The sequence below is a fragment of the Falco rusticolus genome, chromosome 8, assembly GCF_015220075.1.
Source record: "Falco rusticolus isolate bFalRus1 chromosome 8, bFalRus1.pri, whole genome shotgun sequence".
Classification (NCBI taxonomy): Eukaryota; Metazoa; Chordata; class Aves; order Falconiformes; family Falconidae; genus Falco; species Falco rusticolus.
The window spans coordinates 7823441-7892752 of NC_051194.1; the positions used below are offsets into that span (position 1 = coordinate 7823441).

At 50.0% G+C, this 69312-nt stretch overlaps 3 protein-coding genes across 10 annotated transcripts; 1 reads left to right on the forward strand and 2 right to left on the reverse strand.

The window, feature by feature from the left end:
- Window positions 1–6803: 6803 nt before the first annotated feature.
- LOC119152452 (LON peptidase N-terminal domain and RING finger protein 1-like) lies at window positions 6804–22478 on the reverse strand. Its single transcript, XM_037397760.1, has 12 exons — window positions 21990–22478; window positions 18094–18212; window positions 17311–17433; window positions 16425–16556; window positions 15558–15687; window positions 14703–14796; window positions 12927–13041; window positions 12156–12277; window positions 11596–11754; window positions 10532–10694; window positions 10308–10454; window positions 6804–9195 (listed from the first exon to the last, which is right to left on the reverse strand). The coding sequence occupies exons 1-12, from the start codon at window positions 22378–22380 to the stop codon at window positions 8998–9000; spliced, it is 1893 nt and encodes a 630-aa protein (XP_037253657.1). The 5' UTR covers window positions 22381–22478; the 3' UTR covers window positions 6804–8997.
- A 10722-nt stretch (window positions 22479–33200) lies between these two features.
- FAM114A2 (family with sequence similarity 114 member A2) lies at window positions 33201–50312 on the reverse strand. Of its 4 annotated transcripts, none has more exons than XM_037397015.1 (16): window positions 50192–50312; window positions 48398–48603; window positions 48083–48182; window positions 47516–47611; window positions 47118–47230; window positions 46041–46175; window positions 45717–45875; window positions 44960–45083; window positions 43876–43955; window positions 43049–43177; window positions 42693–42832; window positions 41847–41919; window positions 41215–41268; window positions 40383–40477; window positions 33323–33383; window positions 33201–33241 (listed from the first exon to the last, which is right to left on the reverse strand). In XM_037397015.1, the coding sequence occupies exons 1-15, from the start codon at window positions 50295–50297 to the stop codon at window positions 33326–33328; spliced, it is 1668 nt and encodes a 555-aa protein (XP_037252912.1). In that variant the 5' UTR covers window positions 50298–50312; the 3' UTR covers window positions 33201–33241; window positions 33323–33325. The 4 variants fall into 4 exon arrangements, with proteins under 4 accessions (XP_037252912.1, XP_037252914.1, XP_037252915.1 ...); XM_037397017.1 differs by lacking the exon at window positions 50192–50312 and adding an exon at window positions 49908–50026 and having other exon boundaries at window positions 33204–33241; XM_037397018.1 differs by lacking the exon at window positions 50192–50312 and adding an exon at window positions 49856–49875 and having other exon boundaries at window positions 33204–33241.
- On the forward strand, window positions 50012–60356 carry MFAP3 (microfibril associated protein 3). Of its 5 annotated transcripts, none has more exons than XM_037397019.1 (3): window positions 50012–50075; window positions 54417–54874; window positions 56262–60356. In XM_037397019.1, the coding sequence occupies exons 2-3, from the start codon at window positions 54595–54597 to the stop codon at window positions 57005–57007; spliced, it is 1026 nt and encodes a 341-aa protein (XP_037252916.1). In that variant the 5' UTR covers window positions 50012–50075; window positions 54417–54594; the 3' UTR covers window positions 57008–60356. The 5 variants fall into 5 exon arrangements, with proteins under 5 accessions (XP_037252916.1, XP_037252920.1, XP_037252917.1 ...); XM_037397023.1 differs by lacking the exon at window positions 50012–50075 and adding an exon at window positions 50339–50675; XM_037397020.1 differs by lacking the exon at window positions 50012–50075 and adding an exon at window positions 50339–50637.
- Window positions 60357–69312: the final 8956 nt, after the last annotated feature.

The window sequence follows — 69312 nt, forward strand, 5'->3', positions numbered from 1 at the left end:
AAGAAAAATAAGAGCTGCAGCAGCAATTCACTAACCCATGAATAAAATTTGATGAGGACATGCCTCCACTCAGTCCTGGCTACTTTTTCTGTTTACACCACACTCCCCAAAGTACCTGGTGGCTGGTCATGAACAGCGAGCATACCTGCCCAGAGGACAGAGCTCAGGTGGGCTTGAGTTTGGTGGGAGTGAGAAACCTCAAAGTAGGGTTTTTTAAGGGTAAACCCCCTGGTTTTAAGGTAATTTTTGAACTTCAAGAGCATATTAATGTGCCAGCAAAGTCAGATCCATTTCCCAGCTTTTCTTCAGGAAGAAAGGACAGGGGTCCACATACTTTCTGCAGGCTCAAAAAGCAAGAAGCCAGAGAGGGCTTGCAATCTATTCATATTAATTATATTTCTTTCCAGACTTGACTTTTACAGCAGTCTTCAGTTTGAGCTCCTCATTTTTCAGTGTTTGGGGCTAGCTGGCAGGTTTTCAGTTTCCATCAGTGGTGTAAAGAGGATGGTTATCCCCAAGTGCCTGAGAGTGCCCAGAAGAGCCAGGGGAAGTCTGGAGGAGGGAGCAGGACGGCGCTGTCCTTGCAGCCGAGAGAATGAAGAGGGACAGCTGCACCACAATGCAGCCCTACCTGCTGCTTTTCAGTAACCACCCAACGTAACTTTTCCCCCCACCCCCCTCTCCTTTTTCACTATGAAGATTTATGGGGAGGAAGGTGCCCAGCTGCATCTGAGTGCAATAAACCTCTCGTGGCTGGTAAAAACCGATGAGCTATTCTTCCAGCTTGTTAGCAGTCAGGAAGATGGAAGGAAGTGGGAGGAATCCAGAGGGTGAGGTTTTCTAATGCCTCACTCGTCACTGCCGAACCTAGCGCTATTTATGGTGCAATTATCACCGCGGACAGACTCCTTTATCATCCAGCCAATATTCTGAGTAGAAATCCTATTGCAGCCCAGCCACTCCATATATCATCGGGGCGCAGGCGATGGCCAGGTGAAGAGGTTCGCTTGTGGAGAACTCATCTGCCAGCCGCTGCTTGTCCCTGGCATCCCTGCCCACCCTGTATTTACGACCAGGGAGGAGGCTGCCGTCCTTCTGCCCTCGCAGCAGTGCCCAGCACAGCGGGAGGAGGTGAGGACAGTGCAGGGCTGCTCTGCACAGCAATGCCAATGGGGGGTTCCTGCAGGAATCTTTTCCTGTTGGGGCACGAGGGATGGGATTTTTTTACTAGTAACACATATACAAGCCAGCACCAAACCTGCTGGACTGTGGATGGCTGAGGGCAGCAGGGAAGGGAGAGGAATCTGCATGGAAGTGGCAGGAGCTGTGTTTTGAACCCCCTGTGGTTTTGTAAATGAGCCACAAGGCAGAAGACAGGGAGCCAAGCTCCTTATGCCCTGGTCATGTCTCTGAAGAGCAGGTTCCCTGTGCCTCTAAGTACCCCCCACAGCTCTGGTCCACCCTCCTCACCCCCTGCCTGGCCCTATTGCCTGAGCCAGTGCTGCAAGCACCATCCTCAAGGAGTCACCTTTGGGGGTCAGCCCAGCTCTGCAGACCAAAATTTGGAATTTTTTTTTTTCCTCATCCCAAAATTCCTTTTTCTCTAAGGGAGGAAACTACACCTTTCTCCTTACTTTGTGCTCAAATCTCTCCCAAACTTTGGCTGCACTTCTTCATGGGGCTAGAGGGTCTTGGAACAAACTCCTGCAATGCCTAGTCCTCTGGCTGGTTTGGGACAAGACCAGAGCAGACTGACTCATGAGCACCACCAGTGAAGCCAGGTTTCCTTTTAAATACCTATCTGGAAAGAGTGTGGTGTAGATTTTCTGGTGTCTAAAAAGGGTTGAGCATCCCCTTCTGTAGGGGAACGAAGGCAATGAGTTGATTGACACTGATAATATGCAGCTGTGGCCTTGCTTTGACGATGTGCAGCTGTGACCCTACAGCAAAATGGTTAAATAGCTCCGAGGGGTGTGACAGAGGAGGTTTTGGATGAAGAAGGGAACCAGGATGAAGCAGAGACAAGGCGGAGTGTGGTCTGGCCTCTGGAGGATGAAGAACCAGTATGGACGGTAGAGTTTGACCAATGGTAAAGCTTTTTGATGCTTATTATTTTATTTGCGTTGCATTACTTCCTGACTGCTGTAACACAAATTGTAACACCCTTCTCCTCCTCACTGGCAGATGCATTTCTTTCCTCTACTTCATTGCCTGTTTTCACAGACCCCGTCAGCACCTCAGTATATGTGGAAGCCTCTTCCCCTGTGTCAAACGTGGGTGGTACTGGGCAGCTGCTAGTGGGAACAAGTAAGAAAGCACGCAAGGCTGCTGAGTCACATAGCCTAATTTTCCTGGAGAATCGGACTAAATTCCCACCCACGTCACTGTTTCCACTGCCAGGGCAGAGCTGAGATGCGCCCTGGTCTCCACTCAACCATCTCCCCTTTATCTTTCATTGCACAGAGCTGGGCTGCATTTATTAAGAGATGAGCCTTAACACTTGCAAAAGGAGTGAAATTCTTGAGGCACTGGAGCTAAAATAACCATTGCTTGCACTGCCTGTTTACCTTCTAATTGTGACTGACTCCTGCCTTTTCACGTTCCTGGTGCTTGAAAAGGGAAGAACAGATCTAGGCAATGTAATTTAATACACCAAACATACCGGCTTAATTGCAATCCCCATAAGCCGGCCACACAAAACTCTAAACAAATTCGATTAATTTATTTCAATTTGCACAAGTCTCCCTCTCAGACTGTAATTAATGGAGGGAAACAATTAAGGTAAACACAGCACAGCTGAGAGAGCTGTCCTTGCTAAAAGTCACATTTTATTTTAATAATGCTGTATTTATAGAAGTTCCACACTTTTAACAAGTTTCCCATTTCCTCAATGTTTAATCGCTCCTGTAAATATTTTGCCTGGGCTGAAACAGTTTTGTGAAATCAGAAATCAACGGGGAGGGCACGAGGCAGGGAGAGGCTGGTGGGGGCTCAGGGTGGACATGGCTGTGGGCAAAGGCTCAGGCAAGGGGGTCGTATCGGACCCCATATAGCCTCCCTCTCTCCACCAAAGCAGCGATGGCTGGCTTTGCTGAGGCTTGCTTCCACTGGGTTGTGGTGCCTTACGCTGAGCGGCACCTCACCAAGCTGGTGCCAGTGGTTCCCAGTAGCTGCAGTAAACGCCTTCCCCCTTACAGTCCTACACATCTGGAATGAAGCCAGTGGGTGTTCATTAAGGCTTTGATAGCCTCCAAGAGAGCCATTAGCATCAGTGATGGCTCTGCCATACTGTGCCTTCCAGGGATGGGGTTCCACCTGGGCACTGTCACGGCAGGGGCTGGATAGAGTGGTGCTGGGGGTAATCCTGCACCCCCTGCCCCATGCTCAGCCTCAGCTGCGTTGCTGTCGTGGGACTGGGGACAGTCACACACTGGGGGGCTATAATCCCCCCTCCAGGTTCTCCTCAGGGGGCTGTAAGGTGGCCCTGCATCAGGCAGTGTGGGAGGGCTGGGGGGAGCCCTGTGCAGCTGCCCTGAATCCAGGGCTCCCCAGCTGCAGGTCGGCACCATCACTAGTGTGATGGGCCCAAATGGGTTCGGAAAAGCCTGTCCCAGTAAATCTGTTTACCAATGGTGTAAATTATCCATGATCACGCTGAGGCAGCTCCACCTGATGCATCATCCCAGATCAGGGCTTGGCTTTGCATGGCTCTGGCGTGCAGCTCAGCCAGCGACATGCCAGCAAGACTCCTCCAAAATGCCACCAGACCGGAGGCATAGGCATTTGTCCAGCTGCTACTTGATCTCTGCTCTGGGTCACCTTTAGCACATGCCCACAATCACCCTGCTCTGCTCCGCACAAGACAGAGTGATTTCATGATTTCATGCTGCATGCAGCCTGGCCAGAGGCAGGGACCAGGACATTCCTCCAGGGGGACAGGGAGATCCCACTCCAACTGCGGCTTTAAGTCACTTTTTTCATCACTTGTCATTTTCCGGCTTTGAATACATCCTGTGGGTGATTTTTCTTGCAAGAGGTGGCACATCTGTCTTCACTGCTTTCCTTTGGGTTTGTTTTTTATTTTTTTGAAAAAGCAGGAACAATACAATCCATCTTTCATTACACCAACTGGTATTGCTAAAGGATGGAAAAAATTAGGTGCTGCTTTTCTCCTTTTTCTTCCCACCTTCATTAACCTTAACATGTACTGTATTCCTCTTCCAACACAAGTGTGGCCTTGCTAGAGAAGAAGATCTTAGTTCAAGCAACCTCGTGTTGATTTTCCGCTATTTCAAGTACTGGCTGGCCTAATTAGTTTGGAAATGCACCATTTGTTAAAGAAAAATGAGGCACAGCCTGACATCTCCTGTATTAATTACTTGCCTCTTTAGCTAATTGCTTGCCCACGCTACTAGGTGAGGGAAGTTGTCACCGATGCCTCGAGTTGAAGGTGTCGAATGGGAAGGGAGGAAATGGTACTGTTGGAGGGAAGGTCAGGTTTTGGGATAATGGAAGCAGGGCCAGTGTTAGTGCTGGTTTACACCTCCCCAGGAATGCAAAAAAACAGGTGCAGGATACGTCCCAGCATCCACAGAGGTGGTGGCTAGGTGGGGTGGGAAGAGGGACCCATTGGGAGAGTGGTCCCCTGACTACCAGGGACCTTGTTGGGTCACCCTGTTAGGTGACACATTGCCACTTCCCACCCACAGTTCCTGCCTGTAAAATCCAGAGAAGCATACAGATGTCTGTTTGAAAAGCTCCGATGAGGTCTGCTGTATAAAGGCCAGAAATCATTACTAGGTGGTGTGGATGTGCAGGGGAGGAGTGCATGTGGAGATGGAAAAATACAGGGAGGAAACAAATCCGAGCCGCAGAACGCAAAGCGTGGTGGCACAGGTGGTCATGACCTTCTGTGCTGTAGGGCTGGGTGTCTTGTCTCCCGTCAGGTCCTGAGCGCCACCAAGGAGCCTTATGCAGAGATGGATTCATCTCCCCATGGTGCTGGCTGCTGATTTGGGGGTGAAGCTGCCACATGCACTGCCACCAATCTGAGGCAGAGGGGCTGGGGGTGTCCATAGCTGCCAGTCCCAGCCGTGCCAGGCAGGACCAGATCCAGCCCTTCTGAGGCTCCTGGCAGAGGATGAGTTGAAGCAAGAGCCCCTGGAGATGAGGAAAGAGTCGCTCCTGGCTGCACCAGCTCCTCTGTGTCCCCACAGACGGTCAGGCTGTAGCAGCCTGGGACCAAAAGCTGCCCAAAATGGACCTTGAAGAGCAGAGCATCTCAGGAGGTGACAGTTTACTGGGAGCTAGTGATGAGCGCAACAACCACCTCACAGTCCCACCTGCTGGTGAGGACAATGCGGTCGGTTTCCTCACCCTGACAGATATTTGGAGCAGGGTGGGGAGGGTGGCAGTGTGGAAATTACCAGGTCCTTCCCAGCTGCCCCCAACCAGATCCCAGCTGCTCGGTGAAACAGCTAGTCCTCCCGGTGGGGCTGGGAGATGCCTGGTCTGCCTTTTCAAGGGGTCGTGGGACGCTGTTCTGCCTCAGCTGCGTGCTGGGACAAGGGGTTGCTTCATCTCCCACCTCTGAGCTGAGGCCATGCCCAGCAGGATGGCTGCAGGAGGATGGTGAGGACACCCCCCTACCGCCCCGAGTCCCCCGCCCCGGACCCGAGAGAGCAAACAGGACCCGGAGCGGAGAGGGGCTCCCCCTGGCATAGACCCTGTGCGCTTGGGGACCTGCGGGTGGCCAGCCCCAGCTTCGCTTCAGTGCTGGTGGGGAGCTGGGCTGAAAGCAGGGCTGCTTTTGGGGCTGGGCTTGAGAGAAGCATGGCCAAGGCTGCGGCTGCCGCTGCTGCTGCGCATCCCCTCGGCGGCGCCTTCCTCCCGCCCGCACTCGGCCTCCGCCTGACACCTAGCGGGGCGGCGCGGCACGCGCTCCCGGCGCCACCGGGGCTGGCAGCGGCCACCGGGCTCTGCCAGGGCCAGGGCACGGCTGCCGCTGCAGAGCACTGCTGGGGGTGAAACTCGGGGTGCACGTAACTCCGCGGGGAGGCAGGTATTAACGGCCCGGCAGAGACCCCGCTCTGAAGCACGGGACCTCCCCGGGGTTGCCCCCCGGCTCCAGCCCCCCCCCCGCGCTGTCTTTTCTGCGGTTGATCCCGGTTCCCAGGCAGGGGGCAAAGCAGAACCGAGCAGGGAAAGTGCCTTTGTCACCCTTGGCTTCGGGTGGCGCATTTGGGAGGTAGAGGGAAGAGGGGAGGTGGGAGCCAGAGGCAGGCGAGGGCTGTGCTGTAGGGCATCCCCCTGCTCAGAGCTGAGGGCTGTCCACTCCATCCAGGGCCACCCTCTGATTGTAGAGCCCTGTAGTACGTGTCTCCCTGGATTGTCACTCGTGCCTAATGCCAGCTGCCAAAAGCAAACCTGCTCCTTGCAGCCCTCCACCCACAGTTGCAAAGGCAGGACAGGGACAGATGGTCTCCATGGCATTCAAGGGACAGACACCCTCCAGGGTCATCCCACACTGGTCTCCCAGTTCCCACCCTTCCACAAAGCCTTTAGCTGCAAGGATGGGCAGGAGCTAAGTCCGTCCTGCCCTGTTTCACATGCTCACTTTCTGTGAGCAAAACCACCCTATTTTTTTTCCCCTGTTGCCATCCACCTTTGCTGGACTGTGTTCACTGTGTCTATCCAACTTACTGCCTCTGAAGGCCAGGGTGTCACCTCTCCATGCGCCCCCACATCTCCTTGGTGGTGACCAAGCATGTTCATCAGTGAGCAGCTAAAAGTTAAACACCAGCAACAAAACAACAACAGTCCTTATTTCAATGACCACGAAGAAAATTTAATTCAAAGAGCAAAGACACCAATACAAGCTCCAAAGGTGCTCCGAGCAAACCGGAGCAGCTTGCACAAGTCCCTTCCCAAAGCAGCCAGGCAGATGTGGCTCTGGTTCCTGGCTCTCCCCCTGGGAAGACTCACGCTTCTCCCCTGCATCCCCCCCTGCCCCCGCCTGGCTGAGGGACCTGCAGTGGTCCAGGGAGCTCCCACACCTGGGGAACAGGCTACTCCAGAGGCGAGTGAGGGGCTCAGGGGGTGGGGTTGTCACTGGGTGAGCTCACCTTGATCCTGCAGAAAAGAAAGGCACTTCCCAAACTTCAGTGACATCCTGCCACCTGCATGCACGTGGCCTGGGACTGTGAGGCATCCCTCCATCACTTACCCCTGCCCACCCCTATGTGACACCCCAGGGATGTAGCCCCTCAGGGGAGTCACGGTGTCTCAATGACAGAAGGAAACTGGGGGAGGTCATGGCTCAAAGGTAGAGGAGCAAATCCATTTTGAGTTGCCCTCAGCCACCCTACGCTCACTATGATGCTCCCTGCAAATGAGGCACTTTGCTGGAGAGGAATGACCCAGACCTCTCACTCCTGGAGAAGGCAGAACAGGGAAAGGTGGAGACCTTGGGCAGGGACCTCTCCAAGAGTTGTGTCCAGAGCCTCCTGCCCTGGGCTCAGCCCAGCAACACATGCAATAAGAAGCACCATAGCCCCAGCCTGATTTTCTCTCCCTCACATACATCCAACAGCCCACGGAGCCCCCACATGGGATGTGGGGCCTTTGAGAAAAGCAGGGATAAAATTCAGGAACCAATGTTAACCCAATGACTAAGTGGATGTCACTCCCAAAATTCAACCCAAAGCCACTGAAATTATGGATGGGAGACAAAAACCCCAAACCTTCAGGATTTCCATGGATGAAAGCCTGGTCTGTCCAGGGGGATAGCTTTTTCCCCGTGTCTACAGACAAGCAGCAGACAGGCACTTGCAGATAGGCACTTGCTCCCCTAACACGGGGCTCACTGCCCCGGTCACCGGTCCTACCCCCTTCCCACCGCTCCAGAGGTCTGGCTGCCTTTGACTTTACTCTGTGCTCTTTTGGGGGATCCTGAACTGTTCTGGGTCCCAAGTGCAAGGATCCAGCCTCAGCTCAGATCCTGATTTTCTCCTGAGGAGGCAGAAAGTTCACAAGAAACACTGAACATGAGAAAATTGCACATGCCAAGGAGCAGAAAGTCTCACAAAATTCACTCCCAGGCTTAACTCCCTTGTGCCATCGGCTCCTTGCAGCCCCCAGGTCTACCCTACAACCTGAACCCAGCCAGGCTCAGGAAGAGCAGCCTTTGGGTGGGGAGAAAAGCACCAATACTACCAACTCCCCCCCTTCCCATGGGACTTCACGGCAGTGGAGCCAGCAGTCAGGAAAGCAGCCAGCAGCCTCCAGCACAGCTCCAGCCCAGGGAAGTGGCCGGCAATCTTTGCACAGCAACCACAGCAGAGCACTGAGCAAAGCGGTGGGAGAGGGATGTCCAGACCTGCATGCATCTCCTTGCTGTGTGGCTATGGAAGTGGTTAGGAGCAGGACCATGAGTTTCAGATTGCTTACTTTAACCTTTCTTCTCCTTCAAATAGAAATTTAGTTAAAGTTGTAAGCAGAGGCAGAGCTGTCAGCCCCCGATGCTGGGGCAAGCCATCGGGACCCTCTGCCTCCCGGTGCCACCTCTCCCAAGCTTCTAAATCTGCTGCACAGAGCAGGACCATCTACCAAAGACCCCTAAGTTCCCCTTCAAAGCAGAAGAGCCAAAACCAAGGTGATCCTGGCACTTGGTCCTCTGCCCTAAGGAGAATCCTCCTTAGTGCCAAAGCAGCTCAGCAAGTGATTTTGGTTCCCAAGACACAACCCAGATTTCCATCCCAGTCCCCCCTTCAGGGGCATGGCACAGCCCTGTCACCGAGCAGCTCCCGGAGGTGGCATGGACGGCGTAGTGTCACTGCCGGTGCAGCACCGGCCCCACGAGCTGGGCAGAGGGTGCCCAACTCATCGCTGAGGTCACTTTTGGGGGGGCTTAAGCCAATCGCAAAACCATGAATCAACACATAGAGAAACCCAAGGGGGTGGAGGTCTCCCCTGCAGAGAGGGCAGGGGCCAGGGGGCTCAGACATGGCCCTGGGGGCTGCGCTCAGGCAGCGGGTGCCTGCCTGGGGGCTGCTGCAGCAGGGCGGTGAGGATGCGCTGCAGCTGGGTGAGGCGGGCATGCAGGGAGGTGGTGGAGAAGAGGTTCAGCTGGTAGGACGGGTCAAGGGGCAGGATGGAGATGAGCCACCAGCACCACGTTGGGCCATCTGCCAAAGCCTGGAGGGGAGAGAGGGAGAGACCCCCACGTCAGGAACTGCAAGGTGAATGCATGGCCTTTGGGCAGCGTCGCTGATGGGAAATTGTTGCTCTTGCCAGGACAGCAAAGCCAGCTTTGGCCAAGGTATTCTGCTGACTGGCCCTTTTATCTGTCCAGGCTCAAAATTTCTTGATAAACTAATTTAATTTCCAGACAAGCATTCCCCAGGGAGTCTCTAGACACAGGTGTAACCTGTGTACTGTACTAAAGTCTGTACTAAAGAGACAAAGAAATATCTCGTGCATTTCCTTGTTGAAGGTGATGCTTTTTGTAAAAGCGGGCCAGATCCTGCGTGGTCGGTGCCTTTTGGGGCACTTGCCTTATCACCACAGAAAAAGGCGAGGTGCAGGCCAGGCAGGCACAGCTGCTGGGCAGTGCTTTTGTAAACTTTTTTTCAAAGCCTGAGATAAACTAAGAGGGAAATGTTCAATTCAGTTGAAGGAAGATGAGGAGTTCTGTTATTCTGAGCACAGCATTGACGTGACTGCTGGCCAGGACAGCCTTAGCCTGGGACAAGCAGCAAGAGCACATTTGTTAACGATCCAGAGAGGAAACATTTTCTTACAGGAGTGAAAACTGAATTTGGGAATTATATTTTTCTCCAGAATCCGAATTTGTTGGAGCAATTTAATAAGCAAACTGCACCCTGCCCTCTCAGCTCCTCTGCTCTGGCCAGCTACAGCTGTCCCAAGGGAACACAGTGAGAGGAGGCTGCAGGCTCACTGAGCTGTGGGGTTCATTTCTTTGCCCATTTGTTTGTTTTCGGTTTGTTTGTTTTTCCCCCCCAAGTGTTTTCAAAACAGTTCAGTTTCTCAGTTCTCATTTAGGAAGAGACTCCAGGAAAGCTTTTAAAACTCAGTGCTCAGTTTCCAAGAGCAGTTAAAAACTATAAACATTAAACAGTTTCAACAGACATCTCCCTGAGAAATGTCGTAACTGGTAAAGCGAGTGAACAACAAGGTTTGTTTTGCTCATCCTGGGGGGGAGCAGGGTGGTTAGCAGGAACCATGCTGCTTCAGAGGTTCTCTTGGTACCCTCCCTATTTAGGGCACCCCTTCCCTCAGGGAATTACCTGGATGTCCTCTTCCTTCTCCGGCAGCTGTCCATGCTGCATCAAAATGTGCCTGGAGACAAGGTCTCTGTGCTCACAGAACTGCTGAGCCAAGCGGTAGGTGCTTTCGTGCAGGCGCTGCAGCTCCTGCAGCTCCTCCGCGGCCACCTGCATGGGGGGAAGAGGAACGGAGGTGTCCATAGGGAGGATCCATCCCACCCTGTTTGCCCTGGCCCTGCCCTCACCTTCTTGTCCTCCAGGTACTCGATGTCGGCAGTGTTGTAGCCGTCCCTGTGTCCGCGGCTCAGCACCCGGAACCGCCGCCTGCCGATGGTGTCCACCAAGGACCTCCCGTCCGCCAGCAGCTCGATCTGCCGGATCTCCAGCATGCAGCCGTAGTCAGCGAAACTGGAGGGGGCCAGGGGGAGAAAAGAGGGGCTGAGCTGGGATACTGGTGGGGAGAGAGCTGCTTCTCCTGAAGGTACCAGCATCAGAGGAGGAAATGGCCCAGGAACAAACTGCCTGGGAGGGGGCAAATTTGGAGATTCACTCAACTCTATTGAGTTGCCACTTGCTGCTAAGAGGGCAGGGAATAGCGTGCACGCTGCTTGCACTCCCTTGGATTTGCTATACACCACATTGACTGAGGTCCTCATTCTGTCCTGATGTCCAGGGGTTCTGAAGGCACCACCCCTTGTGGAGACATCCTCCCAAAGCCCAGAAAATGTTAATTTATCTCACTTCACTTGAACAGGACTGGAGCACAGCGAGGATAAGTAAATAGAGTTATCCAGCTTGGGTTAGGATCCTGGAGACTGAGCCCATCCGAGATCTGGAGGTGCCACCAGGAACATAAGGATGGCCATGCTGCACCAAACAAAAGGCCATTTAACCCCATGTCCTCTCACAGCTCGTTAAGACAAAGTATGAGAAATACAGCAAATTTCAAGTGCTTGCTAAGAAGAGCTGGAGGTCACAGCCAGGGAACCATGCAGCTCTGAGACATCCTGAGCCAGCAGCTGTTCCCAGACCACGGTATTTAACAGCCACCACTAGCTCTGCTCAGCTGCAGCACTGGCCCATTCCTTGCCTGGCCAGTGGTGATGCCAGGAGGCTGCAAGATCCCTTTCGCTTTGCCATGTGGGGAATGCACCACCTCCCTGCTGCTTTTATCTGCAGGGTGCAGTGGGATAGGAAATTGCACCTGGTTCCTTCCCTCCAAACCACTCTGGATTTTAGATGCTCGGGGCCGGGGCAGAAAGGGGCAAATCAGCTTGGGCAGAGGGAAGCCGCTTTGCCCAGAGCTCACCTTTTCCCATTCTCATATATACACATGCCGAACCTCCTTGTGCCAGTCTCCTGGCACCGCCGGATCATGAGGCGGTAGCGAGGCTCGAAGACGTGCAGAGGGCAGGCAATGCCTGGGAAGGACATCGTGCAGACGAAGATGGGGATGTTCTTGGTCAGGCTGAGGGACAGGAGAAGAAATCACTATGAAACCTCCCAGAGCAAATCCCATCCCAAGGGCTCTGCATCAGTTAGTCCCCCAAACCAGGTGTGTCCTTTACCCTAAGAAATGATGCTCTGGCACAGAGCGGCACCAAAGCTTCCACTTGGCTCACCAAGAGCCCAAGGACAGACTCTGCCCGCAAAACAGCTTCTTGCAGAGATACTCCCTCATCCCCAGATGCCCCATGGGGCACGTCCATACCCACTACCCACGTGGCATTGCGGTGATGTGGTCCTAGAAGTGGGACAGACGTCGGTTGAGCAGAACCACGCCAGAGCAATGGTACGTGGTGTGGACAGCCCCCTCAGAGCCCAGCCCGGCCCCCACGAACATACACACTGGAGCAAGTGCCTGCTTACTTAGAGAGCTCTGCCATCTCGGCCCGGTGCAGCTCCTGGCGCTCGGCCAGCTGTGCGGGGAAGGCGGCCAGCATGATGTCCTGCAGCAGCACAGTGGGGCTGTAGCTTCCAGCTTTCAGGTACTAAAAGAAATTAGACCCAGAAATAGGTTGGAGAAGAGCAGGGAGGGAGCTCTGAGACTCTGTCAGGCTCTGAATCACACTCACTTTTATTGGAGCTGAGGGTAATTTTAGATCAGAGAAAGTCAGGGATAAAACCTATCAGGGGATGTTGAGCCATCTAGCAGGATGGGATGTCAGCTCCACTGAGACCTCCAGACGCTGCTCAGACCCAGGGCCCGTCCCATGCAGCGTCCTGTCTCTGACAGTGATGCAGTCCTTGTATGACAACCTAATTTCCCTGATGGTCTCATCTGAATCCCTTTTCATTAAAGATTAAATCAACTCTCCAGGCTAGCAGGTTTTCCACCCATTTCCATTTTTAAAAGTAATTAGCATTTGCTTCTTTCTTTCCGTCTTTCTCTCTCTCCGCCTCTCAGTCCTGTTTACAATCTCACTAAATCACTGTGGCATCTTGTGGAAATTAATCTCTTGGTCTTAATTATCAACTGTCTGGTCATTCCCACATGAGTGAAGGTGACACCAACCATCCCAGGGAGCTGCTAATGTAAAAGAATTGCACCTTCCCTCCCAGCCCCGGGCACGCTGCTGGCAGCCAGAGCCAGTGCTCAGCTCTCCCTCGGGCTCCATCCCATGGGACACATGCCCTCACCTCTCTCAGGCTCTGTTTGCAGAGGGGGCAGTTGGGCCGGTGGTCCAGGCAGCGTTCAAGGCACTCCTTGCAGAAGGTGTGCCCACACGGTGTCGTCACCGGCTCAAAGAACATCCTGCAAAGGGACTGAAGTCAATGGATTGCAGAGAGTGGCATGGGAGAAGGACCTCAGGTAAGCCCAGCAGAGAAAGACTTCACAGAGCCTCTGTTCACAGGGCTGGGTGCCCTCGAAGCTGCTGTTCCCCAGGTCTGGCTCAGCACCCTGCTTTGGAAGCCCTGGCTGGTCTTAGCCCCATGGTGCAGGGGTCCCACAAAGCACTCGGGGACTTCCAAGAGGCCCAGGCTGCTGCTGCAAGGGTAGAGCTGGTCAGGGTGGGCAAAGCTCACAGGCTTTCCCCCCACAGCCCACAGGCACAGCTCCTGCCTACCCCCAGCCTTGTACCTGCATCTTCCTTGAATCACCTTGCTGGGAGCAAAAGATTTTGTTTCCAGCAGGAACAAGACATTTCCCATGTCTCCTCTTGCCGTCTCAAGGAAAATCTGCTGCCTTCACCAGCCTTCTGCACTGAAGACAACGACGCTGCAGGGATGCAATGCCATGGAAAGCTATCTCACACTGTGTTTTCCGAGCCTTGACAGCCCATGGCTATGAAACTCACCTTCAGTACAGCTGCATTGGCTAAGCTTTGCTCCTAACTCCTGTTAATTAAATGTAAAGGTTCCTAACTGGCTTATTTATTCAATTAGAAGTCTGGGCTCAGACTGTTGGACTTGCACAGCAATGTAAAGCGAGAACTGTCCCAGTTCTGAACACGGCTCCCCATCCCTGTAGGGTGGTATCTCCCCGCAGACCCCATCAGTACGCACATGGCACCCCTTGGTCCTGGCAGCAATGCAGTGGGAAAGTGCCTCCTTCTCCCCTGTTCCCAGAGCAGAGCCAGCAGCAAGCACTCGGGATGCTCACAGGTAGCTCCGGGATCAGAAATTAACTGAAGGTCTCGGGGAAGCCCTGCTCAGCACTGAGCCCTTACTCCTCCTGAACACTGTGTTTCCCTGCTCTCAGAAGAGACCTAAGTTCACCTAACCCAGATTAGATACAGCCTTGATCTCTCTCTCCTCTGTGTCATTCCCCCATGCCAGAGCCAGAACTGGAAAAATCTGCCATACAGGAGACCTTGACCGTCTTGCACGTCCAGCAGCGCAACACCCAGCTCTCTGCCAGCAGCCGCTTGCACAACTGCTCAAGGTCCTGGGACACACCAGAAATAACAGCCTAGTTTCAGCGTGCCCCGTGGCAGCACCCAGCCCTTCCCTGCCCCTGAGTCAGCAGGCAGCCACGGGCTCTACCCTCTCCCCTTTTCTACCTTCAGCAGGCACGGAGCTGGGAAATGCTCCCCTCTGGGTCTGCAACATCCCCATCATAGATGGTATTTCCCTAGGGCAACACCTTCGTGCTCCAGCCTGCAGTTACAAAGGGCAACGGCTGCTTTCAGTCTTTGACCTCACAGAACATCCCCACCTCCACACCGATGTCCCAAGCGATACAGACCTAATGATGCCGCACCTGGAGACAGGGCAACCTGAGCTCCTACAGCCTGGCAGGGCAAAGCGTGTCCCTGTCTGCCCCTCTGATCTCCTCCCTCTACTGGAACCTGCATTTCAGCAGTACTGGGGACTGAGTTTGCTGTTAAGATGTGAAGACAGATCCCCACCAGGAAAGAAGACCCAGCAGCTGCTAATTCTTCATCCTAAAAGCTCTCCCACCAGAAAACTCACCGTATGCAGAGGGAGCACTCGAAGTCAGATATGCTCAGCAGCTCCCCAAGGCACGGCTGGGTACACTTTGCTGCTGCCGTTTCCTCTTCATTATCTAGTAGCAAAAGAGAAGGCAAGAGAAGGTGGCCCCCCATTCCAATACTGAAAATCAGTCTTTGCTTTCTGACCTTTTCTAGGTGTAAGTAGTTCACTGCTACACAAAACACTTAGAAAGTTACAAACAAAACCACTAGGGAATACAACATCAGCCCCTCTATTAACCCATCTGTGTTCATCCACAGCTTTTACATCACTGGGGTCTCATGGTACTTGGTAGGAGAAGGTGGTATCTCCCTACCTCCTTTTGCAGGCAGGGAAACTGAAGCACTGGGAAGTGAAGTGGCCTAAGAAATTCCCAGATGGAGATCTCTGGAGATGGAAATCTCACCTGCCATGAGTCATCATCACTGCTTGATGTGGCAGTCATCTGGCTAGATGCTAATGGCAAGTTAATGCCAATGGATGTGCTGCTTCTCCCAACGCATGGCACGCCATGTTCTTTGCAAGGGATTTTAAATATAAACCCATCTAAACCCATGGGAACCAAAGGAAGCCTCTCCTTGACTCCATGCAGGGAACAGGTGATGTCTGGCTTTAGCAAGAACTTTTCACCAAGCTAGACCCAAAAGTTTGGTATAAGTTCACCAGCTCAACACAGGAAGATCGGATCCTCCTCAGAGCTGTCCCACCATGTGCCCCCGGGACGTCTGCTCGCTGGGCTGGCACACAGCGCAAGCACCAATTTTCAGTGCCAAAATGGATTTCAAACAAGTATTCTGCGTGAGACAAGATCTTGGTAACTTTGACAACACTCACCTACCAACCACCAGCTCTGCCTCTCTGCCGAAGTCTCCGGGTCTTGCCCTGGCTGGGAAGGGGTGGCTGTCCCCTGGCTGTGCTCAGACCCTGTGGCTCCTCTGCCATCCGTCGACTCTCCCTCCGGACCCTAGGCACAGCAAGGATGAAACCAAGCTCAAAACCTCTTCCCTTTTTGAAGGCACAGCCCTGTCTGTCCCACCGAGCCCAACGGCACCGGGAGGCTTCCTGGTGTGTTGCTGTATATTAACATCTTGCATCTGTGGGACAGCAGGAGAGCGTGGCCCTCAGACATTCCTGCTCATCCCAGGGTTAAAACACGGGTTTACTCTGTCCAGATGTACCACCTGGCACGTGGGTGTATCTGAGCCCATCTTCTCTGATTCCCCTCTCTCTCCAAACTTGCCAAATTCATCTATAGAAGGCAAAGAGCAAAAGATGAGCTTTCCTTAATAGCTGCTAATGGTCTGAGCCGCTCTCATGTGTGGGTTTTGTATGAAAAAAAACATTAAAACTGAATTATTTTTTTTTCCTAAATGTAGTGTGACTTGGGAATTTTAAACACAATGACAGTCTAAAATCTTACCAGAAGTATTGCAGAATGAAAACTAGGAGAGGAATGGAGACAGAAAGAGCCTCCTCTGTTTCCTCAGTCCCCACGGCACCAGCTCTGATGGCACCTTTGCTGTCCCATCTTCCACTACCTGCAGCTTCTCATCCCAGCATGAAACCACACACACGTGGCTGTGGTCTTGCACAGCCTCCCCTTATCACACCTCCTTTCCCATCACTGGAAACCCCCATTTGGGATGTCCCAGAGGGACATTACACCCCGTCACAGACCCAGGTCAATGCAGGCTCTCCTACCTGAGCTTGGGAGGAAGACAATGGGAGTGCAGGGCTCCCTCCATCAACCCGGGGATCGGCTGAGCCCTGGTGAGCATCACCCAGGTTTGCAGCAGCCACGTGTGGCTGTGGAGCATCCTCTCGCTTGAGGATCTGCAAGGAGAAAGCAGGGCTCAGCGGGTGCTGGGAGAAGGAAGCAGGGAGGTGTGCGGGCTGCCAGGCTCCCTCTTTCCCCAAAGCAGCCTCCTGCTCATCACAGGACACATCAGGGTTACTTGTTTCAGTGCTGGCCGAGCTCTCTGTCAAACAAATGCCTTCGTAGCACATAAGGAAGAAAGCAGCATGAGGCAGCAAACAAAATGGTGTATTTTAAAGGCTGGGAGCCATGTTCTCCATCACCCACAAAGAGCAGGGAGTGAGCTGCAGAGGGTAAAATGTCATTCCCCATTCCCTTGCCCTTTTCCTCCTGGGGGGCAAGTGTCCCCTCATGGCATGAAGTCCCTGCGCTGGGGATATTGCTGGCAGCCCACTGGTGACGGTGATTTTGGTACACAGGTGGGTGCTGGCCTGCAATCATCTGCAGAAAAGACACAAAAGAAGCAGCTTTTGGCTGTCTGCTTTGCCTTGGGTGACTACTGATACTGCCTCAAAGCCCACCTCGTGCCATGTCAGCATCTGAACCCTGCAAAACCTGATACTTGAAGCTACAGACTGAGAAAGAGGAGTTTTCTTCACAAATAAACCTGCATCACTGATGGGAAGGCTCCTGGACCAAGATCCAACTCCTCTTGATCCCACTGCTGGCCAGAGCAGCACAACTGTGATGCATGTGAGTCCTTCAGAGGACAAGAGCATCTTCCTGTGCGATGCGAGGGCACAGGACCCTGTCACAGTACGGCCCACGCACCTTCTCCATCTCTTTCCAAGCAGGGTGGAAATGGGGACTGAGTGTCAGGCAGTGTTCCCACGCCAGCAGGGCTTCGGCTCTCTGTCCCATCTCCAGAAGCACCTTTCCTTTCCTGAAGAAGGCCTGCGGAGCAGAAAAACCTGCGGTGACTATAAGACAGCGACCAGCTGAGTATGTGCCCCTTCAGCTCCTACGTGAGTCCCGAGAGAATCTCCCTCCAGCCTCCTGCCTGCTCCCACCCCAGGCCAAAGCACCCAGACACGTCGCTGCTTCCAGGCTCAGACTTGTCTAGAAAAGACAGATCCACCCGCAGCCAAGTACCCGTAAAACAGGACTCCCCCAAAATGCAGCAGTTGCAAAAGCCAAGCAAACAAACCCTGCAGAGACCCAGGGAAGGAGCCAAGGGCTTCTGCCTTTGAAGCTGCGAAACTATTGCCAACGAGTGCTTCACAAATCAGTAAGCGGGCTGCCAGGGCTGATATCTTCAAGAGCAGCTCAGCCTCTGGCCAGTGCTTCTCCAAGCCTGCAACTGCGATCCTGAGCACCAGCGTGGCTACGTGCCCTCACTGTCTGCATGCGAGCAAGGACGGACTGGTGCTGAACCTCTCCCGTTAGTGCAACGCAGCGCTTGCAGCCTGGATTTGCACTAATGGGTCTGGCAAGTGTATTTCTGAGCGGGATGAATTCAATAGCTAGGAGAATTCTGGAAAGGGGGAAACTGCTTCCACACAGTAAGATGTGGTTCCAAGCACAGCCAGCCAATGGGAGTTCCCCTCCACTCACCTCGTGCTCTCCAGGCTCAGCCCTACACACAGCATCCAGGTCCTCCAGCGCCTGTGAGTACTGCCCCAGCGCAGTGAAAGCCTCTGCCCGGCATAGCCGCAGGGACCTGGCATCTGGGGCTGGAAAGAGAAATGTTACCACTCACGTAATGAGTTCATGGTGAGGCAGAGGGGCTGGATGAGACCACGGAGATGCCACCATGGTGGGACAGCCCCTGCGGTGCTGCCTTGAATTGAGCACAGCCAGCTCCTGCTCTCCTCTGGCAGAAGTCACTGGCCTCATCAGTCTCTGCAAGGAAGTTATTTCCCCTAAATATCTCCTTTTAAGCTCTTTGAGGTTCTTCCCTTTGTTTTTCTCCAGCTCCCCCAAATGCCTTCAGCCAAGGGGCCCCACCACTGCCTTGGGGCTGAGCCACGTTGGGGTCTGGGCTCTCATCCATCCTTTTGGGATGCAGCAAAAAGGCTGTACCATACACGTAGTCCCTACAGCGTCTGTTGCCACAGGAGGCTCTGCAATATGATTCACACAGCAGAGCCACAATAACATATTACCAAACAAGCCTGCAGCTACGGAGATCTGAATTCCCAAAACACCAGGGAGCCTCCTGGACCCACCTGGCTGCCACCACCCTCCCAGGGCAGAGGCAAAAACAGGGGGGTGCAAGGATCTTCCCCCCCACATCTCAGGGTTTCCAAGTATGAGAAAAGGCTGAGATTTTCCAAAACGGAGGAACTGAGCATTTACTTCCTCATCAGCAAGATGACACTGATGGGATCTCAGGGAGGGGGATGGGGGGGCACAGCACAGTTCCCACCGGTGCTGCTGGCCATGACACCCCAAGGGTCACAGCACTGAGTGCCCCACACACCCCTGCCTGCTCCTAAACAAGCAGTGAGACCCTCTGCTCTCTTGTCTCTGGGAAACTCCATAACGACCTTCCTTCCTACCAGCACTGCCAGCAGGGGAACTGGGGTGAGGGACATCAAGGAGTACAAGCAAGCAGCACCACGAAAGCCCATACTCATGGTGTAAGCAGGTGCGGGAATGTTTGCAGTTTTGAACTGCAAGGTTTCCCCAGACCCACCCCGTTACACCTCAGCTTGCGTGGAGGTGACCTACATAGACCCAGCGCTGTGCTTAGCTGTGCACGTGCTAGCATTCCAGCTAACGGAACGGCTCTGTGCACCCAGCCCTGCGTCCCCCCCAGCGCAGAGCATCGCCCAACAGCTGCCGAGGGCTGGGATCGGGGACCTGCAGCTCCCTGGCCCCTCTGGGGAGGTCTCCAGTGTCACGCAGGTCCCTGCTGGCCCCCAGCTCCCTGTGGGACAACGGTGGGTCCAGCATAGGTAGCATGTGTGGTGGCCCCGCAGGATGCTGGCTCTGAGGCCAACCTTATATCACAAATTAGGCACCATTAGCAGGCACTGGTGCTGCACTTACTGTGGCAAAGTGGTGCAGGCAACAACATCCTGCCGAAGGGCCAGCAGCTCCCTCCAAGGCAAGCCAGGACCAGGGGCCCGGCTGGCAGCCGATCAGGGATCATCAGGAGATGATGACTGATGATGATGATGATGATGTCTCCCATGCACCCACCCCCAGCAGCATTTCCCCTTGCCCCAGTTCAAACATGGCACCGATGCAGCTCTGCCAGCAAATGGCAGGTCAGGACTAGCAGCCCAGGAAGAGCAGGGTGCAGAAAGCCAGCATCTGCCCGCACCTCTGCCTCCACTGTCACCATGCCCGGGCACCCACCAATCTGCCTGGGCACCTGCCACATCTTATCATAGAGGAGAAAACTCTGCCATGGCTTTTGCCTCCTTTCCACCCACGCCCAGCACGGAGCACAGGGAGACCTTGCTCGCTACCTGGTGCCACCAGGACCTGGAGAGCAGCAGACAGCCAGCCGCTCCTGCATCAAGGCCGCACTGTCCACACTGAGCTGTGCAGCAGAGCAACACCTGATCCCTTGGAGCTTATTTTCATTTATAATGTTAGTTCAGACCTTAGGGCTCAAGACAGAAAACAAAGGAACTTGCTGCTGGGTACCCCATCCCACAAGCACACATCCAAAGACGAAATACTCCATTTCCTAACAACAGGTAGGGATGAACAAATGGGTACAAAGTCTAGAGGCTTATTTTGCATGTGGGCAAACCCATCCAAACATTTGCACAGCCCAGCAATAAAGTGACCAATTTGGCAAAAAAAAGATGTGCAAAATGTGGCTATGAATTCTGCATTTCCCTTCTGCTGCAGCTATTTTTGATCTATGATATCATTAGACATTAGGGACGTAAGCCAGCTGGCAGCTCTGGTGGCTGATGAGTGACTGATAGTGCTCCCCAGCCTCCCAGCTCCAGGCATGTCAGAAGGCCTCCTGTATTACACGTTACAGTGCATTTCTTTTGCTCACTTGGAAAAACAGAAGATAAAAAGTTGACTATTTTCTCCCAAGAATAAGCGAGCTGCTCCGCAGGCTGGGCTGAGCAGGGCACTGCAAACTGGCCCATCGTGCAACACTGAACCCTACAAAATCCATTCTCGTGGATCAACTATTTATCAGTGGTTACTTTGGAAAGCAAAGGGGAGCCCATAAAAAGTTGTGCAGCCTGAAAGCAGTCTGCAGGAGTTGGAAAACACATCCTGAAAGCACCACCCATGTGGCTGAGCCTGAGCAGCACCAGCAAGCGCAGGTTTACTGGAGCTGCGGCTGTGACTGCGATTTCCTTGTCACCCTAAGCCAGACCTCCCCTGTCCTTTGGGGAGCGGAGCGTGCAGGGAAGACCGAGCACAGAGCTTGCAGGGTTGAATTTTTTCTACTCTTTATGCTCACAGAGGCTTGTTAAAGAGACATACAACCATACACCCCAAACAGTCAAAAGCCTGGCGATGAAGAGCACAGTCCTACAGAACTGTGCACATGCGTTGGCATTGAGGGACAGGTGTGCGGGGTGTGAGATTGATGCCTATGGTTGCATAAAGAGACCTGCTTTGTGTTGCCAACACCAGGATCGGCTGGCCCGCTCAGCCCTGCGGTTCCAGGCGTACCCTGAACCTCCGGCACTTGTCTGGCAGCGGGTGATGAACAAGTGTCTGCGCCGCAGGAGGAGAGCTGACTGCTGTCATAGAAACGCCGGTGGAGAAAGGACCTTCTGCCACCATCGCCCCAACCCCCTGCTCCAGACACATTGTATAACCCCTTTTATTTAAGCGTTACTCTCCAAGAAATCCACTTACAGCCACCCACTAAAGCAGATCAGCTCCCCCCCCCCCCGGGCCTGATGCTGACCCTGCAGGCAAATGTCTAGCCAGGGCGGGTTGCAGAAGGGGGCTGGGGTGAGGGGCTGCCCTACACCCTGGGGCTGGCACAGGAGCTCAGCCAAGGCTGTGTCCTCGCCAAGCTCCAAGGACGTGTGTGTCCTGGACTGGAAAAGTCCCAACCACTTTACATAATGGCCACCCCCCCCAGGGAGAGCTCTTCCTCTGACCCCAAAATATTGCCAGGCAGCAAGATGCAAGAAGCTGTTTGCTGCTCTTTCCGGCTGCTTGATAATGCCACAAGCACGTGGCTGATGGGACATGGGCTGTGCCCTGCCCTGCCCCTGGCCCCGGCAGGCGGGATGAGCAGCGGGGCTTGCCTGGCCACCCACCCCCTCCCGTCACCCCGGGACAAGTGCAGACACGGCAGAAACGCCCAGCAGCTGGATCCCCCTTCCCCATCCCCACCAGTCCTGCCTTTCCAATACTTGTACCTTCCCGGCTCGGGGGACACCGCGGTGCTGGGATGCCGTGACCCACACCGGTACCCACCACATCCTCGTCTCCGCTTCAGGCTGGCCCCTGGCCCCCAGCACCCGCAGCCCCCCAGCGCGCCCCGCCAGCCCGGTGGTGCTTACCCAGCTCGACCCCTCTCTGCGCCATCCTCAGCGCCTCCCGCGCGTCCCCGCGGGCCAGCCGGTGGCGGACACGGGCCACCAGCCAGGCCAGCCGGCTCTCCCGCCCCGCGCACTTCTCCAGGAGGCCGCCGAGCACCACGCTGCACCTCGCTGCCCCGACGCCCAGCAGCTTCAGCCTCTCCCGGCACAGGGGGCAGCGGGAGGGCACGGCCCCCCCGAGGCACGGCTTGCAGAAGGAGTGACCGCAGGACACGGTCACCGGCTCCCAGAGGAGGAGGCGGCAGGAGGGGCAGCGCAGCACGTCCAAGTCCCCGCTCCCGGCGCTGCGGGGCTGCCGGCCGGGGCTCCCCCCCCGGGCTGGGGAGGGGGGGCTGGGGGGCCCGCGGCTCATCGCGGCAGTGGCAGCCGAGGCGGGGGAGCTGCCCCCGGGCCGGCACTACCCGCACACGGCGGCCGCCGCCGGGGCCCCGCGCACGGCCCCGCTGCTGCGCCCCGCCCCGCTCAGCCCATCCGCCCGCGGCTCCCGGGCCGGCGCTGGGCTGCGGCTACCGGCACGGCACGGCACGGCACGGCACGGCACGGCACGGCACGGCACGGCACGGCACGGCACGGCACGGGCAGGGCTCCCGGGCTGAGCGCGGGGGGCGCCGGCGGCGGAGCTACCGGGGCCGCCATTGGCCGCCGCCTCCGCCCCGCCCCGGCCCCGGCCGCGTTTCGTAACGGAGCCGGCCGTACCGGGGCGCCGCGGGGCGGGCATGGGCTGCTGAGCAGCGTCCCGGGAGTGTTGAGGGGTCCGGTGCCGGTCCCCTGCCGCCGGGATGCGGGGGTGCTGGGGGGTCCGGTGCCGATCCCCGGAGCCGGGACGCGGGGGTGCTGGAGGGATCCGGTGCCGTTCCCCGCAGCCGGGACGCGGGGGTGTCGGGGGGTCCGGAGCAGCCGGGCTGTGGGGTACAAGCCGTGACACTGGAGTGTCACGCCACGCGGGGGATGCTGGAGAGGTCTCTGAACCGGGGTCCCCGGGGGCACCGGGGCACTCTGGAGCAGGACCAGGTTGCAAAGTGCTGGGGGAGGTTTTGGGGTGCCCAGAGTGGGGCCAGGGCACTTTGGAGCCATCCCAGGGGCCAGGCTGCCGGGGGTACCCGGGGTGCTGCAGAGCAGGGGTGGGACACGTCCTGGGGGACACAGGGTGCTCTGGGACACGGACAGGAGGGTGGGATACCCCAGAGCAACTGAGACACGGGGTACCTGCGATGCTCAGGGGCAGCCCAGGGTGCCGAGGTGAGGCTCTCCGGAGCAGGACTGGGGTGCAGGCTGTCACAGTGCTCCAGAGCTGCCAGGACTGGTGAGGCTGGGGTGCACCAAGTGTCCCTTTGCAGACCCCACTGTGCATCATGGCGGGGTGCTCTGGAGGAACAGAGTGTCCCTCCGGAGTAGACGGAGAAACTGCATCTCCCTCAGATGCTGTGCTTCCACAGAATTCAACGAGTTCAGACTCACTGGGGACAGCCCCTTCCCACTCACGGACCCTCGGAATGGGCTCTGTGTACCAAGGGAGATTCATCCCCCCACCACACAGCCATACAACAAAGGGCTGGCATCTCTTGCATAGCTGGGAAAAACAGCTGAAATCTGGCAGCTCCAGAGCTTAGTAGATGAGGCTTTATGTAAGGATGATGCACGTTTCCCAAGGCCTCTTATGTGTGTCCCCAAAACCAAACCAAACCCAGGCACGCACTGGAAGGGAGGGAGGTCACCAGCGGGACGTGAGTGCTGGTGAAGCCCGTGCCCCACTGAGGGAGTGGCAGGCAGAGGTCTGGGCTGTGGAGCAGGTTTTATTTCAAAACCTACCGTGATTACATTAAACACCTCATGAGTGGTTTTAAAAGCTCAACTATGTTATGTGAGCTTGGAAGGCTTCACTCCTTGCTCCGTTATCTTTTTAAGGAATCCCTTCAGACTGGAGAAATCCCAGAGGAGGTTTAGCAGACAGCCCCGTACGCCCCCTGAGAGTGGCATCAGGGACATAGCACCGGGGACAACCAGGAGTGTTGTGGGGCTGTCCCAGACTCTGCCCCACAGGGACCATTTTCCATGTTCCCAATCCACAGGATGAGGCTTTGGTTGCCCTCCCAGAGGGACCTGCCACATCGCTTCCCCCAGCAGCTCTGCCATGGGCAGTTCTCAGATGAGCAAGGCTCATTCACGCCATTCTCTCATGATTTAGTTCTCACCACAGCTAGTTTTTTCCACCAAAACCACCAGGGAGCCCGCACCAGTCTTACCTCCAGATTAAAGACTCATTCGTGACTCCTGAGCTGTGAATTGAGGGTGATTTTAGCTACCACAGCCAACTTTGCAGCGCTGTCCTTGAAGAGTGCTCCCACAACCTGTGTGTGTGGCTCAGCCTGGCAACACCAGCCCTTTGCCACAAGCAGCTGGCATCAGGTGAGGCGCGTAGCATCTTTCATCACCCCAGCCAGCTCCTCCAGGAGACACCTGGCTGTTCCCCGGCACCTGTCACGTTCTTTTCCTCACCTGATTCACTCCACAACCATTCTCACATGCGTGGGCTCTCCAGTGCTCTGTAAGCAGTGACGATACACCGCTGCCTTTGCATAATGCAGTTAAAAATCAATCAGCCACGACACACGAGCCCACTGGAACCCAGCCTTCATTAGCGCCGGTGCAAGAACAATTTGTTTTCTTCATTCTGGCCAGAGCTGAGCTGGTTCTGAACTCCAAATGCTTTCCCTCGTCACTGCTGTTTGTGCTGACTCAGTACATAACTGAAAAAAAAGGGGGAAAAAAAGTCTTTAAATGCTTAATGCTAACCATTCTGCTGGCCAGATGAGGACTTCATGTTTTGCATAACACAGAACAGATTACAGTGTATTTAGGAACTATTTGCAAAGCACATTAGGATTTATTTCATAATAATTTTTTTCCACTTTAAAGGTGGGAAACAGCCCAGGGTTGGTGCAGCATGAGCAGTTCCAGGTGCTGGTGCAGGGGAAACAAGCTCCTCCTGTGGCTCCCAGCCACGCACCCCACTTGTGCTTGCGCTGCAGTACAGCCTCATCGGTGTGGTCCAGACTATGGATGATGCAACATGGGGATCAGGGATTTCACACTGGCTATGTCTGCTCATTTTTAGTGCCTAAGTATTAGTTGTGACATTTATTTTGACCCATTAGGGATTAAGGAGTAGCTCAGAGGTGACAGCACCTTCCCAGTGGTACTTTTTTTTGTTCAGAGAGATGAGACTTGCGTGCTCCTTAGGGTGTCTTCAAAGGCAGCACAAGCACTTGCTAAACAGCAATATGCCCCCTGAATGTCATGACCCCTTTGGCACACAGCTATTCTTGCTCTGCCCACCACCCTCCTCCCGTGAGGATGGGGCTGTCATGTCAGACCTGAAAGTCCTTTTGCACAGAGGTCAAACAGGTTTTCCTGTTTCAAAAGCAAAGGAGTGAAGTACTGGCATCCCAGCTGAGAGGAGGAGTGTTGCCATCAGGAAGGGCCACACACAGGGCTGACGGTGGCATGGATATATAAGAGCCAGTGCAGTCTGCTGGGTGATCAGGCAAAAGAGCCATGGCCAAATCCATCCTCAGCATCATTGCAGACCTCCTCATGCCCCCATGGATTCAGCATTTTTTCAGCAGCACTGTGCCTGGGTCCTTGCCTGTCTGACAGCCTTGAGAGTTGGCCTAGGGAATTATTTTTGCACCTCAGTACGTGCAAATAACACGCAAGGAGTTATTTGCATCATACCCCTCCCAGCCTGACAACAAACACATCAGCTTCCTGGAATTTTTGCTTTCTTTGCATCATATTTCTAGATGCAGGATGTTATTCAACCACCAGGTTTCTTTATTTGCCACACGCGGTTAAAGCCGGCCCTGGGAAGGAAAGCAAAAGGAAGTGGAAGCAGGTGGTGTGGGAGACTTTGTCTGCATTCATGGCTCGTCTTTTGTAACAAGCACCTTTTCTTTCAGGCCTCTGTATGCAGTAAGGGGAGCTGCTCCATGCCTGGTTTTGTCTCAGGCAGATTGCCACACTGTTCCTTGATGTTTGGTGTTCGAGGTCTGCACTGTGCTGACTAGGCTTTGGGCAGGGAGCAATCATAGAAATTACATGGTATTGTTTCTGGGTCCCAAAACTCTGCTGTGCGAGAGCTCAGAGAGGCCCTGACTCTCTTACTAAGGAGGATCAGATGTAAACAGGGTTGGGGAATTCAAGAAAACTTTAATATTATCCTTTAAAGAAAACTTTAATATTTTCCTTTCTGAGTCATACAGGCTTTGCCTGAGGCATCATCATTCCTAGAGAAATGAGTTGACTGCCACATGGATTGGCGGGACACAGGGCTGCTATGTAACATTAGCTCATTGCTCATGTACCTGGGCTTATGCCTGAACTCCTGGAAACCAGAGACAGAGGGAGAGCCCAGATCTGCATCTGGCTCATTTTACTCTCTTGGGCCAAACATCTTGGCAGACGATTTGGCAGAACATTATCACACAGTTTTGGAAGCAAGTCCCACGTAACATGCATGGAGATGTCTTGTGTACAAGCCACATACCACGGAGAAGGGAGTACAGCTAAAAGCAAGGTCAGGATTGTCCCCATTATCCAGGGGCAAGCCCTAGGATGGGTGACAAGACCATGGTCTGTGGTGAAGGGTGCTATCAGCTTGCCTTGATGCTTTGCAGTTGTTTCGTTGGTGTTTCAAGGGCAGCTGAAGACCCTCCACCTGTAGGAGATCTCATGGAGGGGCCCAAGGTCAGCACAGCTCGTCCAGCACCATCTAATCCTAGGGTGCATAAGGGCATGAATAACATAACCAAGTGATTAGAGGAGGAAAAGCCCTAAGGAACACACTGTCTGAGGACATAATCCACCTTCACATTGCAACAAGCTCCATCACTTCCAAGGAGGTTGATGTCCACAGGAAGCTGCATCCTTGTGGGCCAGACCTGGAGGTCACATCACCCACTTCATCTTCTGGATGGGGAGAGCTGATTTGTAATCAGTCATTACTGCAGGGTCAGACAAAAGTTGCTGGCTTCACAAGCTGCTGTGTGTCACGACCTGGCACGTGTGGCCAGGGGTGACGCCGTGGTGGCCCATAACTGCAGCTCAGGGACTCACCAGGCTGCCCTGCCCCAACCATTCACCATCCTGCGTGGCCTTGGCTCCTTGCCCCAGCAAGAAGTGAGTCTGTGCCGCCTCCCTTATTTCTTCCTTTTTTTTTTACTTTTTCTGTTTAGCTCCCACCCACCTGACAGAGATGCCAGCAGGGCTGGTGGGGACCCAGAGCTCCTTTTTCGCTTTGCCAAAGGAGGCTGCAAGTGGCAGCAGGTGGGTTCTGCAGATGGCAGAGCCTGGGCTGCAGCGATGCCCCTACCCTGCCATGGCCAGGTCAGGTCCAGTGTCCAGCTTGTCCCACTCATCTCATGCCATAAGGGTCACAGGAGGGTGTTAGCTGGTGGAGGAGTGAATTTGCTGGTGCCAGTGGGGTTGTCTGGGTGCAGGGGAAGCATGGGCAAGCTGTGAGGTCCTGCAGCTGGGCATCCCCTCCATGAACACCCCTCCCACTGTGGCCAAGAGCTGCTGCATGAGTGCTCACCCCGGCTGCACTGCCTGGGGAGCTGCAGGTCTTTCCTCCTCTCTCTGCTCTTGGTGTTGGCTGTTGGAAAAACAGATGTTTTTCCAGACGAGCTTTTGCATGTAGCTTCCTCATCCTCTGCCCTGGTCTTTAGTCCTTCAAATCCACCATCTCCACCACCACCAGCCTGATACTTCAGTGTTCTTCTTCACGAGGACAAAAGAGCTCTTGCAAAGCTGGAGCTCAAACTCTAGCTCAGACCTGTATCTGACCATGGAGAACAAAGCACCTTGAGGACTCGGAGAGCAATGCAAGGGGGCTGCTCAGGGTCTTCCTGCAGCCCCACTTCCCCACAGCCAGCCAGTGTGAAGCCCTAAACATAGGCACTGGGCTGGATTTCAGGCAGGACGAGCTGGGCTGTGTCTCTACTGCAATATAAATATATAAATAGCTGCTTGTGGGCTCCCGGGCTGGCTGCAGCAGCGGTGGCCTGGGCAGAGCTCTCTGCTCAGGGAGCAGACGGGTATTTCTGGCTGTGATTTTGTTTTTTTCACAGGTTGTTTTGCCTCCACCTCTCGCTGCACTTTGGACAGCAGGTGAATCGTGTTTGGGGAAGTGAGTCACTGCCCCGCCACCAGCGCACCCTTTCATAACACACGGACGTCACAGCTTTTAAAGAGGTCAAGTTGTTAGTACTCGGCAGAAGATCTGTCACCCAGAAACCTGTCTTGGTGGATCTGTCAGAGCAAATTGCAGGTCTTCCTTTGCCAGAAGCCTGGCACCATTTATTTGTGGATTTTAGGGATGTATTGCAGTGAGGCCTGGGGAGTAGAGAGCCCACTCCACTCTTCCAAAAGAGCAAACACAGGAGTCCTAGAAGGTTCTACAGGGGAGAGGGGGGTGCTTTGAAAGTTGTGTATCCTTAGAGTCATTTTTATGAAAATGAATCCCAAGCAGTTCAGCGAATAAATCTCCGCTATAACTTTTAGCTGCCAATTAACATAGCAAAAAGTCTTAATTTACAGATTTTCAGAATGAAGGGACAAGGTGCAGGATGCAGCACAGAAAAGGGCAAGTATGAGTACTTTGCAGAGAGCTGGAGCAGAAGCAGGGATTTGACCTTCCAAAACACCCTTCACTTGCAAGACTTAAGTTCCATTTGGGTTTTGCTTTTCTTATTATTCAGCACAAAAATAGAAGAGTCGTTTCATAGGAAACCTCTGCCTAGTGCTCTGCAGAGATTAGCAGATCATAAGCAGGGCTGCCGGAATCAGCTTTTCTGGGAACGTCAGGATTTCTAACTGTTTCCATTTTTTAGTGGAATGAAAAAGCAGCTTGAAATTTTCCATGAAGAAGGTCGCTTGGGAACAGAGGAAAGATTTCTTTTTGATCTCTACCTTAGAGAGGCTTGTTTCCCTAATGGGACACTTTATATAATAAAGCCTCTAGATGCAAGATGAAAAATTTCATCACAAAATAAAGATCCAACTTTTTTGTTCTGAAATTGTTGGCGTTTATAGAAAAATGTCTTCATTTGGGGGCATCTCTGCATGAAATGGTATGGAAAGCAGATCTTTCTCCATTTTCTTGGCATCTCTGCTGCTGTGAGGCCCCAGACAGCTATGTGCCACGCAGGGTCCCTGCAGGTACCCCCAGCTGCTGTGAGCCAGGGCAGCACAACCCCTCCTGTTCCCTGAGGACCAGGCAAGGTTATTATATAAAGACAAATAGATGTGTGTAAACAAGGCTTGCTTAAGTAACTCTACAGCTGCCAGTTTCTCTTGCTGGTCTTCTTTTCCTACTCCACCCCTCTAGAGCCTGACGTGATGGGTGTTCTGCATGGCTCTGTCCACGTTCCTCTCCCAGCCGGCTGAAGGCACATCAGCTCCAAGGAGCCCCTAGTTGAACCTTGCAGATGCTTTCAAGCAAATGAGGTGGTTAAACACCCGATGAAGTCAGACCTTGTGCCCAGCAGTGCTTGGGAAGCTGCTGGTTGTCACGTCTGTAGGCAGGCACCCATCTCGGCACACCAAGGTCATGCTGGGGGACGCATCCCAAAGGAAAGCCACTGCCCTGCTGCAGCTGAGGGTCCTCAGCATCCCCAAACGCCAAATGTTCCACATGATTTTTGCTTTCTCCAGTGTTTTTAGAGCCCTAATCCATGTGGGTGGCACAAATTCTCGTGCTATATGCCCATTCAGGTCGCCTGGCTTCAAGCCAGGGCTGAGATGCAATGAAACCCTAGGGGCACTAGATAATTTGAAATGGTTTTCACCCCCACAACTTTCTGGGGAAACTTGACCAGTTCAAATCAGGGCAGTACACAGGCACAGAGGGGAGCAAGCTACGTGCAGGGTGAGGTACTGAAGGCAGGACAGAGAACCTCTAGTCTGTCGGAGGAGACGCCTGGATGTTCGCACAGCCAGTCCCTGGGTGTGTTTCGCATTTTACTCTTGTGCCACAGGGATCTGGCTGCGCACGTTCTATTTACACAGAGCTTAGTGCAGTGGCCTGAAGCAGGGACCATAAAACACAAACAGCAAACAGGGAGACTTGCCTGGCTCGGCACTCCATCAGCCAGCAGTGTGGGGTGTACTCAGCACTGCCTCCGAAGACGTGAAGATGCTGAGATCTGGGGCAGGGTGAGGACACGGTGGTGGGGTCAGCCCCAGAGAGACATTTGCAAGCTTCACCCACTTTGGGAGCTGGGGTACAAGGTGCAAAGGACAATTTTAGGGCTTTTAGCTTGTTAGGTGAGACATCTGTCATCAGCTGAAAAGCAGAATCTCACTCCAGTGAGATACAACACCTCTCAGCTCCAACAGAGCATCTACAGGCATCCTTGACCTCAGAAAATAGAGCCTGGCACAGCATGCTTGAAAAGTTTCCAACCTTTAACTTAAAAAGCAAAGGCAGGGCCTCCCTTTTTCATGTCCAGACGCAGAGAATTTATTCCAAGAGATTCCCATCCTGCAGGAGCATGGCCTGAGGGGACTGTAACATGCCACAACTCCATATACTATGTGGAAGTAGGTTGTGTCTTGTGTAAGAGTCCTTGGTACTTCCACAGGAGGGGAAAGTAAAATATGTAAAATAACCCTACGCAGGGCTGTTTTACATTAAGGCACCCTTGTCCATGAAATAAGAAAGCACTTAGACCCGGCCTTTCCCTGGTGAAGCCAAACCAGCACACTGAAACCCAGCTTAGCTTTTGAGGTTGGTTGTTTTTTCCTGTCTTCATGTTTTTCCTTTAATCTTTGTGCTGGATAATTATGACAACATTCCTCAGCATCTTTCCTGCTGCTTGTTGTGCTTATACAAGAGCCGGCTGCATTTGTTCCATGAAAACAACATCTGAAGCCGCGTTCTGTGGTTTCAAATAAAATTGTCCACAGCGCTGAGCCTTAAACTCGAGTTTGCCCGAAATCTGCATTAGTCTGGAAAATGCCCTTAAAAATAAGGGTTCCTCCTTAAGGGAACCAAATCCAGGCAGCGACTCAGCGGGGAGCGCTCAAGTTTGCATTAAGGTTTTGATTGCCGGTGAGACTCGTGGGCTGGGGGGCACACGGCCGGCAGAGCGGTGGGTCGGGGTGCTGGCACTGCTGGCGAGGACAGTGTCCCCCTGCGAGGTACCCCCCCGCTGGAGGAGGGGGGGGAGCCCGCGGGCCGCCCCCGGCTGCGCTGCGGGAGCCTTTACAAAACAGCCGGGCGGTTATGAAACGCGGGGACCGGCTGCCACACGTCGCAGCCCCGGCAGATGGCGGTGCCAGATCATTTTTCCCAATTTCCCACCTCCCGGGTTTTTTTCCCCACTCCCGGCGCTGCGCCCGGTGCCAGCCCCGCTGTGCTGCAGGCTGCGCACACGCTGCGCGCCCCGCGCTGGGGTAGCACTGCGGGAGGGGGGGCAGTGGGGTGTTGGAGTTCCCCCCCACCCCCGTAACTGCTTTTCGTATATTTTTGATAAATCTGAAGTCACAGCCAGTTGTGACAACTCAGCACAGCCCCAGGAGCCACCTTTGGCGCAGCTCATGCCCCCGCTCAGGATGCTCCATCCCACAGCAAGTGGCGGAGAGGGGACAGGGAGGACACATACTGCCGAACTGTAGGGGACTATGCAGAGCCAGGCAGCCAGAGCTCCTGGATTTCTTCCCAAACTCTTTCATAGTTTTGATAAAACCTGCTCACACAGATCCCAGCTCCCCACCTCTTGCCTTTCCTTGGCTGTTTCCTTCTCGGGAGGGAGAGATAGCACTGGGTAGGCACCATGACTAGGTGAATAAACAGCATTTCTTTCTCCTCGGAGCCCACAAACACCTTTATTTGGCTATAAGTGGCCCGGGCCTGCTCCAGCACATGCTGCCATATGCATCCCCACCTCCTCGGCATGCCCAGGGCGTACACGGCTCCAGCACGGGAAGGCTAATCTTCGTCCTCCTTCTCACCATCCTTGTCACTGCCCTGGTCCTGAGGCAGGAACAAAAAGAAAAGGGACAGCACGTGAGGGGGTTGCTGGGTATTTCATGTCCCATCCCTCAGTACCTCTAGGTATTTGATAGCACCCATAGCCAGCACCCACATAGGGGTCTGTAGGTGCAAACCCCCTCGGGCTGGTGGGCAGCGGGGCAGCCAGGCACAGCACAGGGCTGGCAGTGCGGTTACCTCCTCTAAATCGCTGTCAGAGCTGCTGCTTGTGCTGTCCTTCCCATCTCCCTGCAGGGAGAAAGAGAGATGGACAAGCATCACCGGGGACCCTGCTGCCCTGCTGTTCTCAAGCCAGAGAGATGTCTGGTCTTGGGGGTATGTAGAGTCAGGCTTTGCACCAGTGGTGCTGCCCTGGACCCACATGTGCTCATGGCCCCACAGAGACCTCCAGAGCCAAGAGCAAGGATTCAGTGGTGTGTGCAGTGCAGACAGCATTGCTCTCCACAGCACTATCTCATTGAGGTTGAAATAGGAGGAAAAGGAGAGAGAACTAACTTGGAATACCAGAAGCAAAGAAAGTGCTCTCTCAGTGGAAAAGCCATGCACACAGCATGATTTCTAGGCTGTGGACAGCACAGCTCCATCTACCAGATGTGTGGGGTTGTCATGGGTCAGACATGGCTTCCCTTCACGGCCAGGATGTAAATCAGTTGGGCCCGGTGCCTTCTAACTCCCTACAAACCCTGTGCCAAGCATCTTTCTCCACCAGGCTCAGTGGCAAGCTGGGAGCTCTGCATCGTTCACATCCCCACCACCCATACTCACCTGTGGAGGTGGCCCAGCTCCATAGCTGCCTGCTTCCCCCTGGGACACCGATCGTCCCCGCAGGGGCTGGCCCCATCCTGCCACATGCTGGGTGCCCCACAGACACCACACAGCCAGCGGCACAGTTTGTCCAGGGTATCCCCAGCACAGCCCCTGGCATCAGATCAGGGGCTCACCCTGAGCACCACGGTGGGGACTTTGGGGCTGGAAACCCTCTGGCAAACAGTTCAGCAGATGTGCAGAAAATTCCATTATTTCCCTACCTTTTCTCCTTCCCCTTCCAGCTTCTTCTTGTCCTCTTTTTCTCCCTCGGTCTTTACCTTCTCCTCTTCTTCCTTCTCTTCTTCCTTGTCCTTTTGCTTCTCCTCTCTCTCCTTATCTTCTCGCCCAAACCCTACAACAAGGCACAAAGGGAGGTTCATCGCCAGCACATGCAAACCCGGTGGTTCCCCCTGGGTTCACACCAAATACTCACATTTCAGGATTGTCGACATTTCACTGAAGCCAAAGAGCTCTGGGGCACGAGACCGTCACACCTACAACACAGAGAGGACCTCAAGGAGCAACTGGAGAGTGGAGTAGGGTGAGCTTTTCAGGGATGAAGATGCCTCACTGCATCCCACCATGTGGTTTTCTCTTCTTCACGGGAGAAGAGGCCCTGTGTACTTTCTACCCCCCAAAACAGCAGGGAAAGAGGTAAAGCAGTCTGTGGCCTCCCCCCCCCAAAAAAAAACCAAACCCCCAAACAAACAAAAAACAAAAATCCACACAAAACAAAAAAACCCAAAACAGAACACCACAAACCAACAAAAAAAACCCCAAAACACCAAAAGGACCAGACCTTGTGCCCACCAAGGCAGCACCCGCTGCCCTCCACCCAGGGAAGCAGCAGGGGGAGAGCGACAGAGGCAGAGAAATCTCAGGGCAAATGTGCAGGGAGATGCCTTAAACCCCCCGTGAGCAAGTGCAAATTACAGAAATATTTCAAATTGAGAATGAATCAATAGGCATTGGGGCTCCCAGGGAGCCCCAGCAGAAAGGAGACCTCCCCTGGGGACAGGGCAATGGCAGGGAGATGGAGACAGCAGAGAGCAGAAGAGAAGCCGAGAGCAACAGCAAGAAAACTCTGAGCATTGATTTGGCGCCTGAAAGGTGACATTAAAAGAAGAGAAAGATGACAGTTTGCTTTAAAAATAGTAGAACCAAAGTCTATTAAATAGCCCAGGCAGGTCAAACCCCCCTTCTCATACACAAATGGCAAGATGGGACAGAGGGAAGGCAGAAGGGGACGAGGGATCGGGTCCCTTCTGCTCACAGGGGGTCCTTCCCCTGCCGCAGTAGGTAATTAGGAAACAGTTTCTCTTCCAGCCACTGATGGAGGGAGGCAGAATATTAATGCTTTCTTTTAATGCTTTTTTAGCCACAAAATGACATCATCTGGTTGGTATTTGGGCTTTTAAAAGAGCTGATCGAAGCTTCTGAGCTGATAACATTGAATTGTATTTCCTAGACAGGCTTTAAAAGCCAGGAGATGCTGCAAGGAGCAGTGGGGTTTGGGGTGGCATCAGAGGAGAGGCAGGTTGGACGGGGAGGGCAGGAGTGTGTGAAGTGGCTGATAAAAGGTGTAATCAGTGCAAAGTTAAAATCTAATTAATAATGAACAGTAATCTAATTAATCTTCGTAATTAAGAAGGGCAACTATTAATTGAAAATAATTAAATTTTAATCTAAAATCATTACAAATAATCAAACGTTAACAAAAGAAAAGACAGCCCCTGGGAAGGTGCAGGAGAAAGTACAGCTGATGCCTGACCCCGGGTCCTGCTCACCAAAGCTGCTGTACAGCTCCACAGTTTGTGTCCAGCCCCAAATCCATGGGGGATGCCCCTGCCTCGTGCCTTCACTGGGGGAGTGTGAGCAGACAGGAAAGGCACAAGGTACACAGAGGTACGCAGAGGTGGACCTCATGCTTTGCACCAAGACACAGGTAACCGGAGCAAAGCATAGCAGCCAGGGCTGGAAAAAGGTAGCGCTGCCCCAGTGCATGCTAAGAAATGCTACTGTGGGGGGTTAAAACCCTTCAGTTCCCCAGCGAACCACTAACCCTGTCCCTGGGGACCAGCCCAGCTGATTTCCAAGAGATGGGGTGGGCTCCCCTGCCCCAGGGCTCTGCCACACTCCTGTCCCCTCTCTGGGGGTGCCACCCAGCACCCTGCACAGCCCTCACTGTGGGTGGTGGCTCAGATGAGGGCTGCCAACACTCAGCTTTTTCCCATCTCAGACCAGCAGATCCTGTTTTGCCTGTTCCTTTGGAGCCTTGGCCACCCTGCATTTTGGGCAGGCAGGTTTCCCTGCCACAGATGAGCTGGTTCCCTAAAGCCCAGGCAGGCAAACCAGCAAAAACCAGCGGCCAGCTCTATGGTCCCTGCTGACAAGCTGCAATTTTCCTCCATGGCCAAGCAAAACACGAGATGCATGTGGCTCAGACCTCTGGCTGACAACACAAACCTGAGTATTTATACCCCATCAGATGCGATGGCCTGGATGGCCTTAATCCCGCCAGGCACAGCGGGCTTACATGTCCCAGGGTTTGTGCCTAGTCTCACCCAGGGGACTGAAGTCCTTCCTGCAAGGCTCCAGCACAACACCCGATTGCCGTCCCCAAAACCACATGGCTCATGCCCAAGAAAGCACGAGCTGCCCCAGGGATGCTTCTACTGCATCCTCTGCTCCACGCTGCCCTCTTGCTCCGCTTCTCCAGCCTGTAAGATTGATCTGTATAGACATCTGTAAATCCCCTTGGTAACAAGAGGGAGACAGGCAAGTGCCTTACCTGGAGCTGAAAAAGGCAAGTGGCCTCCTCGATGCCTGGCTAGCAGCTACCAGGGATCTGGGTATTTGAGTGTTGCCGTCTCCTCCCCAGTCCCACTTTCAGAGCAGAAAAACTGGCTCTGCCACTCGCCATGGACAGCACATGACACCGGGAACATGACCAGTCCCTTTGGTACTCTAAGAGGCATTGCCTCCAGCAGGGGCAGGAGCAGAAAGACCCTACGCAAGCAAGCCAGGGCAGCTCTGGAGGCTGCATACATCCACAGGGACCAGCCCTGGGACCAGGGAGGGCACTGGGGTTCAGCCTGGGAACATGCTATGGTCAGGATCCTGCTGGAAGTAGAGAGGATTTGAGGGTGTCCTTAAAACCATGGTGAGAGGAACCTCCAGCAGGTCCTTGCTCCCCTCTTGGTGGGAGGTGCCAGGCAGCTCCAGGAGGTCCAGGCAAAGGCTGGAGCAGGCAGCTCTCAGCACTCCCAGCTCCGCACAACACTTGCTTGTCCTTGCTGCTGGCTTTCACTCCAACATATCATTAAGCAAATACCTGTCAGCAGAGAGCAGTTACCAGCAGGTCTAAACACTTGCATAATGTGCTTCCCCTCTAATGCAATGCCCTCGTTTTAATAGTACCAATACGGGATAATAACAGTAACAATGTCAGGAAGGGCTTGTGTACGTGAAAGCTGATTTGTCTTCTCCACCTAGGTATTGCCTTTCCCGCAAGATTTTCCCCATTTAAAGCTTTCAACTCTGCATCAACGTTGCTCCCGCAGTCATTTGACTTTAATTTACAGTAATGGCAAGACACCTGGAGCCCCTTCCCACCAACCCAGACTAATCCTGGGTAACTTATGCAAGAAGCAAGCAGCTGTACAGAAGTCTCTTACCCCAAAAACCTGGCCACGTCTGCCCCAGGCCTCCTCCACCAGGGCCTGCACCGGCCCCAAATGCAAAGCGTGAATCCCCTTGGCAAGTTTAGATCAGAAATAAGGGATGGAGTTTAATGGCAAGGGTGGATAAACTCCGGAGCAGCTCAGAAAAGCCGATGGCATCCCTGCTGCTGCCAATTTTACAATCCATAGCTGTACTGCTTTCCAATAGAGATGTTTCAGCTCGTACATAAATCATTCGGCGAACTCGGGGCAGCCAGCACTCAGTCTTAGGGTAAACGATGGCAGCAATGCCACCTGTCCCAGTGTGACACAGCCACCAGGTCAATGCAGCCAGGTAACTTGAGGTACAGCGCGGGAGCTCAGCGGAGATGTGCACAGGGAGCACAGTGCAGAACCCTGGAACAGATCCAGGGAGGCTGTTTGGTGTCAGGACTGGCTGGCATCCAGCCCCGCTCCTCTGAGCAGCTCCTGCCACCTTAGGAGGATCCTCCCTCACAAACACCACGCTCAACCTTATTTTTAACTGGTGACCTCATTGCTCGCTCCCTGCCAGCCCCCAGCCAGGCTCTCAGTGCTCTGATGCAAGGGACCTAAGCCTGCAGCATTCTCCAGTTAGAGCAGCCCAGGGAACAGCCCTGCCATCACTCCCTGGACACAAAGCATCACCCCAGGGAACCTGCTCATCAGAGACTGCCCCGACCATCAGGCCAGGCTGCAGCCACCAGCACCTTACAGCACAGGGGTGGCTGCCACCAGCCAGCAGGACAGCAGAGCGGCAACCGCAGCCACAGCTAGGTGTCAGCCCACAAACCACACAGGCTCTGCTCTCACCCTGCAGCAGGCACAAAGCCGCCCTTAAAGGAAGGAAAGCAACCCGCAGCCAGCGCCCGAAACATCAGCACACAGCCACCTCCGAGCTGTCAAAGCACAGAGCTGCGAGGGACAAGCGAAGCTCACAGGAAACCTTCATTAGCACGTTACTGGCCACTCATGCCCTCCGTTTCTGTGCCAAGGAGCCTTTGGCTACAGACGACCAATCTCTGCTTAAATCACATCATCATAGACCACTGTTTATTTAGGATCCAGCGTGCACACCTGGGAAAGAAATGCTGGAGGTCCCCTCCCTGCCTCTGAGTCAGGCCATTTAATGTGTGCTGCAGGTGACCCGGGACTGCTGTCCCCTTGGTCAGGGCAACCAGTGGCAATGTAACTGCTGCTGTTTCCAAATGAGGAAAACTGCTCATCCCACCTGTGTCAAGAGGTTTCACTGCTACTGAACATGTGTGCTTTAATTATGAAAAATAAGTCCCTGGGAAGCTGGTTGGGCAAGGGCTGGGAGCAAGTCCCAAAGCCCATCAGGAAGACCAAGCCCTTTTTATGTTTTCAACCTTTCCACAGCAGCTGCCAGGAAGCAGTTTTTACAGCTGCAAGTAGAAGAATCCCTCCCAAGGAAAGAAAATAATTGTGGAAGGCTTTCCCCGGTCTGCCCCCCCGCCCCCCCCCCCAAGTCACTGCCAGCATCTTAGCTAACTCTTATCTATTCTCAGCCACCTCTTGCCTCTCCAAACGCTACCAGAAGTACTCAAATTACTGCCAGCTCTCATTAGGTTCATGCACAAGGCAAGGCTGAGCAAGACCTCCACACAGCTGGATGCTGAATTCTGATGAATCCTTTGGGTAGGAAGATTTCAGCAACTGTGGAACTCTTTTTGTTGGCTATCTATTGTAGTGCTTGCCCTGGCACACAAGTGAAGCTGCTGCATGTTTGATTACTGGCTGCTGCAACAAAATCCAGGTGGGCGTATGACTGAAAGAATTACTGTCTGCAACTTCAAAAAAAAATCACCTCATTTTCTTTAATTATTAAATTACACTAAAGCACTGCAGGTCAGTGGAATTTATCTGCAAGAAAAGCAGCTGCTGCTTCATAAAACACTGTTACCTTTATTTCTCCTAACATTTCTGTAAAATTTGGCTTTGCAGCAGGAACAAAGCTGCCATTTTGCACTGATGCAGGAACTGGGAGCTCAGCTGTGGGAGCTCTCAGTCCCCAGCCTGGGTTCAGAGCCCTCTCTGCTATGAGACAGTACCTTATGATGTGAAAAGCCCTAGCTGGCCGGGCCCCAGAGCAGCATCCAGCCTTGCCCCACAAGCCACAGTGAGGGCTGAGAAGATACAAAAGACAGCTCTTCCTTCTCATTTAATTTGTGCCCACTGTTATCTTGATAGCTTTTAACTGTAACGGTTGTCAAAACAAATCCTTTCTTTAATAATGCTATCAACCAAAAGAAGAAATAAAATACAGAGTTTATTGTAGTGCAGATTTTTTTTTACCCCAGACACACCCCTTTCAAGTCTAGTTTTCTTTAAGATGCAAAAAAAAGGCTCTCCCTTTAGAGATCTGATCAGTCTAACCATGACCAAGGTAAGGCTTTTTCCATATATATAAAATCAGAGGAGCATTAACCAAAAGATATTCTAATAATAAAAACACTTCTCTACTGCACAAATAGAGCAGAGGAATGTTAAACCTTCAGTACAGCAGAAATGTGCAAGACCTGCTAAAAAACCCAGAGGATTTTCCAAATGGGATTTGAGCATCATTGTTACCAATGAGCAAGTACAGATGCAGGTGTGACACTCAGTCACCTCTGGTTAGCTATTCTGAACTTCTTGAAGAGATCCATTTTGGCTGTGCATTTCTGCTCTTGTGATTCCCACAGAGGCTGCTCCCTCCCAATGGGCAGGCTCAAAAGATAGAAATTGCAGAAAGGAACAAAGCAGGGAACTTTCACAGCACAAAGAAACAGATACTATACGTGGAGCAGCTTCTGAGACAAATCAGAACTCCCGCTAACAGAACCAAATTGCTTCCTCTCCCCCTACATTAATATACCTTCCAAGAAGGAGCATCGCTTTATAACGTTTTTTACACAGGAAGAGGAGAAAAGCAGTAATTCGAGTTTGTGAACAGTCTGTGGCCGATACGTCAAGCTGCATTGAAGAAGGGGAATCCTCCTGCTAAATTCTCTCATTAAATTGCCCAAACACAAATCAATCCCTTTTAGCCAGTTCTCATTTATTGCTATAAAGCGAAGTACCCACATTCTTCGGGCCCAATCAGCATTTTCCCAGCTCACGCTGGAGCAAGCACTCTGCAAAAGAATGAGAAACAGCACCGTAGTGAGAGTCCCCACCGCGCATCCCTGAGTCATTAACAGACACTTTCAGGAAGCCAGGGCTTCTCTTCAGCAACAACGGCTTGATCAGGAATCCTCTCTGCTCTATGCTTTCCAGCCTAGGAACTGCAAAGTTCATCATCATAAATATCGGCCTTCTCTCGCGCTTCCCACCCAGTACTCACTTCAACACCAACACAGAGCTATCGGGAACCTAATTATGCCTTTCTGACTTTAAAATCACACCATGATTTTAGCTAACTCTTTAACTAGCCAGCTGCTACTCTATTCTCCAGCACTGGAGAAGCTCTCTGGACTGTGAAGACAAAGAGCTTGTTAACACATACAGCAGAGGGATTTCAGTGAAAAGATACAGACAGTCTATGGAAACAGAGAAGCAATATGCACTTTAAGTCTGTCACGTTGTCCACCAGCCTGGACTATGCTAATCACATCTCTCAATGTGCTGTAAGAGCTGTCATTGCCATTCTGCATTTAATCACTGTTCTTGCAGCAGCAGTGATCAGAGTTAATCTTTCTCCCTTTAATAAGACCCATTACATCATTCTCCAGCATGGATACTATGAAGTGGGAAGGTCAAAAAGTTCTTAATTAGAAGGATTCTTATTACTGTGATAGTTCCGTTCTAGCCTCAATAAGAGAGATCTGCAGTACAGGCAGCAAGAGCTGGAAGGCATCTTGGATATACGAAGCACTGTTTGAAGCCTATGAAAACAAAAATCAAAATACACACATGAATAAATATGCTACCAATCAGTTTTAGTAACCACATACCCATTTCAAACAGCATTAATTAATGCACATAAGAAACAGAAGCCCAGTACTTGTCAAATTTTTAAGGATTCATTCTAGAAATCAATTTAATATTAAGTTTTTAAGGGGCTTTATGCCACTCAGCAAAAAAGCAACTGACTTAAAAACTGCCAAACAAGATCAGGTGCAATCCAAACGTAGGATACTGGGTTTGGTAACAGATGACAAGAATTTATTTCTAAGTGAGGCATAAGCATGCTGTGGCAGGAAGGAGAACATACCAACAGGAAACACCCGTTTCCTACCACACCTCAGAAGTTTACAAGCACTGAGAACCAACTTAACAGCTAGGAAGTGTTGGGACTCTGGCATGCTAATTTCTGAGCTTGTCTAATGTTTGACTTTGGACATCTAAATTTTAGAAATCCAGACTGTTGAATTTAATATGCATCTTCTGACTCATCGTAACTGTCAGCTGAGACCACGTAAAGCTCACTCTTCACCAAGTAACTCATCTCTTGTGCAAACCTACATTCATTTATTAGAACTTTTAAGTTATTAGATAAGTAAGCAGAATCTTAGATCATAGGTTAGAGAACTTGGCGTGCATAAGGATATTGAAGTGGAAAAACCCCAGCATATCTATTTTTTAAGTATTAGCTTTAAGTTTTAACTTCAGCATAACTGACCTCCAAAAACACTCCAGTGATTAAGGGATTAAGCACATCTGCTTTCTCTTTGACCTGCAGAGATCACACATATATTATCCTGATTGAAAATCTGATCACATTTCTTCAAGCAAGATAAAGCTAAATCCCCAGTAAGTTTAAAATTGCCATTTGCTCCCTTGAGTATAAGAAAAGTTAAGTCACCAGCTGCAGAGGACCTGCCTTGTAGCATGCAAATCAGAACAAAGTAACCCACATATGCCCAACGCAAATCGTATGTGAATATACACATTACATCTTCAAATGAACTGTGGACAACTGGACAATCTCTAAAGATAATGACAGAGTAACACCTGAGCGTTTTGGAAAATCCACAACAGGATCACAAACCTTATTTTCTTCCGTCTCCTTAGTACTGTCAGCACCAACTCCCACCCCCAGTCTGTGCTAGGCTGAACGCAGCAGGAGGCACTCAAAAGCTCAGCATACATTCAGCTGCCACAGTTAGGGGAACATTGGCCCAGAAGATCAGTTCACAGGGCAAAACATATATATATAAACATGCGAACACAAAAAGCACTTCGTGGTGAAGATCCCAAGGCTGTAATCAACTAACCACATCTCAATCCCAAGAACTATGGTGTAACCCTTACCCCTGCAGTTGTTAAGCACGTAGTAAACTCTTTAGAGAAAGTTGACAGTTCTTTACACAGCAGAATCGTCGTTCTGTGGAATAAGAGTGGGAAAATCATGTAGTAAATACAGTCTACAAGGTAACTTCCTTTTAGCACTCCTGTAACACACAAATACCTTGTTTCCATGCATATACAGCTAAAGTAAACCAAAACTGATACAGAGCATATAAACAGTGTATGAAGATCCAGAGGTTCCCCAAATAAATTAGGGAGGGGAAAGATGGAAAAATAAAGCTGAAGATCTGAAACAGCATTCAGAGGTCAGACACATACATTCCAGAAGGAACAGTACTAACTTGCTTTTTTTTTTTTTTTGACTGACAAGTGTTAACTTCTGAAAGTATTGCATATTTCATACACTTGCAAGTATCTCCCAGCATAAAAGAAAATTCTCATGTCATGCATTATTAGTAAGACCAGTCTACTAATTAGTTGCAGCAATTTTACAGTATCATGTACCTAACATACTAAATGAATAACAGAGGTAATTAAGAATTACCTTTATACAACTGCTTTGTCATATTTTAAATGTGTATCTACTAACTAGCACAAGCTTAGGGCAAACCTTCTTGGCTATATAAAAGCTTTCAAGTAGGGTTTCCTCTTTTTTTAATCAAGAAATGTCTTTAAGCTGGAAAAAGAAACAGCTGAATTCTGCGGGAAGATAGTGATGCCACCCATTGCAACTTTGAACACATATGCAGAACTCAAGAGCCCTGCATCCCATGGATCCCAGAGTTATTAGACAGTTTAATCAGTATGTAAATAATTATATGCTACACATTTACTAAGAGGTGAACTTACTGTGAAAGGGACTTGGCTCTGTCTGTGGCTGTCACCTCTTGCTTCTGACCATGTAGAAACAAAGCTGCAGTTTTGTGAAACATTTCAATGGAGCATGCTGTCAGTTCAGCCAGACTTCTTATGGCAAACGCATGAACGTCCTGCAAGAGTTAAAAAGATTCCCCATACCATATGAAACCTGGAAGCTTTTATTATTTAAAACAAGTGAATCACAATGTACTATGACTACACTGCCCTTTCAGACCTCAGAATCTACACAGAAATAGAAACCCGCAAATTCTGGAATCACAACTGTAACTTAGCAGCCAGGTAAACACTCTGCAGTCAGATATTCTCTTCCTTCATTACTCCATTACCTCTACTGATATTTTAGCATCATGGTCACCATCTCTGGATTCTACTTCTTGGTTTTCTTCACTCTCTTTTTCTTCTTTAGGAAGACTACTGTTGAATCGTGCTATCCATTCATGAGCAGATGTCCTCACCTGTATGAAGATGTACCATAGTATTTAATGACTGGAACAAAGCCCCCCTCTACATACCTCAAAACATGGAGTATTGGATCTCTCTAGAGGAAGGAAACAGCTACAACTCCTGAGCTAGTGAGAAGAACCAGGACAAACGATCCTAGTGCTTTCAGCACATCAACTGATGCAGTTGAGGGCAATTATTTCTCTAGCACCAGGTGCTGGATTTTACCAGCAAGAAGATGACTAACAGAGGTGCTTCAGAAACACATCTGCAGAATGCTGCTGCCACTTGGTGGATCTGAAGGGTAGTGAAATGAAGGCAAGAAACAGGATTCTTCCTCATACCAACTTCTGAACACAGTAAAACCAGCTGCTTTGTACCAAGAGGAGGGCTTCAGTTCATGACTGTAGGTTGATTTCACATGGTGGCTGAAGACTTACTGCTCCCAGTTATCTTTGCCACCACTTATAACTGCCCAGTGACAGGCCAAAGACACGCTGATGTCTACTGATTCAGAGCCAAAGACCTTACAGAACATGATTTTGCCCTATAAAGTCAAAGGAAAAGGCCCAATCTCTTTTGCCTACCATTGTCAAAGGATCTAAAACATGGCTTGTTTTCATGCATTTGATATTTTCACAGGCAAAGCAGGACTGAGAAACAGTTCCTGTGAGGAATCTCTTCAGCTTTTAGAAGATGGGAAATAACTCACCATGATCAGTTTGTCTGGCTTTGAGGAGATACGCAATTCTGAAAACAACTCTGTTACTTCTTTTGTGAACTCCTCGTCTCCTAAAGGACAGGAAAGGTTAAAGAACCCACACAGAAGACAGATACAGGGATAAGCAGCACTTCAATGCACAACTAGTTCTGCACAAGTGTGTCAACTGTTTCCTTTATTTCCTCTTTGAATCATCACCTCAGGCAAGAATGCAAACCTGGTCTTTTTAAATACAGTTTATAAGGGAAGTTCTGAAAAGGTGGAGACATCAGTGCCAGAAGGTTAAAAAAAAGAAAGCTTTTGCTTTCTGAATTCTGGTTTTTTAACTAAGGTTTTTTGGGGTTTTGTTTGGTTTTGTTTGTGGGTTGTTTTTTTTTTACCACACTAACTTGAGCATCACCTTGGAGAATCTGAAATATCACTTGAAACCTATGGTTTTCCTATTACATACAGCAGGGCAGATGTTAACAGTGGTGGGAAGGCTAAGAGATCCATCATGTGCAACTATAAAATATACATTAAATGCTAAATGATAGCAAGTGCAGGTGTGTAAGCCCTCCCTGATGAGCCATTTAGGTAAAAGCAATGCAGAAATTTACATTTAAATCTGCATAATCCTCAAGAATCAGATGGTTCTTGTGGATGGATGCCCCTCTGAATCTTTTGGTCTGTGTGGCTAACTCATTTAAAAAATAAATAAAAAGGCTTTTTGCTTTCCCATGGGTTGGACAACTCTATTCACAGTCTTTCCTTCATGGTCAGGGAAACCCAGCATCTCTCTGAATTTGCATCTTGGCTCAAGGTCAGTTGTATGAACTGCCCAGGAGTCAAACAACTCTAATCCTGCCCTGGCAAGAAATCATTCCTGCTACAGAATTAATGCACAGTAGCTTTCCAGAGATGAAGGGTATTGCTACCTGTCATGCTCCTGGCCACAGGCAGCTTTAGGATTAAGTATCCAGTTAAAGAGTAACTTTGGAATCATGCCCATTGCTAGTGATCAGGGCTGGTTGGTTCTATACTGAGAATATCGTTAAGAACCAGCTTCTCCTTCCAGAACCTGGGGCTCACTTACCCTTCCTTTCTTCTTCTTCTTCTTCAAAGAATTCAGGTAAAGAAAATGCTTCTTTGAGTTGCTGCATTTCCTCCTTCAGTGTGTCCAATACTTCTCCAGACAAGGTGTTTAGAACTGATTTCACCTGGTTAGGGGCAGCACAACCAAAGAGAAAATCACAAATCCAACAAGAAAAAGAAACAGGATGGAAGACGCAGCACTGGTTTACATTGTGTGTAAAAACATCAAAGAACGATGTAATTGGGAAGTGGTATTTTCCTACAGAAAGAAGGAAAGGGAAAAAGACCTAGTTGTGAAGTCCTGTTAGGTAATAATGGATTCTTAAGGAGTTCTTCAATTTTCTTTCATAAAAAAACAAACAGTGAATGACTTGTGAAATTGCATGCTGATCTGCCCTCCTACCTGCCCCAAGGCAGAGACGACAATCTCTGCTGTGCTCACAACACTCTCCTCTTCTGCAGACCCAGGCAGCAAACAAGTGGGTATGAGGACAGAGCAACTCATGAGAAGTTGCTGAAGACATGCAGGAGCGGCGGCTAGCTGGGTATAGAGAATGGCTTTAGGAGCTGACGTGGGACATAACGCTCCCAAGGTAAACACCAGATCATAACGCAGGGGTCAAAGTGAAGTTGTGTTATCAATCACTTTATAGCAAGTTTTGAGCACTTGATTTTACATGTATATACATATATTTCTGATCTTTTTTGCCCTGCTCAGCCAAACTCAAAAAAGAAGGCAAATTGCTCAAGGCCATTACCTTTGATTCACTCTCTCTGGAAAGCATCTCTAAGGCCTCCAGATGCGAAAGACCCTGAAATTCATCAAACAGTAACCCATAATGGGCTTTCTTCTCTGTAGCCATGGTAACCTCAGTAGCTGTCTGCTGCTCTTCTTTCTCCTTTGCCTCTCGTAAGACCTTGAAAAGAAAAACAGAGGGCTCAGGTCAGTGCCAGAAGATACAGTATATGGGAGGAGAAGCTTTTTCATTCAACAGTAAAAACTGTTGCTTAATGACCGGACTGCAAAAGCAGCAAAAAGAAATGAGAGAAACCAATGAGGAGCCGATACAGAACTGCCATACCTGAGATAACGTAGAGTTTCTGTTCATTAGGCCCTTTGTTTTTTTGAACCCAGGGTCTCCCTCAGCTATTACATCCATTGTCTTTTTCCCGATGAATTCCAAGGCATCCAGACCTCCACTGATAACACTTTTCCCCTAGGAATCACGTTTGGATACAGAGAGTGATTAAAACTTGCAGAAGACTATACAATTGAAGAAATTGAGTTGGGGGATTTGAATCAGCAATGTTACAGTACACACTCACAGAAAAGCCACATTGGTCCTTGCCACCCTAAAATTCAACCCTAATCACCACAATGAGAGCAGGACGACAACGTAACAGCCACAACACACTATCATCCAACAGTTTAATGTAGTACTCTGGCTACTGCAGTAATCTGATGAGAAGTATATTTTCATTTTGTGAACAAGCTGGTTCTCAGCACATTAAAATATTCAGTTCTCATCCTTCAACCAAAAAACACTAGACCTGTGGGTTTTGGTTGCTGACTCTCGTTCAAGCCTTAATAGCAGAAGCAAGCTTTCCATCAGCGGCTTTTTCAGATTCATGGGCAAATTGACAAGACAGCAGATCACAAAAGCACAGTTTCTAAGGGTAATGGGTTCCTTTGAAGTGCATTTCTCATGGTCACAGGAGCAAGCTGATTTCCAAGTAATTTGGGCTAGTTTCACAGAAGTTTTTGAAGAGAATGGATTTCATCTCTAGACAGTTCTGTGCAAATCAGTAGAAATATTCCAGGAGTGAGTCTGACCCAGCATTTACCTGAATACTCTAAAGGAAGGGAGCAGGGATAACAGAGTACAGATGTGACACGCACAAACCACACAGTCCACTTTTTGTTATGCATGTATCAACACTGAGTACAGAACTATCAAAATTCAAGACATCTTACACATTAAATGCCAGTTAGAAGCAAGGCACAGGATAAAGGTTGTCTGAAGGTTGAAACCGTTTCTCACCATTCAGCCCACAAAAGTCAAAATTAAAAAAGTTTCCTCTTACAATGTTTTAGATGAAAGGCAAAAACCCCAACGCTCTCTTAAACGCATTTTCTCTTGCATTCCCAACTCACTCACTGTGCTTTGGACAGCAGTAGAGATGGTTGATAAAACTCCAAGAGCCCCAGCAATAGGAAAGGAACTGCCGTCATCAACCGCATCTGTGCTGCCAGCACCAGGATTCTCGCTTCCTGCATTAGAAGGCAGAAAATTAAGTTCCTTGCTCCCAAAAAAAGATCCTGTCAGCTGCAGAGTGCAGAAAATCAACAAACACCGAGTGTCAGCCAGGAGCAGGGCTAGAATTGGGATTATTTTCCTACCTACTTTTCAGAACCAACAGAAGTAAGCAATAGAGTATTATTTTAGCACAGAGATGTCTACCTCAATATACATGACGCCGAGAAGGTGGTATTATTTTGCAGCTAATTACATTATGAGAAATGTTTTGGTGTTTTTCTTACGCAGTAAAAACTGACCTCTTGTAGCATCTCTGGCCTCTGAAGAGATTTCACTAGGACTGGGGATCCCAAGGGTTGTTTCTGCTTTTTCTATGACATTTGAAATACCTTGACCTAGAGAAGACAGCAGTATTACTTTAACCGTGACATATAACAGAAATCAGAACAGAACAGGATTAGGGCTGCATTATTTTTTTAATTATTATTCTGGATTCCTCCTTTCAAGACAGTTTGCCCACCACTAAAACCTACCACTACCCAGCTTGCTTACCAATATAATGAACTCAGGTTTCATCTCAGCTTTTAAATCAAGCTGTAAACACCAGCTGAATACCGTTTAAAATACAGGCTTAAAATTATGTAAACAACTTAAAAACTTGAAAGTAATTTTGGCTGAGCATATCTCCTTAATCTCACTGTACCTTTCGGTACAAGTTTTCCCTGTTACTTGAACAATTCTCTTGACATTTTTCCAATAATTGCTGCTATAACAGAAATCTCCTTCTCTAGAAACAAGCTCAAAAGCAGTAGCTTGACACATGAAGCATGGTTAAAATATTTATCAAACACCAGAAAGAGCCTTACCTACAGTAGCTACAGTAGCAGAGGCAGTTGACAGAAGAGATTTCCCCCAGCTTCCCCAGTACCCCCATCCTGTCTGAACTGCAGCAGGAGAATCTGAGACCTTTAATGAAGAAAAGCAGAAGAGAGAGATGGAGATATTGTGGTGAGGAGAGGAACACAAGCAGTCTGTGATGTGTAACTTTTGCGCAGCTTTTTCTTTTCAGACAAACAGCAATGTGAATTTTCAGAAAAGGATTGGGGCTTATGCTCAGAAAGCTTCTGTGCTCAAAGTCATGAAACGTGCAGTCACATTATTCAGTGGGCACAGGAACATACCATGAGGCTTTCAGCTGCGGGCTCTTCTGTGGCAGCAGGCTGGCTTGGGGGTTTGAGTTCAGGTCTTTTCCGAGTCATAGGCACAGGCTCAAGCTCTTGCTCTTCAGTGCTGTCAGTGCAGCCAAGTTCCTCTGCTTTCTGTTCATTTTCATCTTTGTAAGAGGTTTCTTCTTTCAGATTTTCACCACTGTCTTTCTCAGACATGACTATGAACATCCATAGAAAGAAAGCAGATAAAATAATCACTTCCTTGTACACTTTGACATTAGTTCAAACGCATCACATTTGTGTTTTAAATAATTAAACACAACTAAGACAGAAATCCCTTCATGTTACCACAGCGCATGAACAGATTAAGTTTTTAAGCAAGTGTGTGCACCAAATTACATCTGCCTGGATGAAATGTCACACTTGAAAGTTTAAAGTCCCATAGAAACATGTGGCTTTAACACCCTCTCCACAGGAAAGAAAAAGGTTGCTAACTCTGAAACACAAATGAAAGGTTCAAAAGGTCCTCAGATAATTACATCCATGACTTGCTTCACACACAAAAAAAAAACCACCAACAAAAAAACAACCACCAAAAAAACCCGAACACAAACCCCAAAACTGATCAGGATGGCTGCTTTGAAGGGTGTCAGATATGAATTGGGAAAGCTGGGCAGGTAGGGAGGCAGCAGCTAGTTCATTTCTGTATTTAGGGCTGAGCTTCACCAGGGCATTAACAGCACCCAGAACGTGAAACACACTCCGGCTGCCACCGCACCCGGCCCCCACATCACACCTCGGGGACGAGGGTGCCCGCGAACAGGCTGCCATGCTGCGGCCTGCTCATGGGGCAGAGGTTCCGTGCCTCCTGGCTTTGCTGGCAGCGCTTCAGCAGCTGTGGGACAGCACGTTGAAGGCAGCAGCAGGCAGGGCCTGGCAGCAGCAGCTGGCAGGGCCAGGCCGGGCCCCCCCCAGCCCCCCGGTCCGTGCTGGCACGAAGCTGCGCTCCCTGAGAGGCCCCCACCGAAGCAGTCAGGGCAGCTGCCCCCGCCACCGCCTTCGGTGGGCTTGCAGCGGAGGAGAGGGGCAGCACTACGGCAAGGGCAGCTCCGGGTGACGGGCTGGGCTCCCCCACGCCCCCGGGCCCCCGCAGCACCCCCGGGCCCAGCCGGCCACGAAGTCATCCCAGAGGGGCCACCACCCTGTGCCCCCAGCCCTGCGGCCTCCCTGCGCCTCTGCTTCCCCGGAGACCCCCAGGGTCTCGTAACCACCATGTGGGGCTGCCTGACACCCAGGGGACCCCCAGGTTCCCTAGAGCTCCCCGCGCCACTCCTGCCCCGTAAGGGGACCCCCAGGTGTCCATAACCCCCCCATAGCAGCGCCTGCCCCATGGGCACCCCCAAGTGCCTCAAAGCCCCCGTGCCCTTGGGACTCCCTGTCCCACAGAAGGCCCCTTCGGCCCCCCCGTACCCCCAGCCCTCCGGAGGCCCGCTCCGTGGCCCCGGTGCCGGCCCCGCCTCACCCGCCAGCCCGGGCCGCCCCTCCAGCTCCGCACACCCCGCGCCGGGCGGACCGGGACCACCGAGGCGAGGCGCAGAGCGGCACCTGCCGGCTGACCCCGGAAGTGCGGCCCAGCCCGGAAGGGCGCGCGGGGAAGCACGTCCGGGCGGCGGGGCCGGCGGCGGCAGAGGTGTGCGGCGGGCCGGGGCGCGGGGCCGCGGGGCGGGCGGGGCGGGGCGGGCTCGGCCACCCTCCTCCCGGGGCGGGCGGCGGGCCGCTGCCTCGCTGCGCGACGCCAGGTTTTACCTGGCGGCGTCCGGAATCGGGGGAAACGGCGCAGCGGCGCGCAGGCCCTCCGCGCCCACCCCGCTGCTGAGGGAGAGCTCGGGGGCCTGCGTCGCTGTTTTGGCATGGGAATGGGGGGAGGGGGGCAGGCTTCTGGCGTGACGTCAGGCCCGCGTGACGTCAGGCCCGCGTGACGTCAGGCGACGTGGCCTGGGCTCCCTCGGCTGCAATGGGGAGTGTGTTTCCCCTGTAGAGTTTTATGCCTGATCGTTTTCAGCTGACAGAGGGAAAACGCTTGGGGGTGTGTGCAGTGTCAGGCAGCCGCGGGGCCGCGTCCACGGCGGGACACCGGGTCCTGTGCGGCAGCGAGGTCGACTCTCCTCTCCTGCAGATTTTCTCCTTACGTAGGTTTCTGGCCTGTGGGTGCAGCTGCACCCCCACGGAGCCTTCACGGGTGCCGGCTGAAGGTGAGCCCTCCCTGCGGCCTCCCGCGCTGGGAACCCCGGTAATGGCTCTCATCCAGACCACACCATCTATTTTCATAAACTTCCCGGGAGTTAATGTCTGCGGGTCTCTGCCAAATGCGGTTTCCTGATTGGAAAGAGGGTCACGGGGCCCTCGCAGGACGGTCACGGCGGCCTTATTTCTTAAAGACACCACCCTGCAAGTAGGAGGGACACGTGCTCTGTGCAGAAGTGATCCATTTAGTGTGCATTAGTACCAATTAGCTTGTTGTAACTGCCAAAACAGATTGCCGTGTTGTGTGCCAGAAGTGAGAGGAGTCTGTGGTTTTTCAGGTGTGTCTCGGTTTATTACTTCACATTTCTACAGGTATGAAATGATGTTATAAGCAGTGAATGTAAAACCATATATCCTGCAACCTCTTGGGCCCCAGTTTTGCAGTGCCTTATAAATGTTGTAATTTTAAGTACTATCAGTACTTCCATTGACCTCAGTGGGGCTACTTATAATGCTCTTGAGTTAAACACAAATAGACTTCTTTAGGATAAGAGCCAAAGATGACTCATACAAGCGTATGCCTCACGGATTTTTATCTTTCCACTGCTGTTTGTTGTTACAACTTACGGCTTAATAAAGGTTAAATATGTTGAGCTCAACTTCAGGTTCAGTTGTAAAAAAGCCAGTTTTATTCTGCACATTTCATCTTGCTTGGGCTTAATGCTTTCTTGAGTAATTGTGGTGTTGGCACTGTTCATGCTTTATCCTTTTTGGATCCTTTATCAGTTCCAGCAGCTGTTTTGCATAAGTGTGATAGTTGAAGAATATGAATTTCACAAATCATTTTATTTTTCCCAGCACTCGGCAGTGAGAGACCATTGTCTGCTTAGCAATAATGGCTTTTCCAAAAGTGAAATGTGACAAACAATTCCTAATAAATCAGACCTCGAAGGGTTTAATAGTAAAATTCAATGACCCATCACCAATGTTTTATACATTATGCAAGCTCAGTGCAAATACAGTGGAGAGCATATGCAATTACTGAAGATAATTATCTTATTCTTATGAGGGGAAATGTTGCAGAGTATTTCTTGTGTTAAATAATTGACTGAGGTTCCTAATGTCATTTTAGGAGGAGTGTCACAGACACTTGGAAATCTAACAATTTAAATTTAATAATTCAAAATGACAATAACACAGGCAAAGTACAGGAGGTACTGGAATTATTCTCTAATAAATCTATAAACATTATTAGTTGGTAGGTTATTGGTTTAGATGACTGTAAGTTATTCTGTGTGTTTGATTTGATACTGAAGATGAGGGTTTGTCTTCACTGCAGAGCTATCATCGGCTGTAACCGCATCAGATGCTGTCAAGTCAAGCCCCAGTGCATGCAAAAGCCATTAAGTGCAGTGGCATGTTTAACCGAAGGCAGCTGGGTTGTGGAGGGAAGTGTTCTGAAGATCTGCAACCATAGTGCCTCACTTGCTAGTGCAAGCTGTGACAGACTCTCAAACGGCAGCTCCAGCAATCCAAATGTCAGTGGTCCACCGACTACCAATAACCCTCAGCCTGTCTTTAAGAAGTCTGCACAAAGTTGCCAAAGTAAGCAGGTCAGTTGTCAGCAGCCTTCTGAAGGCTCTGAAACACTCTGAAAATCCTAGGGGTCTAAAAAAGGAAAGTTAAAACCACTCCTTCAAACAGAGAAATAGTTGTTGATCAGCAGCAACCTTAGTATTGGGGTTTTTTCAGACCTGTGCAGTTGATGTGGCTGGGATGCTCTTCACCTGAGGCAGCAAGACTCAGTAACACTTTCCCTGAAATATAACTGGTGGAGAACAGGAAGGAAAGAAGCCTTGGTACCATTTTTAACCATTTAGCTGTGGGAAAGTTGCTTCTTCAGCACAACAGTAGAACCGAGGCTTCAGTGTTGGTCTTCCTGTAAATGAATGGAGAAGAGGCACGGTAGAAAGAGTGGGGCCCAGGAAAAAGAAAAAAAGAAAAAAAAGGGCAGATGAAGGGATTGCTGTTTACAGAGAAACAAGTGGAAGGCCTGTTTTCCAGTTTCTCTTGCAGGATTCAGTGGATGAGTTGGTTAGTCAAGCTTGAAGGAGAGTTGGACACAGCTGTCGTCTTTGCCTTCTTTGTTAAACTGGTTTTGGCAATAGCCGCAACAGAAGTGGGTCGGATAACACATTTCTCATCAGATGTCAGGTCTGGAGTCTGATTTGACCTTCAACAAATAAACTTTAGCTGAAAAAATTCCTAGTCTGGGAAGTGTGTTATCAGCACTTTTTCCCATTCTTGAATATACTCGATTTTTCTCTGCTGAAAAGACAATTAATACAAATAATCTGTATTTATTTATATGACATTGTTTTTCATAAGTGATAGGATTTCTGTCTGCTTTAGGCAATATTAACTAGTCAGTCTGGAAGGATGAGAAGTGTCTGCATTATTTCTTAAGAAACTGTATTCCTTTGTATTGCGATATTTATGAATTCAACTCCACTAGCATTTGCTATTGGTAGAAGAAAAGATGATAAATTTGAAGTCACACAGTCAATGAGATGAAGTGAGATATTCTTTAAGATAACATTTTGGCTTGTGGCTTCTGTACTTCATAAATTGTTTTTTAGGGCTCTGGAGCAGTCTAGATGGAATCATAACTTCAGAGAATGCATATTGGATTAGAAATTTTCTTGAATCAGGCTTCCAGGAAAATTGATTACAGATTTCCTCTTATCAGTGTCATTTCATTGTGTTACAAGTTGGTTTTATTCTGGCTTTTAGAAAAGGAAAATCCTTGTGTGCAGACAATATAAAATTAAAGGCGGTATTGTGATGTCTTAAAAAATCTTTTGTGCACATTAATTTGAAGAGTATGGATTCTGTCCCTAGGCAAAACAATTTTTCTAATCGCTCTGAAGTATGGGGCAGCATTTGGGTAGGGAAGATGATAAGCAAGATATGACTGCTGAGATGTAGCAGCATAAAATAAAAGATTTTAAACAGGATCTTGCTTAAAACAAGCAAGAAAGAAGGAGGCAGAGTTAGAAAATACAGCATCAGCAGCAAGAGAGACTGCAAAAAAGGAAGTATGTTTAGACATCGGTATCCCGATATTCCGAAAGGGGCTTCCTCTCTGTGGCTGTAGATAACTGCCAAGAGAGTTTTTCCCAACACAAGAAATTATAAGCATATTATGTAGTATTCAGACATCTGACGCTGAGTGTGCCTCTACAATCAAGTAAGTAGATGTATAAATACTAAAAATCAGGGGAGTATGTGCACTTTGGTTTTGCTCTAGGTGCTAAATGAAAGACTGGCTTTAGAAAACCAGGGCTTAAAAGCACTTTGATATTGGTGGAGAGGGAGGCAGAAATTATATCCTCTTTCTTGCTTTTCTTCCTCTATTAAGAAAACACTTTTTCTCTGTTAACAAATGTAAAATCCACTTTCTGACCCTAAAGATAGTTACGCGTTGCAAGTAGTCTGAACAATTTGTTCTTTTTTTAAACATTTTTCTCCTTAATGATTATTATTCCTGAGATTATTTATTTGGATGGGAAGATGAACGTTTAGAGGACTGAAGGGTGTGCTAATGCCTTCTTACCCTCATTTCATTACTGTTTTATGAGCAGAGCTCTGATTTGGAACCTCTCAGCTGACAGTTTATATTATGCTAATCGAAATCTGTTTACTGGAAATGAAACTTGAATATGCCATAAGCCTGCTATCATTAATAAACTTAATTTTTTATTTTTTTTTTTTTTGTTTGTTTCAGTTGGATTTCCAGTTTCCACTTCTAATATTGATGGTCTTGAAAGTGCATTTGGATCCAGGACATTTTCTATCATTGAACAAATCAAGAGCCTCCTCTCCTATCTCAGAGCAATACAGCTTAATATCATATGACCTCATTTCTCCATATTACATGAAAAAAGAATTATCTGTAGCTTTCCATGAAGCTCAGCTATTGCCTGTTAATTTTGACTGTTAGTACTGATTTTTCAATTGGATTTACACTGAAAAATGTAGCTTTTAACAGGACAGTTGCTTTTGGGTCTTTCAATGCATCACTTCATACAGTGTCTCAAGCTTTAGTAAGTTCTCCAGCACACCATGATATCATAGCCAAAGAAGGGACCAGTATTTTAATTGAATGTAAACTGAACATCAGCCAGTATGAATATATTCTTTGGTATAACTCCAGAGGACACCTGCTTGAACAGAAGGATGAAGGTGAGCTTTCCAGCTGTTTCCTATCCTTCAGGACTCTCCTTTTACACAGTAACTGAAACCTTCGGGAGTTTATTATTATTTTCTCTTCCTATCCTCCATTTACAGTTGGGACATAAGGAGAGGGCAAGACAAAGCCCTTTGCCCTCTGGCATGTTGTACGTGAATTATACCTGAGTTGCTCTGTCCTAGCCCGTTCATGCTGCGGTAGTGCCCCACGGAATCATTTCCTTAAGAGTCATCACAGCATTCAATACAGAATAAATGAGTCTTCATCCTACCAAATACTAACATGTTTTTATTTATTATTTTTGCTCTGGTTTATATTGTATTTTTCCAAACACATGAATTAAACACAGTTCTCCACAACTTGTGACCTTTTCCAGCTGGCAATCAGCGCTTTAATTTTGTTACAGGATTTTTTTAAGCATGGGGTGACTTATTACATTTATTTTCTGGTTTATGCGCCAGTGAGACAGTGGAAACTAACGCAATTTGTGATGGCCGATGATGAAATACATGCTATTTAACCCTTTTGTATAGGGGGAGAATATTTTTTCCTAGCCATTGGCTCTAATAGTTCTGTCCCTGTAGTTTTTAATTTTCAAAAAATAATGTCTTTTAGAGATACATGTGGTTTTCTCTACTCTATTAGTATTAATGAAGGTCATCGAACTAATTGATAGGATCTTCTCGGAGGCCATCTTTCTGGCCTGCAGTATTCAGTAACCTCTTTGTAGTTATAATGCCATCTGGAGATTAGTTCAAAGTAGAGTAATTAGAAGAATGAGTTATGAAAACAGTTTTCCCCCTAAGTTATTAATGCATAGGAAATACTGTATAAAGCTAGCTTCTTTATTGATTTCTTTTTACGTGGGTTTTGTATATCAGCACTGCATGCTCAGCAGAAAACTGTCTCAGGAAAATCCTGGGTTCTTTTGCCAGCCGAGCCATTTACAGACTGATCTTTTCCATGGGTCACTTGACTTTTGACTCTGAACATATGGAAAATTAGGCTTTATAGAGGACAGTCTTTCAAGATAGCATTACACAGTTGGTGAGGAGCACTAGTTAAGAATTAGGTTCCCTGTCAGAAAGAGCTAGCAGTCCAAAAGCACACAAGAAAGTGCAGAGAGAAAGGAGAAAAAGCACAGTAGCAAGCCTGCAGAATAATTTACCATTAAGCAGAAGGATTGGTAACTGGATTATGGTGCTCTGTATCACAAGCATGAAAAGGAAATTTCCATCCTTGGTGTTCTGTTTGTATTATGCTAGAAATGGACTGCTTACTTCCCAGTTCTGTCTCCTGTTGATGGAGCAAACAGTGCATGTCTAGTTTACGTAGTGTTTCTTGTTTCATTAGCTCAGTTTTTTTCTTTTGAATCTCCAGGTGGCCGGTGGAGGATTGCTGATAATTCCCTTAACATCACAAAGGTCAACTTTGCTGATCGGGGGCGATACACGTGTGCAGGTGTTAATCGTAATGACACCTTGTATTACACAGTCACCCTGAGGGTTACCTTCACCTCAGGAGACATGAGTATCTACTATATGATTGTGTGCCTCGTTGCCTTTGCTATAACCCTCATTCTGAACATAACCCGTCTGTGCATGATGAGCAGTCACCTCCGCAAAACCGAGAAGGCTATCAATGAGTTCTTCAGGACGGAAGGGGCTGAGAAGCTTCAGAAGGCTTTTGAGATAGCCAAGCGTATCCCTATCATTACATCTGCCAAAACACTAGAGCTGGCCAAAGTCACTCAGTTTAAGACCATGGAGTTTGCTCGGTACATTGAAGAGCTTGCCAGAAGCATTCCCCTTCCACCTCTGATCCTTAACTGCAGGGCGTTCATGGAGGAGATCTTTGAGGCCGTGCGAGTTGACGATCCCGATGAAGTTGGTGAGGAGGAAAAACAGACCCAAGCCTGTGGTACCCAAGCTGCAATATACCCCGTCAACCCAGAGATCAAGCGCAGCGATTCACCAGCCGGGGATTCAGACGATGGGTCCATGAATGAGCAAGGTCAAGAGATAGCCGTTCAGGTGTCCATTCACCCACAGTCAGAAGTGCAGAGCATTGACACTGTTTCTCACGACAGCTGCCAGTTTGCGCCTTCTGAGGAGGGCACCTGCTGAGGCCAGTAATACGCTGCTGTGGAGAGAGCACAGGTGACCCTGGGATGCTGCCATAAGCGGTCCACAAACAAGCTGCCTCAGTACCATATGCACAAGAGTTTTCCAAATCGTAAGGTGCCAGAACTGCTACTGAAATCTGTATTTTCTGTCAGTGTTGAGCTAACAATTTCAAGTCTGTTAGAGGAGGCCATTTGGAATATTGTGCAGTGGCTTTTCTTTTTAAAGCAAGCTTACTATACTTAAAATATTTACAAAACAGGAATTCTTTGCCCTTGGCTCCTTGGTAGCTTCTAATACTTTTGGTCTGTATTAGAAGTGGCCAAGCTGAGCAGTACAACTTGCAATAAAATCTTTTCCTTTGTGAACCCTTTTCTTCCTTCACAAAGTGGAGCTGGAATTCCTTTGAGTCAGTGTTGTCCTGATGAATTTTGTGTGCTCTTTTTGAATTGCCTTTTGCTGTGTGTAGCCCATCAGAACCATGGTGAGCTTGTACAAATCTGTTTTGTGTCGTGTGCTTCTGTGTTGCTATCAAAATGTACTGTACTTAGAAAAAGAATAGTACCACGATCTGCTGCTGGATTAAACAAATTGTAGTTTCAAAGCAGCTTAGAGAAGAACCAGGGGGTCTCAGTTTTCGGTGCGTCTGCAGCAAACTTGTGCAGCATACTCTAGCGTGTGGAGGGCAAATTATTACGAAGCTTGTTGCTTAAACTTGGTGCTGATTGCCAAAGCGCCTTACAGAATGGAGCAGTAACAGCACTGCCAGCATTGTCTGTCTTCTGACTTTGCTGATTTCACTCACTAGAAAATCCAAAGTTTTATATTGTGTTTGACATTGTTGTGAGAAAAGAGTGACAGTAATTACGTTGTGGCATAATTTAAAAATGAATTAATCTACAGATCAGGTGTCTCAATTCTTTCTGAACAGCATTATAATAAAGGTAGTAAGAAGTAGCGATGCTCACATTGCTCTGGGTAGCACTTTCAGAAAGCAGTGGAAGAAGCTGGTTAGCAGAGGGGGCTGGCTGAGCTATTTGCCAGCCACTGTTTGCAAGAGTGGAGTAACTCACTGAACATTCCCTGGCTAATCCACTGAAGAGGGGTAGCAGAGAGAGCGAGTGGTGCGGGTGTTGACATGTACACACATAAGTCCTTCACCAAGGATCTCCCACATGGCGTCCTCAGCTGTAGAGATCCAGCCTCCAGGAATCGGAGTGCAGACAAGAATCTAGTTTCTTCTTTCACTCTTTGGTGCTGATTTTTTTTCTCCTTAACGTTTGTAAGTTGTATCACTTAAATAGCATTTTATATCCTGTTGAGATTTAGTAGATGTAAGGCTTGTAAGCACTCCACAAATTAATTTCTTACAACTACTGGAAGCATATTGCCATATAATTTTAACAACTTGGCAACAGGAGCACCATTTAATTTCCCACAACTCTTTTTCCTTTCCTTATTATTACAGAAATGTCAGTTGAACAAGTGATTCTGGATGGCTGCTCAGGATTCTTAAGAGGATTTGACATTACATTTACATGAGTAGGGATAGAAAACAAGCAGGCACAGTGGTAATAACAGGGTGGGGTCGTCTGTTGTAATGCATGCTCGTAACAAAGGATCTGAACAAATTATATTTATCGTATCATATCAGAGACGGGGAAACTAAAGCATCTATTACCATTTTAAACTGCCTTCTGGGGAAAGTTCTGCAGTCAGCTACCAGTAAATGCACCCTAGTTGGCTTTGGTGTGTCGGCTAAGAGTGATATTTGTCAGGAAGGAAGAAGATTGCTAGCCTTGGTTATAGTAGCATTCCCACCAGCTTGGTACCATTTCCAAGACCGTAGCAAATTTTAACTGCTTCAGGGGAATAAAGTCTTCTGTAGACACAGGAGCTACTGCCCTCAACAGTAACTTCTTTTTTGTTTCCATAGTTTGATGGCACTTTATGTCCAGGTGAAAAGTTTGTATAGTTTTGTGTTACCTGTCTGCTTTCTTCAAGTTTTTAGAGGTGATCAGTGTTGAAAGATACTCTTGTAGATAAACACCTAGTTCTCTTAGAAGCCCCGCTAAGATGCTGCTGGCTTCACTTCTGTACTACAGCCAGCTCTGCAGGTTTGTTGCATATGCATGAGTGGAGATTTGGGGGTTTGCACCCTTTTGGATGTCCTGGTTGAAAGAGGTGAAGGCTACAAGACAGAATGATCTGATTTAATCTTTGTGCCACAGGCCATCAGGAATGTACCTGCACCTGCCTTTTTTCCCCGTAAACAGCTCTCCTTGCTTCTGTGAAACTACTGCATTATATGCAGCAGTAGCATCTTGGACATTTTGCCCCTGACTACACACACAATGTGGAGATGCAGCCACAAAATCAAAGTTCCATTTAGTTGCTTCCTAAGAAGCAGTTACGCAATCGTGATTGAGAGATGGCTCATCAGAAGTGGCAGCTTACAGGCAGCAGAGTGACAGTAGGGGTGTGTCAGGTGGGTGTTAGGAGAGCAGTTTCTAGATGAATTCAATCTGTTCTTTGATTTTTATACTTTATTTACATAGCTCCAAGTCCTTACTAAGCACAGTTACTCGGTGTCTTCGTGTGTACTGTTGCTGGTGGAAAGCATGATCATGCGTAAAGGTCCTCAGAAATGCGGTGGCAATGTCAATTGCTGGATAGTAAAGCTAAGAGTTTTCCTGAGTTATTACAGTATTTTGTTTACTAAATTAATTTCATTCCCGGGAAGGAGGCTGTTTTGTAAGGATTTCAGTAAATCGGGAGTACTTATTAAATGTAGAAACAGATCCTACTCCCACTGAATTAAATTAGAGCAGATTTGAAGCTCAAGTGTATTTTACAAACAATATTACAGGATTATTATGCATCTGAAAGCAAGGATGATGGTGACGTTATACAGTAAATGTAATTTCCAGAGAATGAAACTTACACTCGTTTCCAAACTTGTAGAACTATTCTTGTTATCCTGAGTAGATGTGTGCACTAAAATTTGTTTGATGCATCTAATTGAACATTAACTTTGAAAGATTATGTAAACATCTGTGTTTCTCTCTTAACCTTTTTGTAGGACAAGGAGAGTCTACAGTGGTTTCCTTGCTTTAAACTAAATTTCTTGACAATCACAAGGCTATTTTATCTCTTCTTTGTGACTTATTTTTATTTTAAATAAAGGAATAATGTTAAATCTATTTGTTACCCAAGAGTATCTAAAACTAACTTTGTAGTGGTTATTTGTATTACCTGGATTGTAATGTAACTGTTTAATGTAGCCACGTAGGATTTCATACTTTCGTAAAATGAATTGGTAGATTTGCAAAATAAATTGAAAACAAAAGCCTGATTTTGTTAGAGTTTTCTTCTTTATCAGTAAAGGGTGCCGAGTGCCTGTCTATCCGAGGTTAAACAGCAGCTCTGTTCTACTAAGCGTGGTGTTAGCCAGCCTGACAAAGGTTGCTGGGGTGTTCAGTCATCTGATAGACTGTTCCCGCTGTGACATCTTTGGGTCTCATTTTTTTCTGTCTCAAAGACCCCAGCAGCATCTGTAATAATTGTTACCAGCTGCATAAACAAATGGTTACAGACCTGAAATGGTTTCAGGAGGGCCCATGCGTTCTCCTTGATTTTACTTTTGCAAGCGAAAAGGGCGACTGTGAAGTGCAGTGACCTGCCACAAACCTGTATTTTCTGTTCTTACGTTTTCACAGGATTGTACTATTCTATATTATAATCACATCTCTTTTTTTCTTTTTTTTTCTTTTTCTTTTTTTTTAATTCTCCTGAAAACCCAGTCTATTTGGACAGAATTTACCTCCTAAAAGGCAACAGAGCATGAGTGGGGAGCATCAGAAGTCTTTGAGTGACAAGTCTGTGTTGCTGTTTTTCTAGTGAGTTGCTGAAATTACATAAATTCCCCCTCCTGGGCCAAGGGAGGCATGTGGGCTGCTCTCACTCTGCATCCCTAGAACCAGAGGAGATATAGGTCTGGCTTTACCTTTGCTCTTTGCTAGCCAGCAGTTTATTAAATTACACAGGGACTAACATCCCCTGGAGTGCTGCGCTGACCATACTGACAGTGGGAGGCTGGGGTCTGTCCCACCTCGTTGGGGTGACCAGGCTTGGGTTCCTGCTCCCTTTGCAATCAATTCAGAGTATTAAACTCGGCCAGGGGATGATCCCAAGCCCCTAAGCCAGGTGCTTACTTACCACTACTGGTTACCCCAGGGAGCCAGCCTTATTTCCCATGTGAGTGTCTGATTCTGCATGAAAATAGATGTCTTCTGTATGGGCATGTCCTGCAGCTCTGGATGCCAGCCTGGAGCACAGAGTAAATGTGCCCCTAGTTAAGTGTAAACTGCAGTCCCCCCCACGCCAAACACCAAAAATCTAGCTTGCTGAGAAACCCTCTACAATATAGTCAGTGGGGTTGTGCAATGGGGAATGAGAGCGGGCTTCACCCACATCGTTTTCAATCTCTGGTCGCCAGTCTCTGCACAAGCCAGATAGTAGAATTAAAGCTGAATCTTGGGGTTTTCCCGTGAGAATCAGCTGCTTAAAGGAAGAATTATTGGACCCATACTCCTCAGGCTAGGTCAATGTTCAGTCAGCATCTGCTTTCTACCTCCCTGTTACGAGACGTGCATGAATGGTAACAGGTAAGTTTGTTAAAGCTCCTGTAACCTGACTCCGTGATCCTGTCCACAGTGAGCAAATTAATCTGCATGAATGTAAAGCGCTTTTCCATTTGGATAACAACAGATCATTGAAAAGGGAGCTGCATTAAGGATGATTTACTTTAGTTTTGGGTGTGCTCCTTAAAAAATACATTTTTTCTCAGTGTTGCAGCACTCTTCGTCTTGTGAGTCAAGTCTGCTGGAGACATGCAGTGGAGACACGACCATGTCATTCAACTTGGGCAAGTTACAGCTTTATCGACTTCCCTTCAGCCAGGTCATTTCACACCAGCTGGGTCTCTCTCCTCTTCATTTTTTTAATTGTATAGCAGCTCATTCAGATGTCTCCAAATGCTGCCAGCTTTTTTGCATGTGGAAGGGAGAAAACACCATCAATCAAAAAAAAAATAAAAATGTTTTGCCAGACGCTCAAATATCAAAAAAGCCCAAAAAGCTGGAAAGTTGTGCTTTATCCCTGGTAAGACAGTGCCTATTCTTTGGTCATGCCTGGCTGCCAGTGATCATAATAATACCGAGCAATTAGGCCTTTCATTTTCGTTAGGCTAATTAATTGTTTGCACAGTGCCCTGAATATGGAATAATTTTCCTTTGGAAAGAATAAAAGGATTAGAATGGCTTCATCCCAAGATGCTCAGAACGTATTTTATTTATTTTATGGGAGAAAAATTCTCTTGCGCCCCAAATGCAAACCATATACTTGAGTGTTAATGCCTGCGCTGGGACGTTTACATCAGCAGAGATGCACACAGATTATACATATGTCCATCCATCTGCCTCCACGCTCCATATGGTATCCGGGGTTTCTGCTGCATGTTAATGAATCCACAAAGAGGCTGGAGTCGTCGTCGCGTGTGTGCTGCCGGGTTTGTATGTCAGCCGTTGTCAGATGCTGGGAGAGTGATGAACACATCCCCTCGGAGATCAGCTGTCCGTGGCACAGGCGTGTGCCAGAGGCAGCACCGCTGTAATTACGAGCGCTGTATTGTGATAGTGCTCGGAGGGCAGAGCACTGGGGTGTAGAAATGTACTGGAGACTGCCTCAGGAGGTTTGTGCTCTTAAATACATCAAAGGTAAATGAAACCTGGGCTGGGATTCCATGAAGAAGGGTGCCCACTGCATACAGTATTGCGGGGAGTGTCGGTAGCTCTTTTTTATGTTTGTCCTATCCAGTGCCTCTTTGTGCTACCATGTTGTTAAATACGTATTTCATACTCAGTCGTTCCAAGTGTAAAACAAGCCTGCAGAAAGCCACTTCAGGGGAAAGCGAGGGCACGGATTCAGCTTCAAGTTTAAGGGAGAGGCTGCCATCACACAGACTTCCAGTAGAGTGGTTGGAGATAGCTAGCTGGAGTTGCCCTTGCCTTTCTTCCTCTCCGCTTCTGGTATAAGACCTGTTATGGCCAAGACTTGAAAGTGAAAATTGTGTCACATGCTACTTTCTCTTCCTTTTAAGATCAGGTCACTGAGAACAGCCCTGGGTTCGAAGGGAGCGTGAGGGGCCACCCAGGACAGTCTCTCAGCTACAGACATTTCTCCCGTCTTAGAAACAGCCACTGGCAGAGATGTCGCATCTCCCGAGCAATCTGTTCCCCTGCTAAACTACCCCGACTACTGGAAAGATTTCTCCAATACCTGCCCCCAAGCATCTCTAGATCCATCACCCATCTCATCCTATCCGTGCCTGCTGCTGCTGCATCTGCAGCCCAGACCAGGGCCACCCCAAACACAGGAGAGGAATGGGAGCGGGACACAAAGCAGGGACCGCAGTCGGGTCTATGTGCCTGCTGTGTGAAGATGTCATTCTGTGTTCAGGCTCAGCCTGCAGAATGCAATTGGAAGGCAAACTCCTTTTGTTTATTTAATGTCTGGATGTTTGAATGTTGCTTCTTGAGCTTTGGACCTTCTTGCTGTCTGACTATGCTAGGTCACACAGATGTCCCTGACATCAGTGCTGGCAGCCAACAGTCCCTGCCCCTGTTCACGTCAAACGAGTAAATCCAGTATTTAGGGTGCACATTCTTGTGATAGCTTTGTACATATATGTGGTAGGGGATGGAAAGCAGCAACTGCAAAGAACATGTCCCCCCATTATCTCAAGAGCTTTTCAGCATTTCACTTGCTTTCCTTCCTTGGTGCCTTCTTTTCACTTTGCTTCACAGTAAATATTCTGAGCATCTTGCCTGGTCAATGGGAGAGTCCCAAGTTTTCATTTTTCTCTTTTTTTTTCTTTTGTGAGTTTTTTTTTTCAAGCTTAACTCTCCTAAATAATGACTAGGGAGGAAGACAATGAACCAGAACAGACATGAAGGAGTTTGGACAACTGTCCTAAATTAGAGGATGGGTTTGCTTTGGAAATCCTATATGAATCACACTCTGTTATAGAGTTGGCTTTAACAGCAAATCTCTTGCAGCAGGGTGTCACTTCACTTCTATACATTACTTGAAATGCTTTACTAATTTGATGACCTCGTGGGCTCTCAGAAAAAGCCATTTATCTGTGTTTTGAGGAAAGAGCTCCTCTGAGCTAAAGGGACTGTTTTGTTGCTCAGATTTATTGCTTGGCTGACTTAATTCACCATTCAAACATGCTGATTTTTAGCTGCTGGGCAGTGGCCCTTTCAATGTTAAAACTAATTAACTGCTAGAACTCTTCTTAGTAAGGCTGTTTCCTTACTGTTTGTTTGGTTTTTTAATCCACAGAAATAAAGCAAACACGATCCTTGAATCACAGGTTGTGTGGATACGGTATCAGTGCAGACACAGCACCGTGTTGAATGACTTTGTGGTACAAAGGAAGCAAGGCTGCCGGCTGTCCCCGCTGTCGACGTGACACTGTACAAAGGTAAGATGAGAAAAGAGACAACATACAAAGACAGAAGAAAGGAGAGATGCCAGCATCACCACAAAGTGAGAGCTCCGAGAACAGCAAGAGAGGTCTCCAATACACAGCTAGCGACCCACAGCCACCAAAGATCTGAGCTATGGACCTTGCTGACAGGTCAAGGTCAATGGCGATGCAGCTGGGGGGTCCTTGCACCTCCTTCCCCTTCCTTCAGCCCTGCCACTGCTGTTGCAGCTTGCACTTCTGGAAGGACCGTGTGCTTCGTAGCTTGCATAGATCAGAAGGCTGTGGTGCCTGCTGTCAGGACCTTGTCAAAACCTTGCGTGGGAGGAGAAGGAATGGAAAGGGGGGTCGCTGGCTGTCAGGATGCCTCCGGCTGCAGGAAGTTAAGCTACTGGTTGTTATCTCATCAGGGAATTCTGCTCATCAAAATATTTTCTGGGAAAAGTTTATAACACCTGTGGTATTTCATGGTGATGTCTGAAGAAGGCATAAACAGGTGTAGAAGCTCAAGTGCAAGATAAATTCAGTTGTCTGTTGCACTCCTCCCTCCAGTGCTTTTGTAAAGCGCTGCTGCCCTGCTCCTTGCTCCAAGTCCGTAGGTGCGAATGAAGTATAAATCACAGCTGTTAACTGAAAGCAGGGAATCCCTCACTGGCTCCAGCGAGCTCCCCATCTGTCTTTGCTCCTGACAGTTTGATTGCCTTTATCATCATCTTTAAATTCAGAGCTGCAAATACCATTAGTGGTCATAAAGAACGGCAATTCTTCCTGACGTGCCTCAACTACAGTGTCCTTCTCGAGTGGCAGCAAGGAGCACAGGCCAGCCATCTTTCTCCTATGAATTTGGGCTGGGAATCTCAGCCCCGGCTGTCAGTTCACCTCCATCTGATTGTCTGCTTCCTTCCATTTCATTTCAGGTGTCTCCAGGATTTCCAGCCTTCTTCTGAAGCTTCGTGGTCTAGTTGCTCATCCCTGGAGCACAGGAGTATAGAGGAGCATCCCTGGGCGTGTGATCAAGGAAATCTGATGTCACTCGAGTTGCTCTGAACAAAGGGGAAAGTGCAGGGGACCAGCTGTGTCGAGGGGAGAAGGGACCTCTGCTTCCCATGGATGCTGGTGGAGCTCACCTGGCCTTGGCCAGCTGCAGGGGAGCTCCAAAAGCATCATGAGGGTTTTTGTCTGGTAGTTCTCTAGGCAAAGCAAGAAGACAGTTGGTGAAAGTTTGTCATGGAGGGGGCTTGAATACGGGAAAACACGAATTTGTGGTTGCAAGAGTCAAAAATAGTGTCTTGGGATATGTTGCGGTGATCAGCTGCCCCATCTTTTAGCTCTCAGCCAGAGCATTCCCTGGCCTGGAAAGGTCACCTCAGCGGCAGGACAGGACACAGAGTGTGAGGGGGACAGTGCTGAGGGCTGACCGTGACCCCGGAGATGTGCCAGGGGCCAATGGGGCAGACCAGTTCTCTTCAGTCCCTGACATTTCTCTGTGCACCCGTGAAGCCATCCCTGGAAAGAAGCACATATGGGGTCCACAGGTCTCATCATTTGCCGGCCATCCCTGCTGAACTCTCCTTGCCTGTGCGCACCCACGCTTTGCTTCCCATCAAACTGTCCTTGAAGCGACGCAGCAATGTGCCAGGTGTAGCTCTGCTGCCGCTCTCATCTCGGCAGCCCAAGGCTTTCCATTTGTTTAGCTGAAAGGGAGCCTGGGTCAAGGTTTTTACATGCCAAGCTGAATCGGAACAGAGAACACACAAGTGAGCTCAGAGCCAGGACCTGGGCTGGCAGCAGCCCTGGCAGGAGGGGCAGTACCAAGCTGGGGACCAGGGCAACATAGACAAAGGACGGGGGTGCTGCTGGGGGATGGGATGGGATGGGATGGGATGGGGTGGGATGGGATGGGATGGGATGGGATGGGATGGGATGGGATGGGATGGGATGGGATGGGATGGGATGGGATGGGATGGGATGGGAAGCTGTGGGGTCCCTCTCGTGCAGCCCCAGCTGGCTGTTGAGTGGCGGGGACACATCACGGTCAGGCAGCAGTCCCCAGGGCAGAGCTGGGAAGGAGCTCCTCGCCTGGAGCCCCACACAAGCCCTGAGGCGTCTCGGGTACCGCTAGAGGCAGCTCTTGTTTTGAGCATGGAGAAAGCAGCCGGGTGCTCACAGGCACCGGGCTGCAGCCCAGGGGCTGTGCTGCAGGCAGGAGGGACAGGGCTGCTCCCGCCTGCCCTGAGACACGGCCCTTCCTCCACCAAGGACCTACAGCCCCTTGCAACAACCCACCCGGGGTCTGACAGCCCGATCGGCAGCAGCTTTTCTCCATGGTGGCAAATACAGCGTGTTAAAGCCTGGGTGGGCAAGGGGAGCCCCAGCATCGTGCCAGCCAACCTGAACTGAGGCAAGGAGGGCTTGTAGGGGACATGAGAGGCTCAGGGGGCTGAAACTGGCACCTGGGAGCAGCAATATCCAAGGGAGAAGGCTGGAGTGAGAGCTGTGTGCCCCCCCTCCCTGTTCTGCCCGCACCAAGAGCGATTCCCTGCCACTGGCATCCTGCGGCAGGAGGGCGGGAGATAAAAGCCGACAGGGAATGGATTTGGTTTGTCCTTCTTTCTTTGTAGATTAACAGATCCAGTTCTGACTGAGGGATTTAGTGATTACAGCAATTTAATTGCATGGGGGAAGCATTTTCTAGCAATTACTTCTGTGTCCGTCTTGGCTGGCGGGGTGCTTCTCTTCACACCATAAGCAGCAGGGACAGCGCTAGCATGGCACCTGCCACAGCGTTCGGGGGTGCAGCCGGCCCCCGAGAGGGCAGCCGCAGCCTGGGTGGCACACACAGCTCCAGCCAGGCCTCCAGGACAAGCCCTGCCAGATGGATGCTGCCTGCGGTTGTGCTCCTGCCTGCTCCGTGCCTTGGGGAGCCCTGGGGAGGCTGGAGCCACTCGCCCACCCTCCACTTGGCGCAGGCAGCACGGGCAGTGCAGGCAGCCAGGCAAGTCCTCGGTGACCGAGAAGGTCCTCAGCAGCCGCCCGCCCCTCTCTGCAGCACCAGGGTTCTCCCTGGGTGATCTCCAGCGTTGCTCTTTTCATCTCAGTGCAGCCAGAGAAGAGGCTTATGGTCGCCTTAAAGGAATAAACGATGCATAAAAATATTTGATCAATTAAGCTGAATGATTTGGCAAGCGCAGGCTCCCGCTGTACCCATCCTCCTCACAATTGCCTCATTATCCAGCCCTAAATCAAGCTGTCACAGTTTTTTTTGGCTTGGGGGGGGGGGGGGGGGAGAGGGAGGGAGGAAAGGAGGGAGCTGAGTTCCAGCCTTCACCTCCAAAACAGAAAAACCTCTCCCCAAGCAGGGAGTGGGGCAGTGAGTCACCGAGAGCATCCCTCTGCCCGCCTTCCCCCGCCACCCCCTCACACCTTGCTCGCTATCTGCCTGCGCTGCTCCTCATTAATTTGATTGCAGAGGGGGGAGCGGAGACGTGATGGCAGCGCTGCGTTAGCCAGCACGGGCTGGTGCAAGGCTGCGGGGCTCCGCACCACCTCTGCCTGGGACTGGGGGTGCCTTCTGGTGCTGTCCCCAAAGATGCTGTCTCCGTCACTCACTGCTGTCCAGGAATCATCCCAGAAAGGGGACATGTCTCATCAGCAGGGCAGGAAGGTCTGGAGGTGACCCAGGGAGGGGGTCTCCACTCTTCTCGGGTGCCAAAATGAAGAGGGCTCAGACCCTATTTGCTCCTGTCCATGCCATGTGCGACAAGTGTCTGGAGAGCCTCCTCCTGCCTTAGCTGGGACAGGGGGTCCCTGGAGCCCTGCACAATGGGCACACCTGCACTGTAGTATCAGATCAGCCTCTTTTCACGAGGAAACCATGAGGAGATTGCACCAAGAGGCTCTTGATACAAGTAGGTCTTCAGAGGACTCTGCGTGCATGAGCCCCAGACACCAGACATGGAGTCTATCACTGTTTATTAGCCAAGGGAGAAGGAAAAACATCTCTCTGGGAGCCTCAGTGTTTCACAGGCCCTGGAGAAAGCACCCGAGGACCTGTTTCTTGCATCCTCAGGACAATGGATCATCCCTTGCCTTGCATGCAGGGAATCCCTTCTCAGGAAGGGTCCCCCTCCCCCTCTGCCCTCTCTCAGTTGCAGCCTGGATGCTGTGCCAGACCTGTCTGACTCTGCCAGAAGAATCTGGAGGTGACCCATTGATTCACTCCACTGGGTGGGTGGGTGAAACAGCTGCAAACTCATCTGTTCATGGGAGCAGAGCCAGGCAGCCAGAGCATCCCCGTGACACGGGCCTCCCTGCAGCAGAGACAGCCCAAACCAGACCTTCCACACAAGAAAACCTTCAAAGAAAAAAAGATGGGACCATGCAGTATAAACTGCATACAAAACTGCTGTTAGCCAAATGTGTTGTTTTCTCCTGCTGGCACCACCCCAGCGGGCAGGGCAGGGCAGGGCAGGGATGCCGGCTCTGGTGGGCAGGCTGGGACCTTGCTGGTCCCCAGCACCCGCTATGCTGTTGGGGCCGCCGGCAGATCAGCTCGGCACTGGGTCGCTGATGCCCGAGTGACAGCTTGCATGGGTGGCATGTTCGATCCACACTGTTTAGTTTCCATGCCTTTTTTAACACTGTCAAAACATGAGACGCTCCCGCTGCTTTCACAGCCTTGCTAATTGGCTGCAAAGAGCAGATTTCTGTTCAAATTGCAGCTACTTTTGAACTTTGGACTTGCTTTTAAAATCCA

Bases quoted from the DNA above. Each gene is read 5' to 3' on its own strand.
- LOC119152452 (XM_037397760.1), bottom strand. From the start codon at position 22,380: ATGAGCCGCGGGCCCCCCAGCCCCCCCTCCCCAGCCCGGGGGGGGAGC. The intron at 12,278-12,926 runs GTGAGGGCATGT...AATTTCTTTTAG, and splicing joins GCAAACAGAGCCTGAGAGAG to TACCTGAAAGCTGGAAGCTA. The intron at 10,455-10,531 runs GTGAGGGCAGGG...CCCCCCATGCAG, and splicing joins AGTACCTGGAGGACAAGAAG to GTGGCCGCGGAGGAGCTGCA.
- FAM114A2 (XM_037397015.1), bottom strand. From the start codon at position 50,297: ATGCCAAAACAGCGACGCAGGCCCCCGAGCTCTCCCTCAGCAGCGGGG. The intron at 48,183-48,397 runs GTATGTTCCTGT...TCTTCATTAAAG, and splicing joins CCGCAGCTGAAAGCCTCATG to GTCTCAGATTCTCCTGCTGC. The intron at 45,084-45,716 runs GTAATGGCCTTG...GCCCCTAACCAG, and splicing joins CCAGAGAGAGTGAATCAAAG to GTGAAATCAGTTCTAAACAC.
- MFAP3 (XM_037397019.1), top strand. From the start codon at position 54,595: ATGAAGCTCAGCTATTGCCTGTTAATTTTGACTGTTAGTACTGATTTT. The intron at 54,875-56,261 runs GTGAGCTTTCCA...TTGAATCTCCAG, and splicing joins GCTTGAACAGAAGGATGAAG to GTGGCCGGTGGAGGATTGCT.